Below are 52,058 nucleotides of genomic sequence, written 5' to 3'. Positions count from 1 at the left end.
GATTCCTGGGTAGGACACTGCCATTGTACCCTTGAGCAAGGTACTTACCCAGCATTACTTCAGTATATATCCGGATGTATAAATAGATGCAATGTAAATGCTATGCAAAAAAATTAAAGTTGTGTAAATCACTGTGGATTAGAGCATCTGTTACATGCCTGTAATGCATCAGCACAATACTGTATACAATGAACAAGTGGTCAGAGTAGGGATTACATTACATTTATTTAGCACTTTTATCCAAAGCACAAGTACAAAAGTGCATACCAAGGTCATTGGAACAACTACAAAACACAGGTTTGGTAAGGTACAATACTAATTTCGTACAGTTATTCATAGCCAAGAACACAATCCAGTTCATGCAGTGAACATAAATTCTGACCTAACCTATGCTAATTCAAACTAGGGGGGAAGTACAAACTACAACATTAGGACAATAATACAAATTACAATAAGTGCTGGAATGGAGGTACATGTAACATGAGCGGCATGAGAGAGGGATGGTAGGTACTGCCTACCTTATTTATGCACAGTGCCGGTGCATTTTGGTCATAAATATCAGTATTGTGCAGGGATATGTGAAGGCTTGGAAGACACTGTGGGCACATAGGACATTCTTTGCCACAGGATGATTTTCCACATGAACTCACAGTATAATTAATCTTATGCACTCTCTGTCACTCAACCTATACTCCACGAACCCCCCACCTTCACACACACACACACACACACACACACGCACGCACGCACACATGTACACATACACACACACACACACACACACACACACACAATATGCCACACGACTATTTCACAGATCAGTTTTTCATCATTTCCCTTGAACATTTTTACTCATGATAATCAGACAGAAACAAGATAGGCTGCATGCTTTAGAGATGTAGCACGAGGAATCTCAATTATACGTAGTCGGGTGAGCAGGAGGAATGAAAATGCAGCTCTCCTGGCAAACTGTCAGGTTTGATCTTCACCTGCGAAACTCCATGCAGGCAGGTGCACCTGGAGCACAAACACAAAAATATTCCCTCAGCAAATATACTAGGAACAGTGAGATAAGCAGTTGCCATAAAATGAATGAATGGATAAATAACAAATGGATCAGTGATATGCTTGACTGAAAGAGCCTTGTGGTTTTGTCATCCATAATTACAATCAAAGATGGATCCTCAGCTTTGCTTTTATCTTTGTTCTTGAAAAGTGTGCTTTTAAGGATATTTCATTGGAATTTATTTTATGTTTTGAATTGTGATTCCAATATTCGAACAATCTTGAAAATGAGTGATTAGCCAACTTGGGCCAACTAAGCAGTAGAAAACCAGAAAGCGAGTTAACTTGTTAGGGAGAACGTTAGAAAATAATCCAATTAAAACATTGTGTACAGTACAATATTTACAGGCAGTTCCCTCTAAAGAAGTAGCCCTTAAATCTGTGCCATACCTTCAATCAATCAATCAATCAATCAAACTTTATTTGTATAGCACATTTCATACAGTAAGTGCAACTCAATGCACTTCACAGAAAATAACAACAGCAATGCAGTATGGCTTTGTTCATCCCTCTTGAGGCAATATAATTTCATTTTGGATGGGTAGAGAGAGAAATATACATTTTAAAAATATACACACGTTTACATTTAACATGTATTATTCATATGTAGTTTATTTTGATCCAGAAATCTAATATTTAGAGCAGATGTTGCATTAATACATAGCTAATTGCCCACTTAAGACCCAACCACAATGTTCAGTGTGGTAAGGCCATTTTATTTATTTAAAATGTAAATAAATATTCTCTAACCAAAGATGCATGTGCAGGCACATAGCGTGTGAACTTCTTAAGTCCTTTTAGAACTTTGATCTCTAGAAGATTGCCATGTGATATCACTTTATGATTGGGGCTATGCAACTTTATATGCAGTAAGCATATCCATGCACATGCATATGCAACCTGCATGCACTAATGCTCTCCTACCGATCACCGAATCTTCACAAGACACTTATGCAGAATGTGTTTGCATGCATTTATATGCATTTACATGTTACATGAGATTCATATCCTGAACATTCCAATTAGCCTTTCATCATTGACCTCGTTTTTCTTGTTTAGCATGCCCTTGCTTCCAGATTCTCAGAATATGTGGTTATGCATATGGTAGAATACCAATTAGCACCGTTTATTTGATAATTACAGCCAATTAAAATTAACTTTATTCAAGGCTTTAAGCCATATGGTCATCAGTACTTACTGCATTTGGGATAACAAAGGTTAAGTATATCCTGGAGCTGACTATATTGAATATAGTTTCCTATAACTGTACCTTAAAATACCATAAGTCATATTTAATTTGAAAAACAACTGGAATGAACACATGAAATAGCAATGAAGTTAAAGGTAGTTTTCGATAGATAAATGGAATCTGTTGGACAAGGGAACAGCAGAAAATATAAGCATTCTGAAACCATTACAACGATTAAATCAACAATAATTTAATAGAAATTCATTCTTGCATTCATTTCCATTTAATTGCGACAGTATTTTACGATAGAATTTTGACTTATAGCCCATTTTAGATAAGAGTATCTCACATTACATTACATTTATTTAGCAGACGCTTTTATCCAAAGCGACGTACAAAAAGTGCAAATCATGGTCATTGGACAACTACAATACACAGGTTCAATAAGGTACAATACTAATTTTGTGCAGCTATTTATAGCCAAGGACACAGTTCAGTTCACGCAGTGAACAATATTCTGACCTAACTTATGCCAAGCCAAACTAGGGAGAAGAACAAGCTACAATATTAGGACAAATACAAATGACAAATGTTCTGGAATGGGGGTACATGTAACATGAGCGTCATGAAAGGGGGGGGGGGGGGTTTAAAGTGAAATGATGCACAGTGTGGTGGCAGTTAGTACAGGTATAGTCTGAAGAGATGCGTCTTCAGGCCACATCTTAATGGATACCATCACAGTATGGTTTTATCCTGTAAAGTAGTGCCATATTAGTGCCATGTCATGAATGCTAAGTGCTAATGTGCAATCCTTTGGATTGAAGAGGATGCTGTACTGACAATCTAGATGTTGGTTGCCAGTTCCATACTATCATAGTGTTACATCCCCAGGCACAGACTACATGCTCAACAAAACTGTGTTCAACAACAGAAGCAAGCAGCAGTCCAGGAAGAAGCCAACTGAAATGAAAGACTTCAATAGACACTTAACAATATTACCAGGCTAACTGATCATAATTTGTAATTGCAAAGAGCATTATCAGTTAAACTGTTACCAAGATTCACAGATCTAATAGGCATGATAAATATATGGGCTTTTATTTGTCTGTTTTGCTGCAGAATCCAAAGGACTCAAAGGTGGTGGCATACTGCCATTGAGCTTGAAAGAGAGTATGGTTGTAATTCTCTACTTGGACCACACTGCTTACATAACCAGGAAATCTACGTGGTATCGGAATTCATTTCCAAGCAAATGTCAAATGACTGTGGATATTGACTGAGTTTATTGGACTAGCCGCGTGCTAACCAAGAGCACTTCCTGCCTGCCATGGTCATAGTGAAATTTACTAAGCAAAGACAAAAGATCGATGCAGATTAGGGACACATGATTTCATAAAATGCATTTTCTTCAATACTTGCCCACTACTTTTCTTCACTGTTGTTAAAAAAAAAAAAAAAAAAAATCATATCGGCCCGCAGGATGGCTGTTTTTGTTCAAAAACATCACTGCTTAATTTATGCTATCTACTGAAGCCCCGCCATCTCAGCCTTCATCAAATGTTTCTGTTTCAGGGCTGCTGCTGACTGTCATGTGCCATGTACAAGGATGTACGGGTTGGGGAGCAGGATTTTCACAGATTATGAAACTCTGAAGAGAACCAGTTAGACGTGTTGAAATTGTACATTAAAATGTCTGCTGAATTATGTGTATAAGAGTATTTGTGTAAATATAATGCAGGAAGAAGTCCAATTAACATCAAAGTGCACTATTTTGTCAACACAAACACTCACAATGCATAGTCGCACCAGCGCATAGAGGTTATTGCAATTCTAAGTTGCAACTTTCCTGGCGGAGAAAGTACAGCACTATTACTAAAACACATGATTTAATAGATGGAGGGCACCGTGAAAAGCACCAATGCTTTCAAACATAAATGGGATCTGAACATTCATTGCGGAAAGTTATGATATGGTGAATGAGAGAGTGATTGTGTGCTGCTGATATACTGTGGCCTACTACATACATTTGTTGCAATACCTTACCTGAACACCAGCCAAATGAAGCCAATGTTTTCCTCCTCGGGAAACACTCAGGAAACACATTATATGAAGCAAACTGTCACAAGTGAACTTCCAGTCCAATATATAAAATGTTTGGAACGTGAAAGAACATTTTGCCAATTTTGTTTGAATAAGCCCTATATTACTTGTAGATGTTTTGGCGGCCAATCAGATAGGCCTATTTCCTTTCTCACCGTTCACTTAAAAAAATCCTGAATTGACCCCCGGTGAACTGCTTATTCAAACAGATTATAATAGTGCTTCTTCAAACCGAAACAAACAATCCGAGAGGGTCCAAATGAAGCATTTGACCAGCGAGCTTTGTGTGTGAACTTCCGTACTACGGATGTAGAATATCACAAAGCTTATAAAAAACAAAACATACTGAATAAAATATGTACTCTCCTAATTGGAACTCCATGTATGCCAGAGAGCATCTTGCAACTGATTTGTAAAATGTTCTGATGAAGTGCTGGATTCATGCTAAGGGGTTGTTTTGACAATGAATTGTCGTTTGGATTGGATGAAACTGCTTAATCTATCTCTAAGCCAGGTCATAAACACATCCATTTCAATACCTCCCCTCACATACCAACACAACGAATACGAATACACCTGAATATCAGTTGATTAGACTATTGTTAAGAATGCTCATTTCTCGTCATAATAGGGAGACATGTGAAACGTAAAGTTATGGAAAAGGATCGTTTTTATTAAATGAACCGTTCGACAAAAAAAATGCTCCGCAATAAGGTTAGTTAGTGGGCTATGTGCAATGTGCGTGTGGGCGTGAGGTAAGGAAGGTGTCCGTGGGTGTTTTAAATGCAAAAACGAAAAAATAGCTTCACGACATTCTGCTACATAGAGGAAGGAAGATAAAGAGGAGCTTAAGGGAAGGGTTTATAACCCCGAGCCGCCAGGTGTACTAATTAGGGTGATTACCTTCCTCTCCGCTACCCGCTGTTCACCTGCGACACAGACAGAGACAAACGGAAAAGACAGCAGAGAACGGAGAAGAGTGTAACACTGCACATACCGGAATAAATGCTCCACAGACTGTGTAGCATGCAGCACTAACCAAAGTGCAGTGAATCACATATTATAATAATTGTATCATGGGACAAGACTCTTTCCAGCAGGCAGATTCATTATCTTAACATCAAACCGACGATTTCACCAATTTACCATTTCCACACTCTGTTATACCCTTTCTAGTTTTGACTAGAATGCTATCGCTATGACTACACAAAACAAAAAAGGGAAATTATCTTAATTCGTAATTCGTAATTCGTACCTCGGCTCAGTAAAAGCGAACGCACAGACCTGTTGAATAGAATTCGGCCCTTAGTACTCAGTCATTTAATTAGACACACAGTGGTAATTCAAATGATATATACAATATAAAATATGCAAATGAATGATGCTATGGTCCTGGGAATACACATGGGTGCAGAGATAATGCTCTTTAAGATAAGCAATTACATAGGATTAATAGGATTACATACCAAGGGAAATTACCGTGGAGAGCTGGGGACGGGGAGAGGGTTTCATGGAAGTTAATGGAAATATAAGTCCCTTCCTGACAACTGCCCACTTCAGTTGTCAATAAAACAAGTGCATTGCCACTGTGGAAGCCCTGATTTTATACGAATGCTTTTATATGAGTGCCCCTTTTGATTTTTGCTCTACAATATGCTAATGCTAATCAGTGTTGGCTGATTCCAGAGCCTTAACTCTTGCATAAAGGAGACACCAGCTGCACTATACTGTTTTTTTCATTTCAAGTGTTGTACCGTAGGCATATCGCTGTGGAGACTGCAGGGACCTGATAAAGACTCTCACCTCTCTTCCTACCAGAAGCTTAGACAAAAAAAGAAGGAAAATGTGTTTTAATGGTGATTGCCCCATGTAACCGGACTATGCTGTTAATTTGATAAATACAATGGAACAGGGGAGTCTGTGTCCATATGCACAGTCTCTATCTCTATGTATGGGTGTCTTTTATGGAATTACATTCAGGGCAATTCATAATTCAGTGACTAGTGAAGTTTAAAGCACTGTGAATGAATTGCAATATTAATATTTTCTTTATATTTGACCCACTCAGGCTAAATGCACCCACCACAAAAACATCCCAGTTTTCCAAGTTTAAAAGTACACAGTACCTAGACAGTGACTTTCTTAAAACCCCTAGCTGAATTTATGAGTTTTTGACAAGACCGAATCACATTCTAAAGCTCTCTCGTCAGGTTGATTAATACTGCACATTGATACTCGTGTAAAATGTGAACTCCCCAGACAAAGAAAGGTTGATATGGTTCAGGCTGATTAAAGCTCATGGGTGAACCTCTCAAACACTTGGTGCATGTTTTGTGAACAGGCTTCTTTTGAACAAGGGCACAACAAAAGCTATTGTATCTAACTGGCCATGCTGCAGACCAAGGCCCGATAAGATAAACGTTTCTATTCAAATGGGACCTTTGATGCAAGGTTATTTCAGCAAAGAGGATGGTTGCGCAGGTACGTCGTATGCTCCAAAATAACAAAGGCCAAAGCTGACTGCCCTACAGAGCACAGAGACAGTGAAAATACCGTACACTTCTGCAAGGAATGATGTCTAAAAAATTACGGTTGCTCATTACAGCTCAGTGGATACTCGGGGTCACATTGTCACATCATAATTTAGACCGTTTTATAGAATAATTCAGTGGCCACGATGATATAGTATAGATATTTTTTCCAGTCAATCCTAGTTCATGGTAAAATATACTTCACTTTTATGAAACTCTCCGAACTGAATAAAGAGAAACAAAAATGGCCTTTTCTCCGTTTCAAGGTTAAAAAACATTCTCTGATATAGTCAGTTATATACTGACTCTCCTTGAGATAATCGTCTTTTTCATCACAAAATGTCTGAAAGATTACTCGATGCGTTCATAAAAAGGAAGGTCAAACAACTATTTTATCAAACCAGACAATAATGGACATCAGTAATCAGTGAATCTAATGTTATTTAGGTATATTAACTTGGCTTTTAATACAATTGCTTGGAGATTTTGCAGAGTTGGAGGAAGGAAGAGATAAGGCATCGCTAAGGGTATTGTGGGTACAGTTACAATATAGAGCCATTTTATCCTAATTTAGTGAATAAACTTAATTCTCTCCTGGCCCATGACATGATGCTATCTACAAATTGAAAATTCTAAGTAGCCATTTGTGGACTACCCAAGATTAAATATTTCAGTTTTAGTTATAGGGGGGTCTAGCTGCCCTGAGAGTTTTATGACATCAAATCTTAGAATGATCAAGTTGTATCATTATTTTGTAGTTAAATCTATGTACTATTTACCTATTTAATTTCAGGTAATGACTTGAGGGGTCAGCGTCTCCCTCTTACCTACCACATGCATCAAAGATAAAATGTAAATAAATGCAACTAGAACCTTTTTGTCAAAACTGTGGATGGAAAATTGGTATGAAGTGTTTGATCATTGCAATTCTCCATTCCTTAAGGTGAGGCAAATGTTGCTATTTTGATAGGATATTTCTTGATTTAAAAAATCAATATATTTAATGAATTTTATTTGTAAGTGAATGTTTTCTCCTTTTAATTATTCCTATCTTAACAATTTCCTGCACCACTGGCATACATTTGATGCATTGTTAGACCGTTAGGCAAGCTAGTTGCTCCAATTCTGACTGATAAAATTCACCATTCTGTCAAGTGTCAAGAGTGGATTATTCAAGATTTACTTCATATAATGAATAACAATTTTCTAACCAATAATGATAAGCCTCGTTTTGTTGTTTTAGATGTTTTCTTTAGTTGTGCCATATAATTGCACATGAAGACTCAGTAATTCTTATTAATCCACTGTATAATGTCACCCCTCACCTCTCTTGTCTTGTCTGTTGTCATCTGAGCAGTTTTTCTTTTAAATCTCTAATCCTCAAAGTATCAACCGTCTTTTTGAAAAAGAGCCTCTCAACAGATTATTGAGATTGTGAGCATGAACTTTAATTGCCCTTGGCATGTGACTTTCCGAGATGAGCAAGATAACCATATCTTTATTCCTCAAAACTTTACAAGCCTCTTGGTGACATGCATTAACAGATTCAAAACTTGTCAATGCAGCCTTTCACCTAGAATACATGTAGTTAAAAGTAAGGAATCTGTAATTTTTTTTTTCATTATTTTTGGATGTGCTACCTCACTCATGTTTATGAGTTGTTTGATCAGTTTATGTATATTTGGGCTTAGCACTCTTCATTTTGCTGGTTGATGCGCACTTTTTCCTATCTCCAACAGCTGTCCTCTAAGCACTTTCTACAGCTGGATATATACTGAAGCAATGCAGCTAAAAATACCTTGTTCAAGGGTACAAGGGCAGTGTTCTCTAAACCTGCAGCCTTTTGGTTACAAGGCCAGTTCCTTAACCATTATACTGCACTGCAAACATCTTAGTTATTAATGACTGTCAAGTATTATGGATAATTGTTGCAGAAATTTTTGTAACATTTTTGATAATTCCTTTTAGCCCACAAGCTTACTCCACCATGCAGGTGTCATTGTTCAGTATCTAGCTATGATTGGTCAAATACTCTCCCTGATTGTCAGGATCCTAAACAGCATTTGCACATGTGGAATCTTATGACAAAGTCTTATGGAAGAGATTTCACTTGAGGTCCCCAGCTGAAATTGTACAATTGTACCAATAAGCACAGTATTTAACATACTCTCAGTTTAATCCTTTTTCTACTGTTTTGTTTTTAAAAGTTTAAAGTTTAACTGTGAAAAAAGTAAAACAGAGGCACAAATGCAGAAAAAACTTGTACAAAACATACCAAGCCTGTAAGCTACAATACAGACTTTTGGTGAGGTAAGTCTAAAAACTTTTCTCTCCCTGGCTAGATTCTCATTGAAAACTATATTTGTCAAATGTAAATTTCACAAACTATAATATAAAATGTGCAGTCAACAAAAAGCATGACACGCCGGCACAGGAGCAAACACGAGGTGGCTTCCACTGACTGGAAAGCAGACCCGGGTACCCAACCTCTTTGAAGAGCGGTGTTGCCTGGAAAATCTAGCCCAGCTTCAGTCAATGCTTTTATTTCCTAATTTTTTCCCGGTGTTTTGAGGTTTCCTGCATGCGGTATTTACTTTCTCCTGAAATTAATTTTGCAAACACTGTCAGCGTGCCCCACAGTCTACGGTGTCCTCTGTATTTCTGAATATAATGTCATTACGTATGCACTGGTGTATTTTAAGCTCTTCACTCAACGCATCTCTTATTCGTGATTATGTATTCTGCAAGAAGCAGTTGTTCTCCTATAATGGCAGCTAAGTAATTCTGAATGCGGACTAAATGACATCTCTTGCACTGCCAGCAAGCTGATCAACATGCCACACACACATACAGTCATGGACATACATATATTCTATAAATATGACACTATTGCCTGTTTTTTTATGTATGCCACCATGGCTTGCATCAGAATAATTATATAGACTAATTTTCCCTCCATGAAGTGAAAATACCATTAAACAAACATTAATTATCAGTGAATTGTGTTTAAATAACCTCAGAAACCAAGGCAAACCAAAAATGGTTGATCCCCAGAGGCCATTCAAATAAAACGTCATGCTGAAGGATAACTAGGGTATGGTACAGTTCAGCTGGAAAGGCAGTTCGGTTGCACGTGGCTGAAACGGGGATGCTTAATTCCGCATACTCCTACTCTGCCTGATGTGTCTCTCCTTTTTGGCTTCCCTCTTCTCATACAGGAGACTGTTTGCGGTACACTGGATGAGCAGTTGAAAAGATGAACTGTAATATTTACTGGTATGAAGACAATGCTTCTCGTCCCCTTGTTCTGCTTCTCATCCCTTTGTTACGGGAGTGCCGCAGGGATCTGTACTGGGTCCTCTGCTGTTCTCCTTATACACCAAATCTCTTGGTTCAGTCATTAATTCACATGGCTTCTCCTATCATTGTTATGCAGATGACACTCTTCTTTTCTTCCCCCCCCCTCGGCCACACAGGTCGATGATAAGATATCTTCCTGCCTGGCTGACACCTCCACCTGGACGGCCAGCCACCATCTGAAGCTGAACCTCAACAAAACTGAGCTGCTCTTCTTCCCATGCAAGACCTCCTTACTACGTGAGCTCTCAATCACGGTTGATGGCACCACAGTGACTGGCTCTCACTCTGCCAAGAGATTGGGGGTGGTCTTGGATGACCAACTGGACCTCAAGGAGCACATCAAGGCAACACCACGGTCCTGCAGATTCCTTCTGTACAACATCAGAAGGATTCGACCATACCTGACGACACACTCCACCCAGCTGCTCGTCCAGGCTATGGTGACCTCTCGCCTTGATTACTGTAACTCACTCCTTGCAAGCCTGCCAGCTTGTGCCATACAGCCACTACAGATGATTCAGAATGCCGCTGCCCGACTCATCTACAACCTTCCCAAATTGTCCCACGTCACCCCTCTGCTGCGATCACTCCACTGGCTACCGCTTGCTGCCAGGATCCGGTTCAAAGCCCTGACCCTTGCCTACACTGCAGCCAACAGAACAGCCCCCATCTACTTGCAGGACATGATTCGATCCTATGTCCCTGCTCGACCACTCCGCTCTGCAGCAGCAGGGCGCCTTGTAACCCCTCCCACCCGACCAATGGGATCACAGAGCTTCTCCACCCTAGCTCCCCAGTGGTGGAACGAACTCCCCGTCCCTCTCCGAACCTCCCCCTCACTACCCATCTTCCGCCGTGGCCTGAAGACTCATCTCTTCAGACTATACCTAGACTAACCACTACCACGCTGTATATAAATCCCCCCCCCCTTTTTCATGACACTTGTTACATGTTGCCCCATCCCAGCACTTTTTGGTAATTTGTATTTGTCCTAATACTGTAGCTTATTCTTCTGCCTAGTTGGCTTTGCAGAGGTTAGGTCTGAATAGTGTTCACTGTGTGAACTAAACTGTGTTCTTGGTAAGAAATAGCTGTACAAAATAAGTATTGTATCTTACTGAACCTGTGTTTAGTAGTTGTCTATGACCATGAAATGCACTTTTTGTATGTCGCTTTGGATAAAAGCGTCTGCCAAATAAATGTAATGTAATGTAAAAATACCTCACTGGGAGAAAAATGCCTATGTTTTAATAGTTCTAATGTAAATGACTACTACAAAATCAAACGTGCATTACATTACCTACGATTGCCAAGGATCCAAGAATCAAAGGCCTTCATGCTGTGTTAACACACTGTAGTCCGTTTAAAAATCTATGCTATATCAAATAGAAGTTGATTGATTGCTTAATTAATTAGCAGATTAATTGTAACCCATGCCCCATTGACAGTTTTGAATAGATTTGCTTTATTAAGGCAAAACTCAAATGCTGTAACATTGCATCACTGGCGACATAGCCACAGTCAGAGAAAAAATGTTCTATTTGGGCAGGCAGAAGCCTGCCTCTTTCCTCAATAGCAACTTCTCTGGTTGAACTAGCCAGTGCGATGTGCCTCTGCCAACTGTACCAGTTACTGTGGAATGTAGAGTGAAACGCGACGGCTTCCGATCATGTATCATGGAGCACATGTGTGCGATTGTGTGTTCCTGAATCAAAGGAGGACATTACAGAAAATAACTTTAGTATGATTTTGTCTTTCCAAATAAGGGAAACGAAAATACTGAACGAAGGTTTGCAGTTTTAAGCCTTCTTCCATATAAACTGGAACATATTTTGCTGAAGTGCACTGTTAGGAAAACGTTGTTAAAATTATAGCAACTTACGAGCATTAGCCAACAAGTTGATGTAATTAATTGAACAGCAGAGTTACTGCAGTTTTAATTACAATATAATACCTGTATATTGTAACAGCAGGGATCTGGCTCAAACTCAGATATCCCGGGCGAGAGGCAGCTGCACTGGCCACTGCACTGAAGAAGAACTTACCGCTAGCAGCTCAGTTAGGCCGCCTCTGAAGTGTATCGGTACACTACTGCCCACCTTCCACAAAGCGTGCTTTCATACTCATATGCCAGTCACCGGCTGCCGCACCCGTGGGGCGCTGCCCTGTCCAGCGAGGCCACGCCTCCACTTCTGACACTAATGTGCCAGCGGGGTTCCTGCGAGCCTCCAACTCAGGTCTCCAGGGGGAGAGGCAGCTGCGCTTACCACTGCATGAAAGACAAATTCACTGTTAGTGGAGAACCGCACCCGCAATATTCTTTTCAAAAACTAAAACTACAACCCAATGAAGATTCATTTCACCTTCAACTGCCTGTGATCAGCAAAAAAAAGAAAACATCTAAATAAGTGTGAGCTGATTGGTTCATTTTCATGCTAAAGGAACATTACTGTATATTCGATTACACTAAAGGATAATTGCTGTAGTATTTAATCAGAATTTACACAAAACCTATTGTAAATCTATAGAAACATGCGGCATACAGCCCCCAACCACAAAGTACTGTTGATAATACAGTAATATTGCTGTTAAAATGAATCAAATTTGAAACAAATAAAATGGCACACAATGGGGCACACAGATTCTACAAGGGTTTGAGTGGGTGTACCTTAGCCAGTGCTTTTTGTTAGTTTTTTCCCTGCAGTACACCTGCCATTCACAGACCTTAGTCAAAGAGACTTCTCCTCATCACTAGTTCTCTTCTCTAGTACCGTGTTGTCTGTAGGAAGTAAAATAATCACTGACTGGCAGCCGAGTACATCGGAGCAGAACACGCCGTTGAGCTGCAGTGAATCACGCACATACGTGTGAGTGGTGCAGGGGTAACTCGAAAAGGCATAATTGTTAGTCACAAATTAGGGAGAGAAAGAAAAAAGGACTGAATGCAAGCCACGGATGACCTTTGAATTTACTGCTTGAGAAAATGGGAGACATTCTGTATTGACTTGCAGGAACAGATGGAGTGAAGAAAAAAACTGCTACTTTGAATTGATCATAAATTGCACAGGAAAAAAGAAAGCAGGTAATGACAGCGGAAGATGAAGGCTGAATACGCAAAACTACCATTGCCCTGCATTGAATGGGAAGTAAACATGCAGCCAGCATTCAACATGCATGCACGAGTAAATCCCAACCTCTCATATACGATTGAATAAATTACTCCTCATGTATCAAGACTACTCCCTCTGTGTATGACATCAATATTGCCCACCAGAGCCATTTCAGATGAATTTACAGTATAACTGAATTGGTGGCTCTCATGAACTCATACACTTGCTAACTGTTGATGTTGTTCCTACAAGGTTCCTACAGGAGGTTATGGGAACCGTCTGATCACATATTTTAACTGTTGTCAAAAGTTATCTAGCCTCAGGCAGACCCTTGCTTGAAATGGACTAAATACAGCCTCTGCTGAAGGAAACCCAATGTAAACACTCCAGTTTTAAATCATTCTAGAAGGATTTCCAAGTCACCATTTCTCTCAAAGATTTTAGGAAAGGTGGTCTCTAAGCAGTAATTAGCCTTTATGGAAAGAAACAACCTATTTCAAAAAATTCTAACCTAGCTTCCGCACTGTGTACAGCTCTGAAACTGCTTTGCTTAGTGTGATCAACAACCTTCTCAGGAATGCTGATGCTGGTAACCCCTCTCTTTTAGTATTATTAGACCTCAGTGCTGCCTTTGATACCGATGATCGTGCCATTCTTGCTGGACTGCTTCAGAAACTGGATTAGCATCACAGGCATAGACCTGGATTGGTTTTATCTTATCTCTCTGGCAGGCATTTTTGGTGAGCATACATAGTCATCAGTTTCAATTGCCTGTTGAGTGCTTTGAGGGCCAATCTATGACATACCATTTAACTTTTATGCTGATGATACCTAATTGTATCTGCCTACGAAACCTTGCAATTTAAAGAAGTTACAGGCTTTCCATGCTTGTCTGTTTGATTTTAATTGTTGGATGGCTCATACTTTCTTAAAGTTAAATAAGGACAAGACTGAAATTCTCATTTTAGATAGCCATGTAGAATCTGAATATTTTAATTTTAAGCTTGGTTATTTTTGAACAAAAAGGTTTGAGCTGCACATAAACAGATTAATACAATCTTGTTATTTCCAGCTTTCCATTTCTTTCAGGATCCTAATAAAGCAGATTGAAACACACAATAGTATATGTCTACCGCTTAATGAGATTCCACAAACAGGGGATTCCTTGTTCTAAGCAATTAAACTGAGCTGAGCTCTTCAGGTTCAATTAAGCCCCCTCAACACTAGATCTGTAATTGGGAAGAACACCGGATTTTACACCACTATATTTGGCCATTTGGTCACAAATGGACAATACTACAAATATTGGTCATATAAAATTTTCAGGGAATATCCTTTTTAATTGATTTCCCCTGTATTTGCTTTTTCTAAAGTCTATACATGTGTCACATCACCATTCATTAATCTATTATTTTTACAGGGGTACAGCTAATGGTTTTTGATGTATTGTTATTACTTGTAAATTTTGAACATGTTCATACTTCAGCATTATAATTGTCGTGGAAGAAGCTTCAATGGGAAGTTCTGGGAATTCTTTGTCTCCATGTCGGTCATTACTTTTTGATAGCAGAGCACCTCCTCATGTCCCTTACATATTAGACTGTAGAATGCCTGAAGTGGCCAATCAGAATCGAGAATGCTCTTGGACAGTACAAAATTCAAGACCGGTCACTGATTGACAGAAAGGGAGAGAGGGAGAAGAATGTCAGACAGGCAACAAGATGTCGATGAGGAACAGTCAGAAATTGTCAATCTGATGAACTTAATAACTATTGATAAGGAAATAAACTATACAATTACAAGTAAAATTATGCAATTCTGTGTTCAGAACAGAAAACAGGTGAATATGTTCCTATGACAATGCACCCTGAAAGTATTTGCATTTGTCTTTAGAAAAGGTGTAAGCCTACAGAAACCCAGAATTTTACTCTGTGAAATACATGGCCTTTCAGTACATGGCTTAATCTTACAGCAGCAGTATTTTCAAAATAACACATTTTGGAAAAATATTTCTGCTACAGTACATATCTAATGCGTTCTGTCGTGCATTTTAGACATGACTAAAATGACCATGGTCCTCAATTTCTAGTGACAGATATATATGCTCTCTGAAAACATTAATTATGAATACAGGTCTTTATAGGAGTGGAATCTACAAAAATGGTGTGGGATTTAGACATGGCGAAAGGGGTCAGGCTGGGGGCTGAGCCCGGAATGCTAGTGGTCCCATTGGTTTCTAAATATTTCTTAACACATCATTTTGTGCGCTTCAGTTTTAAAATAAGCATACTGATATCTTCAGTTCAATGTCTGATGTATTAAAATACATAAACTTCTACAGTTATTTCACCGGTTAAATGTGACACATAAACATATAGAGAATGCAGCGGAGACCCCCCGGTCTACAATTTCAGATCATTGGCTATATTATAGTATTTTGTAATAAGAGGTACAGAGAACTGAGAAAACACCAGGAAAAACGAACAAAGACTGTAAAAAAAAGGGAGCCCAAGTGCTTGATCAGTATGGAAATTAGCGGTTGCGCACGCGGAGAAATGAGTTCCTTTACGCGGGAGAGGAAGAAACGAGGCAAGCCTGAATGCCCCTGACGGGAACAAATTATTCAAGTGGGAGGAGGAATTACGTTCTTAGCATCTGTTTTATGGGCTATATATGTCCAGTACCATGAGCGCATCTCGCTCCACAGAATCATCAAAGCTTATCCTCCTGCGTAACAGGCCATCCAGGCAAGCGAGGGTGGATACCGTTTTAAAGTACTAGTCTACCCGCCGCTCTCTCACTGTAGGATTTCTTGAACACCCGTCCACAGAAAACCTCCACGACCCATAGGTAAGAGTTTTTCTTTATTCAAAACTTCAGGGTGAATTATATGCTGTGAACGAACATCGGTTTTTACACAGGCGTTTAAATAACGTAACGAACATGTCTCGTTTGTTTCCTTTTAACATTCTGTTCTATAAAATGTGCTGCGTGACTTTACTTGATCATGCTGCTTTTATTGTACAATGACATATTGGCCATTCGAAAGGGGAGACGTCGTAATTTTAAAATTGGTTGCATGAGTACAACCTGATGATCTAGAGAGATCAAACACCAGAAGGAAACACTCACGAAACCCTCAATTAAACATAGAAAATAACATTTTGAGCTGACAGAGTTAAATTATGCAGACGTGAGGGGTGGCTAACGCAGGTTGAGACTATTGTGAAACTGACTGCGCTCCTGTATGACCTCTTCATATGTTCATAGTTTGCACTGAGCCTTTTTTTCTGGTCTGGGCGATGTCCACTGAAAAGACAGATTGGGGGAGTTTGGAGGAGCTCAACCGCATCCTTCATCAGTTGTTAACGCGCGGTACCTGACAAATGAGTGGTAAACACATCGTTTCTAGTAAATGCAAACAGGTTCTTAATTGTCACTGTATGTTTCTCGCTTCATCAATATTAACATTATTTTCGCTAGCAAGAATAGCCGTACCGAAAAAATGTTAAATGTCTGTAAAATAGCGAAGGCACAACATTGTAAAAATCTGAAATCTAAATAATTTTATAAATTGCGGTGAAACACCGTAATACGTTTTACATGTGTTAGACATGCAGGCTGCAACAGTATGCTTAACAATCTTGTTTGCGTATACGGTAAAGTTCTGGCAACCCAGATGGCAATATTTTAATGTAAAAATTTCAATTTTTTTTTTACTGTGTGTTAATTGGATCAAATGAAAGGGAATTGGTATACCCACCGGAGGACAGGCTGCGGTTATAAGCGACAAAAGAGAAGAACGTACCTACTGATTTTCGTTAAACATCGTTTGCGCTGTTAAGCTTAACTCTTGAGTAAAAACCAGTTTAAATGACAGGTGATTCAACTGTTTTCTGGTCAGATCGTGGGTGGGGCACGTATGCAAGAAATTAGAATTTAATTGCTTAATCACTCAGGTGTAGGCTATAGCCTAAACAGAGCATGCGTACAACGTTGGATTTCAAAGTTGAGTGTCTGCCAAGCAGATAGATAATTTAATTAATGACGTAGAAATTCACCAAAACATAAATAAATAAATAAAATATTAATAACAAGTGCTGAGAAGTCAATGAGAAATACAACTTCGTTCAAACGGGTATATAGGCTATGAAACCTACATGTGCTGTAATAGATTTTTCATTCTTACTGTGTTCTATAATACGGGAAATTATTCTGCTTATATAATGGCCCTTTCAGTCATCTGGTTTGCGCATGCATGTGTGGCATGGGTGCATGTACATAAGCCTATTTTGTGGATGAATAACTGGCATGTGTTCAGGAAATAAGGATTGAATTTGCTCAGAACAGAAGGGGAGGTGTGCTTAGTGCTGGGAAGTCTCACAGCTCCTGGGCTGAATGATGAGCTCTAGACCAGAATCCAATGTTTTCTTTGAGGTGTAGATAGGGTCTTAAACATATCTGTTGAAGAAAACTATTCATTGCAGTTGAAAATCAGACGAATGTGCATCAATCAAAAATTGTTAGGGAGATGTGCTGAGCCTTAAAATGGGATGTTAAGCTTGCCCTATACCTACACAGTACCAAGAGTTTGCCACTTTTCAGGGATTCCTACTAACCACAGACTCTCAGCCCTACAACATTAACTTGCGTATCTTCTGACCTTGCGCGAACAGACAGAATTCACAATCAACTTTACACGTCCACACAATAAAGCCCTAAACTTGGGTGATTTTATTCTCTTTCTACTTTTTCCTTCCAATTACATATTCACAAATGCTCCAGTACCACAATTAATAATTCTCCTCATTGCACATGTAAGCTAATGACAACTTCGGATCTTGAAAGCAGCCAATTGCTTGCAAAATAATTGGATACGCATGTATACAGTAACCAAAAACATTTCCATTTAAAAATATTACAAACACTTTTATTTGTTTGTCATTCATGGTAAAGGAATTACTGAATCCATGCCTATGTATTTTTTGAGCTAGAATGTGTGAATGCATGTCTCTCTCATACATTTATATGCATTATTATTATCAGTTATTATGTATATGTTATATAAGCAACACAGAACAAAAAGGAATGATATCTGAACAAAAACACTTGCAAAATGAGGCCAATCCAGGGCTTTTTGTAAGAATTCCCCTGTCTTAAATAAACCGCATTATCTCCAAAATGATATACAGTAGACATGTTTCAAAGCTAGATATAAAGAGCACATTTGTACCAAAATGACCAAATCCCCTGATCCTATGGGAATCTCACTCTGCAAACATACAGGACATATTTTCTGAAAAAACAACAAAGAAAACCATTTTATTTATTCTGTAGTGATTATATTAAATGTACTTCTGATACTGGATGAAACCGCATTTCTTTTTCTAAACCTATCCCAGGATGTATACAACACCAGGATAAAAGTTTGGAGTGGATTGAACAAAGCAGTAACATTTCATATGCGTTTTCCCAAAGGTGGACCCAAGTGTCTCCTGGACCCAATCCTCTCCAAATGGCACCAAAATGGCACCTCTCCAAATGGGAATATTGTGTGTATCTTTTTTCCCAGCCATATTCCACTTCCAGATGCTAATTCCATTGACAGTAGTGCCACGTGGAACCCCACAAAACAAATAATCTTTATTTACCCATTCCCCTTTTTGATTAAGCCCTGTGTTTCAGTCAAATCTTGCCTTTTGGAGAGTTTCTATGTGCAGAATGTGTTCATAGTGGTTCCTTATCACAAAAACTAAATTCACTTATAAACTATCACTTGCTTTTACCTTGCTGTGTGCATCATTTACAAGAAAATTGTACCAATAAATTCATAGACCATTTATAATTATTTTACAGGTTTTTTTTTTTTTTTTGGCGCAATTTCTCCTATCGGCAGCTTGAAGAAAACATTTAGGCGGCCCACTTAAGGCATTTCAATGCATGAAAAATCCTGAAATGCATCACAAAGAAAATTGTTGTCAGGTCAAAGATATTATTAGGCCAAGTAAAAATGAATGAAAATGGATTTACACAAGAGAATAACTGAAGCTGGAAGTGATGCGTGACATCATCTACAGATGAACGTGACCTATGGTAGTCATTAGTACGGTTCAGCTCCTCTGTAAGGAATGACCTGCCATCGGTTGACTTACAGACGTAATGGCGAGATTGCCATTTTCTTCATTTCATGGAAGATTGTGACTTAGCACTGGTGCCTCGTAGTAAATTGGTTTTATGAAGTGTGTCAAGCTAATATGTGTTTTGTGTGAGTAAGGCATGGGAGTGCATCAGACAGTGCTAGAAACAGTGTATCGTATTCATGTGACCAAGGCAGGGCACGAGCACAAATCACAACAGGACACACTACCAGGGCCAAGGAGTTCCTTAGAGATCAATCATGAAAGCTAGGTCTAACAGGTCTAAAATGGGAAATTATCCAGTCAAAAAAAGGAATGCTGTGATAAGAAAGGAGAATTAAGTAGACTTGGTTAAGTCTGGTAGTCAGGTTAAGAGGTAAGGTGCTATTAGGATCATCTGGGAATAGCAGGTCCAGAATGATCTTATCATGCTGCTGTTGTTGTCAGAGTGGATGGCACGCGTGTCTGACAGAGTAGAGGTTAAATGAATGCATGAATAGTCTGATACAATATACACAACTATGTTCAACATGACTGCAATGACGTCTGTTCTCTGAATTCCAGACTAATGCAAGTTTTTGTTACACAACATAATGTTTGACATTGTTGAATTGAACAGTAATGTGTAAAAAAAAACTCACTTATCTAGGTCGGTTACACAAAGATATTAGAGTCTGTAGTTAAATAAATAGAGAAATATACTCAGTATAACTGCTTTGCTATTAATCTAGTTTAATATCTAAATCCCATATACTTGTCTGAACATCTTCATTTTTTACTAGTTTCCTTGGATTTATTCCTCGCATTTCTCGACATAGACTGTGTATTCCAGCAGTTCACCTGTAAGTCTATAATGGTAATCGAAAGGCTACAGAATGGCACTCAAAAATAATATGAGTTCAAATTTAATTCTCATATCAAATGAATGTACTTATTTATTTGACAATTTGAAAACAAGATTTCATAAGACTGCATAGCAGACAGCAATTCTTTAAAAACTATCAAGGATAGAAGCACAAGACTGCCAGCAGGCTTATTTCCATTGTGGTCCTCTAACATTCAAACATAGACATGACAAAGCAGCCATTACAATACAGTTAATGCAATGCAAACAGATATGATAGAACAATAGACTCATCACAAGACAGACAGCATACTGGCAGATTATATTATAAAAAACAATGCTTATTCAGAATTAAGCAAGGAACAGGCTACAGCAGAATGGTATATCACTTAGTCCTGGGAACACCTGTGCATGCTTGTTGTTGTTACGGCCAAACTGCTTCTCAGTCGTTGAACACATGTTTTTCAGTACTTTCATAATTTTTCCTTGAACTTATTAACACAATGCAAGTCTGGCTACTTATCATTACTTTGTGTCTGAATTCCTCATTATCTACCAAATGGTTAATTTTAACGGCCAGGTGTCCACACCTTCACCAATGATGAGCCTATTTATTCAGCTCAGTCTTTGATTAGTTAAGAAAGTTAACCTCTTTTTATGTAATCATTTGCTATGTAGCACAACAAGCACATTGTGAATATGGGACCTTTATTCTTCATGCCATTGATTGCTATTTCTGACATGTGGCTTAAGAGGATAATAATCCATCAGAACCTGAACAGCTTCTAATTAAGAATAATTAACAGCTTGTTAAAAATCTGGGATTGCAGCTGGGTTTGGAATGAAGCCAGCATACACAGGGGTCCCCCAGGACTGAGAATAAGGACCACTATTATAGTATATGGTATGGAATGGCATAGAATAGTATGTTCTAATTATTATATATATATTAATTATTTTCTGTTGGTCTGACCTGTTTACCATATTATTGCCCAGTTTTTCACACTGATTGAGAGTATTTGTGGTGGTGATGGACTCTGTGTGTTTGTGGGGGGTGGGCTGAGGGTGGGAAATATATAATAATAATAATAATAATAATATCCTTGCATTTATATAGCACCTTTCCGAATGCTCAAAGTGCTTTACAGTCAGGGGGAACTCACCTCGCCCACCACCAATGTGTAGCACCCACGTGGGTGATGCACGGCAGCCATTTTGCACCAGAAAGCTCACCACACCTTAGCGAAGGTGGAGAGGGAGAGAACATATTTTTAGCCAATTAAATCTGGGGATGATTTTGGTGGCAGTTTGCAAAAGCCAGATCTGGGATTTAGCCAGGACACCAGGGAACCCCCTACTCTTAGCAATAAGTGTCATTGGATCTTTAATGATCACAGTGAGTTAGGACCTCAGTTTAACGTCTCATCCGAAAGACGGCATCTCCTACAGCACAGTGTCCCCGTCACTGCACTGGGGCATTGGGGTTTATTTGACCAGAGGAAAGATTGCCCCCTGCAGGCCAAGCAACACCATTTCCAGCAGCAACTCAGTATTCCCTGGTGGTCTCCCATCCAAGTACTAACTAACCCCACACCTGCTTAGCTTCAGCCATTCGGCAGGAGCAGGAATTGGGAAATGGGAATTCTGGGAACACACTCCTCACGGCTCACGCTGTTTTTTCTTTCTCCTTCAATTCTTATTACGACTACATTATTTCTCATAGTAGGTTTATTTATTTTTGGCCTAATTTTCTTTATGCATCATCTGCAACTATACACAACCATCCAAGATGGCTGCAAGCAGAAAGGTGAGTTTAGATTGTCTTGCAGTCCTTTGTCCTCTAAATTGTCATTTGTAGCTCTAGGCCCTAATCTGACTAAACATTCATCTGACTTAATCATTTTACCCTATTTTGATTAATTGTATTATATTTTATTGTATTTTCTATTTATTTTATTTTACTTTTATTTAAATCCTAGTGCATGTATTTTAAATATACCAAATATTCTGAATAGTCAGATGGAAAAGGACTTTACTCAGAATGGATTACTCACTATGGTTGGGAAAGCCTAGGCACCAAACACAAGCAGTACACCTTTGGTTTGCCTCTGACTTGGATATGGGGCCGGGTTCTGGTCTGGTCTGGTCTGGAGCCGATGCCCGATGCCTGTCGCTGCCTACTGGGATTGGGGGTGCGTGCCCTGCGAGCGTTGCCTGGGCATTGTGATTCGAGAGAGCCGCAGTGAAGACCAGTTTGAAAGTGTGGACACAAGTGAGCAGGAGCGAATGAACAGTGGCCTGCCACTTGCTAGTGTGAACCTGCTGCTCTACGCCTGAAAATACTTTTTAAGTGCTGGAGTCCTGGAGGAGATTGAAAACAGTGCAACACTGTTCCGTTCAACAGCTACCAGTCTCCTGTGCCAGAAAACGCTCCTGGATTTGAACAAAGTGCTTCACAGCCAGCCTTCATCTATATAGCTCTTCCCAGCATCTCTTCATACGACATCAGTGTGATATTGCATGATGTACCTGCTTGGAATCTCACTCAATCTCCCTCCACACAGCGTGTTGACTGCCAAAAAGGTATTGTTTATACACAAAACTCAACATCAACTAACCTCTATGTAACATGGCTTTCCCAACAAAAGGATTACGGTCTAATGCTACGCTACTGTTTATGGTTTTAAACAATCCACCCATCAATTATACACTTCGCAATGGGCATTTTAAATAAAACAATTACCAGCACATGTCCTGTTCTATTTATCACTTTTTTTTGACAGGAGTACAAAATCTGGACATGTATTTGAACTTAAAGGGCAATTTACAAGTGTGCCCCTTATCAGACCCCTGAAGGGAAACAGACTGTTAACTGTGCTGACAGGAAGTCAGCAGGGTGTGATAAAGAAACAGTGCTCAGTTGCAAAACATCCTACTGGATCAGCATTATGTAAACCTCCAAAACATCATGTTTGGTTTTGTCGGAAAGCCGATGTCATGGCGAACAAGTTGATGTCACAGCTACAAAGGTTAACCTGTAGTGGTATGCTTGCAGAGATAGCCCAAGCAAGATCATTGATGTATTATTTTGGTAGGATTGTGTCTTTATTTGATGACTTGGGGTTTTTTATTTTTTATTTTTCAGTACATAAGGGGAAAGGTGCAATGGTTCAGGGAGACTCATCAATACGACCTTCTGTGTGCCATTCGTGTATAGCCATCTCACTCCACATACAATTTTTTCATCATTGGATATTGGCATTATTGAACACACTGTACAATAAATTGAATTCACTTTAACCAGCAGTTTCAGGGTCCTAATCTAAACATATAACTCAGGATATCTGCATCCCTTTGTCACTTGCCTATACACTAGTGCTGTACCAAGATACACAATTGTATCTGTGCAGGCTACACAAGCCAGAGGCATGTTCCCCCATCCAAGATAGATAGCGATCCGTGTACAGCCACACTACTGGCAGACGGGTGTAGCACAAAATTCTGGGCCCGTTACATAAGCAGTCTCTGTGGGCCCCCTTCCTCTCTTGATCCATGTCTCTCACGCATCATTCCAGGCTTTTCGAGGGCCCTCCCCCCATTCGGGCCCTGGGTAGTCAGTCCCACTTTCCCCCACCCTCTATGACGCCCCTGCAGGCAGATGAAATGGCAGGCCTGCCATCCCTAGTTTACCAGATGGCTTCATTTCGACACTTTTATTTACAAGGACACTATAGGGTAACTCCCTTATTATTTAACTTCTTATAACCTGTGTTATAAGAAGGTCTGCAATAACCAGCCCCAGACGGACATTAAACTGGACCACTTTATACCTCTGGATGATTTTACAAGGTTATTGCAGACCTTAAAAACTTGATGTTTGTAATAATTTTACTCGATTTGTATGATGTATAATTTGTGGTTTTATTGATGTTCCTTTGTGTATGATGTTCTATGTGTAAATCGGCTGCTTGTTGCTTCTCTTGGCCAGGGCTCCCTTGAAAAAGAGATGGAAATCTCAGCGGGACTCGCCTGGTAAAATAATGGAAAATATATAAATAATACAATGGTTAATTTCCTGTGGATTCTCTTTTGATTACAGATGGAACTTAATAATATGGCTGTTAAATAATTCCACAACTTCATACAGATAAATATACTGCGATTTAATTAAAATGCTATACGGCAATAAGCTATCAAACGAGGATTGTTGCTGCTCAGTGCAAAAACTTCAGTTGTTCAGCAGGTCACCCATCTCTTTCAGGATGAGACTGTGCGCACTGATTGATCGACTGATTCATTAATTTTCCGGAAATTCCTTCCGCTTCATACATTCGGCAGAAGAGAACACGACATATAAAAGCTCAATGCAGTGTATTCAGTCTGTTGAAGGCCCCGCACATCATTACAAGCAGTAATGCAATCAGACCATCGCAAGCTCACGCTGCCTGGGAGGAAGTCAAACTTGATTCATCAGTTCTATAATGTATCATAATGTGTTGGCTGACTAAAGATTGTAATTGGCCATTGGTGCTTTGTTTAGCCTTCCCACCCTGCTGTGTGGCAGAAAAGGCGTTACTTTTTTCTTTGCTTTGTCTCATCTTCACCCTGATGAGTCACTGACCTTCAGCCACCCATATTCCTCCTTTCTGTGACACATGGACACATCTCCATCACTGCAGGTTGGTTGACCCTGCGAACAGGAAAACCATTTGCTCCTCAAATGTAAATGTCAGTTTGCTTAGGAGAATGTGCCTGAGCTAGTATGTACATTGCTTTTCTTTTCATGAAGTTTCTTTTTTGCTTCTGTCACTTAGTGTATATGGCATGTTTTCTGTTATGTTCTTTCTTTGGCTTTGTGCTGTTGTGAAACATCCTATGCGACCAAAGTATATTGACAAATAAAATCCCTGGCCAGTTTACATGGTATGATCCTTCTGTTCAGCACCATTTTCTAACCTCTAACCACTAAGGCTGAAAGGAGAAGTATCCTCATCAAAACATGAAGGCCAAGAGCTAGAGAATATTTGTTGCTTATATGACGCATACAAAATGGAATCTTCACTTGAGTGCTTGAGTATTTTAAGTAGTAATGTTAAAACCATGGCTGCATCTGAACTGTCCTTGGTTGCATGTACTATTGTATGTACCTTAGTCTGACTCACAGGATATAGACTGGGTATAAGCCTGCCATTGGCCGACGCTACATGAAACAACAACAACTACCTCAGAGCTAGCAACCTACACGCAGAAAATGGCAAGTTTTGGATTTGGATCGTGCAATAAGGCAGGCCTGCTTGGTTCTTTCGGTGAATGGCTGTAAAGATATACAAAGCATATGTTTAGAACATTTGCTGTCTAACAGGGATGTTCTTGGATGTCTGCCCACCTGTTATGGAAAAAGTTTCATATACCAAGCATGGCCTATCGTCTGCAGTGAGCTAGCGAGGGTAAACACAGAGATATGGTGTGAAAATACATGGTTTTGGTAGTGTCCCCCGTGGTCGCGATAATGGAGGACCAGGTGAAAACCCTGCAGTCAAGGGCGGTAGCTGCAGCGTACGCTGGGCAAGATCCAGACACGGACGAGAAAATAGCTGCTCCCCGACACTATTTTGCAAGGGCTCCGCCGCTGCATCCTGGGCTTAGCGCCGCCCAAAACAATTGTGATTGGTTTAAAGAAATACAAACAAGCGTTTTTTTTCCCTATAGCGGAATGATAATGGGTTCAGCCAGACCTTTCTCCAGTGCTGGCACAGCACTGAAACAAAGTGTGGAGATAGATCTGGCAATGCAAGCTTATATGTACCTTAACTGGTGTTACCAAGCAAACTCAGGAGCATTTTATCTAACCGTTTCTTCTGTTTCTCCAACTGTTTCAGTGTCTTCACTTTATTAATTTTGTCTTGCAAACTGCATGAAAAGGGGCTGTAAAGCAAGAAGGTTTACAGTTATGTTTCTAGGTTGTTCGAAAGAATAATCCTCAGCTACCATCCTAGCTGAACTTTAAGTGGGAAACACTTTTTACTCTGAAATGAGCACACTTTTTTGTACCTGACTATTTTGAAAACTGTTGTGCTCGAAAGCATTCTCATGATATAGTTCAAGTGAGAGTACCATGGCCTTGAATTTCAGGGTCTCTCTGCTTTCTGTCATGCTCGGTTATAAATATAGTTTTTTTTTGTAAAAAAGAAAAAAAAAAGTGTAACAGGGCCCATTTCTCCACTTTACAAAATCAGGCACAGAATTAGGCCCATCTTCTATGTTTTTTGTGTGAATTGTTTGTGTGTTGATTGTATTTACTGCTGGCTGTGCAACAAATTGCCCCTCGGGGATAATAAAGATTACCTTACCTTACCTTACATTAAACAAGAGAAGCTATGAACAGAATCTGACAGAAACAGCGAAATTTACTGCAAAACAGAAAAGAAGGCAGTTTTGTGGATGTTCAGTTGAAGCCTGTTAAAAATGGTAAAACGTGTCATTCATGTCATTCCCTCTGTTCCAGAAATTGGCTTGCTAGACTGGTTGTGTTATCAGATGTAAAGTAGAAGGGAGACCTAGCCTTCACAGTAAATGTCAAGTGTTAAATCAACTTTATTTCACTCTGACAGAGTGCATGTGGTCCATAATTGATTCATATAAACACATTCAAATGGACCCTTTTCAAGCTCCACTCAAAGCCCATTAGTTACTGCTGCTGAGTCTGTCAAGCTTTTGTTTCTGAGAATAACTTTCCATAGGAAACCATTCAAAAAGAAAAGCACACACACACACACACAGTAAAATGTTCAGTATTAAATCAGCTCTTACAGAGTTTATAGTATATATGTCCACTATGGCATCTATCAATTTTGTATGAGTTCAATTAACATTTTACAGCGTACGGCTCATCACCATCTGTATTTGAATATATTCAATCACATTACACTCAAAAAAGGTATTGCCTCATTTACATGCCTTTGGGTGTCTTCCTGTGGTAGTTGAGATTAATTGAGTACAGATTAGAGTGTTTGAGTCTACTCTGAGGGTGTTATTGACTGGATGAACCTGATAGGATACCAAAGTTTAGTTATTGGGGACTTCTTCTGTTTGCAGCTTATGGCTGGTTTTTCTTAAGTGGGGGAAACTTCAACCCTGGAGATGCTATTTGTTCAGGGATAAATCGATATGCATGGTGCATATTCTAATAAATGTAAACTATTGCTTTTGTATTATGCTGCACCTGATATTTCCTGTAGAGTTTAATTCCAAGGAAAATCAATTCCACCTTGAGTTACAGGTGACAAGCTACCTTAAACCTGCCTTAACAATCTACCTCACTCTACTTACCTTCCATTTTGAGTCAGCTGTCATTCATCTTTTGTATATTAGAAAACGGAATGTGTTGTTGATAGCCAGCCTGCACTACAAATGAGGGTCCCTTTCAAACTTGATTAATAGCACTACGACAACACATGCAAATCTCTTGGACAGAAAAGCCATGGAAAAAAAAACATTGGTTTTGGACATTTGAAAGACGTGTGAAGACAAAAACAGTGATCACATCACAACAGATGCACTGTTTCAAGGTTATTCAATGGCCCAACATTATGCTCTACAAGTTATGACATTGGGTTGATAACTGGAAAATCAAGACTCAGATCTCGGGTGGGCCACCACAGCTGGTCCCTCAAATGACTAAACCCAGGTTGCTTCAATTGAATATCTTTTACTTTTGTAAGTAATTGATATCATTCTGGCTAAGTGGACTTGCGAATCACAGACTGTTTATTAACTGGAGTTTGCAAAACTAAAGATGAGTCAGATTGTCCAAAGTACACTATACGACCAAGAGTATCTGGATACCCCTTAGTCTAAATTTTTCATGGTTTGGGCTCAGCCCCTTAGTTCCAGTGAAGGCAAATCTTACTGCTACAGCATACAATCACATTCAAGACGATTATGTGCTTCCCCCTTAGTTTGGGGAAGGCCATTTCCTGTTTCAGCATGACAATGCCCCCTGGGCACACAGTGAGCTCCATATAGAAATGGTCTTGTTGAGAACGGTGTGGAAGAACCTGACTGGCCTGCACAGAGGCCTGACCTCAATGTCATCCAACACCTTTGGGACCAAATGGAATGCCAACTACGAAGCCTAACCGCCCAATCAGTGCCCAACCTCACTAATGTTCTTCTGGCTGAATGGAAGCAAATCCCTGCAGCAATGCTCCAGCATTTAGTATAAAGCCTTCCCAGAAAAGTGGAGGTTGTAATGGCTGCAAAGGGTGGACCAATTCCATATTAATGCCTATAATTTTGGCTGAGATGTTGGACATGAGATGTCCAAATACTTTTGGCCATGTGATGTATGTCTGACCAATTGAAGCACATCAGGCACATTGTATCATTCCCTGTCAACCTATTAGTACACATATTTTGCAAGCTGGTATAATTATACTGGACACAAGGGACTGAATATCTGAGAAAATTATTATTTGTGGTGTTGAACAGTGGAAATGCATCTTTACAGTGATGTCTAAAAATACTTACAATTACATAGTTATTTATTTATTTATTTATTTGTATTGCTTCAGCCTAATTATCCCCATTAAATAAAAATCCTGACTGGCTGGCATAACCATTTTGGACATGTTGTACCTGGTAGCCATCTGTGCTATCTTTATCAGTTCTAATTTAAGAAGTGTGCATATGTAGGAGCTGCAGAAGTAGAAGTAACACTATAAGGCAAGAGAGCTTGCTAAAATTAACAACAATCTGCTACATAAATTGTAGCAGATACACATATTCCTTCTCAACTGTCTACCATCTTGTTCAATGACAACATCAAACAGGGGACAAGCTTAGTTTTTTAAATCTACAAAACAAATATAGTAGGCTGTGTAGAACCTGTTATAGGCTGGAACTCAGTTGCTCATGTGTTTACGTCTGTTGGTCAGTTTAATTCAAATTATTTAAATGTGAAAAAGCATTATAAAATGAAAAATATTAAGCTTCTTTCTTTTGTTTAGTGGTGCACTGCCTCCTGAGATGATGACTCATCTAAGACTTCAGTTCACTGATGTCAGCGATGACTCACAGTCATATTGATTCAAGATTTCTTGATTGTACTGAACTGTAGGGGATGCACAGGGAGGCAGCGGGACAGAGAGGATGTTGAGGTTGAAAAACACCACTACTGCATCCTGACCAGAGGCTGGAAGAATGGTTTCCAAAGGAAATGAATGAAAACCAGATATTTTTTCACCAACATCGAGCATTGATGCTGTTGATAAATGTTGATTGAGCCATTTCTGTAGGAGAAAAGTGGAACTATAAATAATATTAATACTAATATGAATGCTGCTGTTACTACTACTACTACTACTGCTACTACTACTACTACTGCTACTACTACTACTAATAATAATAATAATAATTATTATTATTATTATTATTATTACCATTATACAAAAATTGTTGTGTATGTGTCACACACCATGAAACATCCCAGGGAGGGCCAGTATAGCTGGACACAGGGAGATGAATCCTGTGTTTTTAGTATTGCAGAGCGAGAGTACACTATTTAAAACATCAAACAAAAATGTCACCTCTCACCTTCATTAGACCCTGGTCAAAATAGTCTAAAACAATAAAGTAAGAAAACAACGATTTTCAGCTGGGTTTTATCCTCTTGCCCTCGTTCTCTCTCACCTACTGTGAAAGCAGCGCACTGTCAAACCCTTGAGCTGATTAGATAATTCAGCTCGGGTGTCCAGTAGACATGGGCCTAGATTGCCCTGATTGCAGCTGGTGGGATTAAACAATCATTTATCTACAAATATGTTGCTGGAAGCAGAAGTAAACTTCCATGTTTCCTTCTTTCATAAAATGAGCTGGATTACCTCCTAAAATATTCATGTTTGGTCTCTTTATAAAGATTGTAAGACAAAGAATCTTTTGATAATGTCATAGTGCTTAGCCCTGCAGCCAAAGCATAAGGCCACTTTAATACGTAAATTTGCTAGTTTTCAGATAAGACAGTCCCTGCTTCTTCAGGAGGGAGAAAGTAGCTCTTGGGTGCATAATATCAGCCAGTTGGACATTCTGGGTGTACTGTATATCCACAGTTGTCATCTGAAGAATCTGAACATTGCATCTGGGCCTGGTGTTGTGTGATGTTTGGTGTGTGCAGGATGTGACATTTTGTCTTACAGCTCACCTGGCATTTTTACATTTTCATCCCTGGCTTTTTGGAATATTCAGCTGTGTCTTGGTTTTTGGACTTTGATCTTGGCTTTCTGGGAAGAAACAAGCTGTAGTTTGGTATTGTCTTTCATTCATTTTTTTTGTGTCTGTGATTTTCCCATGTCTACGGCATTGTTTTTTTTAAGGTAGTTGAACCTCGTCTTTAGACTAAACGTGAATATTTGTTGCAATTTAATACATTTCTTAATTTTAATCTGGTTGTGAGTTGTACATTTGATAAATGTTGATCCAACAGATTCCTCTGCCTATCAAAGCATTCTGTGATTTAATTTAATTAAATAGACTACAATTATTTTTTGGTTTTAATTCTTTATGCACTTGTGTTCGGGATTCAAAGTTCTGGACATCAAACGAGGCCATTAGTGGGTTAAAACTGCTGGATTCAGAAAATATTTCACTAAATCCTCACTTTGCTGACACATGCAACAGTATGAATATTCAATAAAAAAAATGTCTGTCTTTGTGTGACATTTTTAAGCAGGATTGTGTCAGAACTAAGTGACACTTCATGAGTTTACCAGCTACTGAAACTGATGGAAAGTACACATTGCTTAAGACTTGCTTTAGGTTTGCTTTACATTCTTAATTAGAAGTTCAACTTAAAACACAGTGTGATTGGACTGAATTCAAACCTTAGTTTTTCAAAGAATCTGGCTGTTTTAACCGTCCCCTTCTCCTTTTTACTCACAGGAAACTGGACACCTTTGCAGGATGTGCAGTGTGACACATCACTGATCCCCTAAAGGCCATAGGTTAAATCCGCGGAGGTCCCGGACAAGATGAACGTGTCTGAGACCTCCCGAACACTGGAGCCTTTGTTCGGCAATGACAGCGTGGTGTCCTACAATGCCACCGTGATTCCGACCAAAACCAAGCCCACGGCCTGCGAGCAGCTCAACATTGCCCCCGAGGTCTTCCTCACCTTGGGCATCATCAGCCTCCTGGAGAACATCCTGGTCATCTGCGCCATCGTCAAGAACAAGAACCTGCACTCGCCCATGTACTTCTTTGTCTGCAGCCTGGCGGTGGCCGACATGCTGGTGAGCGTCTCCAACGCCTGGGAGACCATCGTCATCTACCTGCTCAACAACCGGCAGCTGGTGGTGGACGACCACTTCATCCGGCAGATGGACAACGTGGTGGACTCCATGATCTGCATCTCGGTGGTGGCCTCCATGTGCAGCCTGCTGGCCATCGCCGTGGACCGCTACGTCACCATCTTCTACGCCCTGCGCTACCACAACATCATGACGGTGCGGCGGGCGGCCCTGATCATCGGCGGCATCTGGACCTTCTGCACGGGCTGCGGCATCGTCTTCATCATCTACTCGGACACCACGCCGGTCATCATCTGCCTGGTGTCCATGTTCTTCGCCATGCTGGTGCTCATGGCCTCGCTCTACAGCCACATGTTCATGCTGGCGCGCTCCCACGTCAAGCGCATCGCCGCCCTGCCCGGCTACAACTCCATCCACCAGCGCACCAGCATGAAGGGCGCCATCACCCTCACCATCCTCCTGGGGATCTTCATCGTCTGCTGGGCGCCCTTCTTCCTCCACCTCATCCTCATGATCACCTGCCCGCGCAACCTCTACTGCGTCTGCTTCATGTCCCACTTCAACATGTACCTCATCCTCATCATGTGCAACTCAGTCATCGACCCGCTCATCTACGCCTTCCGAAGCCAGGAGATGAGGAAGACCTTCAAGGAGATCATCTGCTGCTACAACCTGCGTAACGCCTGCGGGCTGGCCAGGAAGTACTAGGATGACTGAAGGAGCCCAGAGAAATCAATTTGAATAGTTGGTGACACGTGCTTTAATGTTTAAACCATGAAATACATTTCCTGTGAATATGCACCAGCCAGTTGTTTTCGAGTGCTATTTTGAAGTGTATTGCTCAGTTTTGTTGGATATACTGTGATCCACTGTGCTCTTGTTTCCGCGTAAAGAAGAGGCTGCTGGGACTGCATTGTAGATGATTTTCAGTTCATTTCAGATTCACCATTTGCTGAGACTTTGTGTTGTGCTCTGGTACTATGAATAAAAACAAAGATCAGTTTTAGATAAATTTTTCCTCATTTTGTCTTATCTCTAATGTTTGTGGTTTGTTTTCCATCTCTGTCTCACTTTCCTTTCCCATCTTTGCTGTTTCACCTGCGTATTACTGTGTGCACCAAAAGTGTACAGTTGAGCAAAGATTGTATTTTATGAGTATATTTGTCAAAGGTGTAGAGAGATGTAAAAACATAATGTATCATAAAATTGACTTCAAAAATTGCAGGGTTCAGTCATGTCATGCAAGAGTGTCGTACAGATTTGACCAGGAAAAAAAGTTCAACTTTATTCATGATCATGTTATTTTGATTCATGCAGATATCTAAAAATAAACTGCCCCCAACACATTGATTTTATGGAAATAATTCTCAGCATTGCATATTGCAAGACTTATTATGCTTCCCAGGGTACCTACAGCTCTGTGCTGATTATTCTCTGTGATCCAATGCTTGGCCCAAGAGCGCCACTAGAGATATGTTATTAAAACCTAACCGTGAACCCCATGGAGCACAGACCATAACAGATGGCCAGGAAACCTTTATTCATTTTTTTTTCTTGCCTGATAATCAATGCGACAGTAAATAAATGTACTTTTCATGGGCAACGTAGCATTTGTACTGAAAAACATTAAAGAGAAGGATTTTCTGCAGGCAGTTGCCGTGGGGACTTTTCTTCAGAGATTTAGGCAGTCAACTAAACCACATCTGCTCAAAAACTTTCTATCTGCAACTCACAGCCTTTTAACCGAAAGCCAGATTAGGTCACGAAAATAAACAGGTATTAGGAATACGAACCAAAATAGGTTACAAGGCTTGAACTTTTGCCTGCAATAAATGGTGAGGGATTTCCCAATCAATTTATGCCACATATATCTTCTGATTTTCATACAATCTGGGAAATCCCAGGGGTGCCTCTTGCCTTATGACTCATGAAAAGCCACAGTGGTGCAATTTTCATGCCCTCAAATGTGTTAATGTAATTTGCATTCAAGCATTCCAATGGGATGATGTTACAGCTTAATGCTTTGCAAATTGTCAGCATGTTCATGAGTCTGTGTTCGGCGTAGTGCTCAGTAAGGCCTTTATATTTTGCTGTTATGCATGCTTGTAAAGCGAGTTGTGAATGTATCAAGAAAATAATTTAAATAAAATACCTCATGAAAAGCCTTGCTTTTGTACAGCTTACATTATATACATGCCTGTATTTCCATATGTACTGAAGTCTACTGCTCTCTCAACGGTGGTCTCTTAATTGTCGGGGTTGTGCCATGCAGAAGCAATGCCACAACCATGGTTGGACACACATGGGTTGACACATGTTGACACATTTTTTCAGTGTACTCGAATGATCATACAATTAGTTATTCCTTATATTAATGTGTCTGATTGAATAAATACAGCATATGTGCTTCCTTAAGATCTGTTCTAAGAACAGTTTGAAAATAGCCATTGAAATAGCCTGCTCTTCTAAAATGGGGTATCTATGTACATAATTCTTAGACAGATCACCCTATGTGGACGTAAATACCTGAAAGTTGACAATCTGTACTTTAATCTCATATTAATTGTTTCATTTCAAATACAATGTTCTGGAGCACAAAGCCAAAACAACAAATTAGTTATTGTCCAAATACCTATGCACTGCATTGTGTATGCGTATGTATGAGGTTATAGGGGAACTTGTTAATATAAAATGGCATTTCATGAAATCTTATTACCTATACAATCAGGGTTTGCCTCCCCTATCACCATCAAATTGTTTTGAATAAAGAATATCAAGTATTTATGATGGTCTAGATTATGTGATGATAATGATGGTAATGATTGTAATAGTTATGTTGCACACATAGTCCTCCTACACATATTGCCTGAATAATTATAAAAGAATGAAACAAATGTACCTATTGTCATCTATACATATCCAAAATTGTACCACAGTCAGAGATTAGACATTCAGCACATGTTAAAACAGAGATTTTCCACTGAGAGTTGTAAAGTTGAAATTTGTAATATATATATATATATATATATATATATGTGTGTGTGTGTGTGTGTGTGTGTGTGTGTGTGTAGCCCGCTAACATGTTGTCCTGCTCATGTAGGCGAGAAAGGTTTTAACCAGTCAGGAAACTTTAGTTGTTCAGCATTACTATGTCCTCACTAAGGATTATATTTACACATGCAGCTACACCATTGATACCTTTTCTGATCAAGTGCAAGTAGCTGAATGATGATTCCAAAGGTGTCCCAAATCTAATGGATTTGGCACACCCTTGCTATTAGTTATTATCAGCCATTTGCAATTGCTTATGTGAGTCCTAATGACTTATCTGTGATGCAGGCCTAGGATAATAATATTCATCACTCACACTCTGAATATTCACTCTCGGATGCTCATTAAATTCTTCAATTAAGATGGAACAAAAGCCTGAAACAAAGCCAAGAATATCTGAAACTCACATACAAGGGTACAGTCCCTGTGGTGGCGCTACGGTCCCTTCATACAAAAGCGATTTCCATTGTTCCAAGCCAATGCAATGAGCTTCATTTAGAAACTCTATAGTTCCAAATGGGGATAAAACATCCGAGGGGAACCCCTTGATTCGCATGGGCGTCAGTATGTAAGATATCCCTACCCTCATCATTCAACAGCAACACCTCTACTTGACTGGGTGCCTGTAATCTGTAATCTAATCCACTGACTCTGCTGTAGGTTTCTAGAGTGAAAAATAAATGACTGCCTGATTTCACTTTTTGGAGAGCCGAAGTATTACCGTAGTTCTTACACTCTCAAATATACAGTAATGGGATCATTCAGGCTAACATTTTAGAAAAAACGCAAAATCAGAAATAATATGCTGTGTTTACCTTTGTTTTTATTTCATTTATGTTAAATAAACTCTGCTAGCCATGTTCAATCATCTGAACAGCAATTCTAAAGCAGGAAATCACACCGGTTTACACACTGGTGAAATCAGCATCAGCGCAACTATAGTCTGGGTATAGACCGCAGAACAGTGGACATTACTGGAGGCCTCAGTGAATGGCAGCACCTCTATGACTGAAGCTGCCTTATTATGCTACATGCAACAGTGTGGGAGTGCAAAGCCATCAATGCCTCAAAGCGTGAATTAGAGAAATCTGCAGAGTGGCGTCACTAATGTCTGAAGCAGGAACTCGCCTTGGTTGCCCATGGTGACACTTCTCTCCACTTATACGGAACAGCTAAGTATTTTCAATCACAATGGAGCACCAACATTTTTTTCCCTCCTACAACAGGTTTTAAGAAAGGATGTTAATATTTGAATAGCACCTCATAGCAGAGTAAACACTTGTTATATACGAGAAGTGCACTCTCATAGCCCATTAAAGTTCTAGCACATTCCCTTCTGTTCTAATGTATAACCTTGTTCTGAGGGTGTGAGAAATTTATTGGGATTCACACATGTTAAATTCTGTCAACTTGTTGCCATTAAGATCTGATGTAGTTTCTGTATTGACTATTACTAATATGCAAATTCACTCCTCAGGATCGGGTCTTTTCTGTCAGCTCAAGGGTTTCTCTAATGCCTGTAGAATAATTCCAATTAGCTCCTACGTAGATATTTCTTGACCAAAACCTTTATACATCAAACTATGTGGTAAAACAGCATCCAATAGAAATTATTGACAGCATAATGATGTAATAACAGCTTTTTGAATGATCAATTTTCTATGATTTTATAATATCTTAAATGCCGCCAAGACTTTTTGAAATCTTTAATAATTTAACTTGATCTTGTCAGAGGATTCATTTAATCTTTGTAGTCAGTGAAAAGAGATTTTCTAAAACATGAGGGGAGAAAAGCCCTACACATTTTCAAAAGATGTAATGTAAGCTATTCATATTTTGACATCAGAAATGTGAACTCATCAAACCATAAAAGCTGAGCAATGCATGTTGTTTCTCATGTGTGCGGGCCAGCGCAGTGCTGCCGGCTTCCGTGACAACCTCTTGCAGTCAATGCTGAATGTCAAGGACTGCATCAAGTTCATTAGCATGCAATTAAATGGCCATGTGTCATTCTTATTGATCCTTTAATAGCACACAAAAATTCACAGTCTACTTACAAGTTTTCACAATTACCTATGGTTTCTAACCAGGAATTATTGCACTTTTTCCTCTGCACCTACAGTTATGTCTCTCAGGTCACCGCTGAACTGCTCCCACCCACTCATGAAATGCTGCAGTGACTTTTTAGCTAGAAGCCTCCTGCTGTTGTAGATTCATGGTAGACTAATGACTTGGTCCATATTCACTTCAGAAACACTAGAGCTACAAATACATTTGTGTGCAGCACATTATTTCAACTGTACCACATAGGATTTTCTAAAAAAAATGTCATTTTACCTGTAATATGTTGGATTTGGTCAAAGAGGTACAGCGGGAGTTTGATTGCAATATGAAAATATTGCTGAATGATGAATGTACCAAGCTGGGTGCCAACTCTTGCAATCATTTTTCATTAAAGAAGGCATTTTTGATTGAATCCATGTCTTAGTTATTCACATAAAAATAGTAAAAAATTGATCAGGCAAAATATCTCTGCATTCGATATGCAGATGATACTATGATAATTATGTATGGCCATGATATAAATCAAGAAAAACATTAAGTTGATCTCAGATTTCACTTTTTCTCATGGTTCATTTAAATCACGTATCTTTTAAATGCAAATAATAATAATAATAATAATAATAATAATGTAAAACAGAATGTTTGCTTTTCAGAACCACCCATGAAAAGTACGACTCAGCTGTTCCCATCTCAATTGCAAATGAAGATTTGAATATAACTAGACATACAAGTATTTAGGTATAGTATTTGATTCACACCTTACATATAGACTACACATTAATAAACTAAAAAAAACAAGTACATGAGTCATTATGTTTTCACAAAAATATGCCCATACCTGATATTACCTGCCTCCACTACTTTTCTTCGTACTATAGTTCTATCTAATGAAAAACAGATTTTTTATGTACAAAAATGCCAAGTTACTTATATAGCCTACAAAGCACTGTCTATAAATCATTCATTCTAATCTAGGCCTGCCATTAAAGGTATCAAAATTGCGCCAAGTTACATGAAACAATATTGGCTATCTTAGCTCACACAAATTAAACAAGCTCTGTTAAAAAGCAATGCTACCCAATGTTTCCTAAATTGTTTTAAGTAACTTGGAGGTTTGCTTGAGTCTGAGGGAGATTTGAACCCGGGTCTGTCACTCAAGTTGACGTGAGGGCAGCAAAGTTTTGTTCTTTTAAATGCGCACACTTGTATAGATACATGTGTACATTTTGTGTGTGTATTTGGAGTATTTATAGGCTGATGTGCCAAAATGTCCAATGGGGAGAGGCAGGCTTGGGCGAGAGGCAGGTTTACACCCTGGACAGGCTGCCAATCTATCACAGGGCACACACACCATTCACTCACACATTCATATCAATGGGCTATTTAGAGCCACCAATTAGCCTACCTGCATATCTTTGGACTGTGGGATTGGAAACCAGAGTACTCGGGGTACCACGCAGACACGAGGAGAACATGCAATCTCCACACAGAGAGTGGAGTTACCCCCTTCCCCCTTTTTTTTACAACTATACAAAAATATGGAACACCATTACTTCACCCATCCGAACAACCACCACTCTTATATCCTTCAAAAACAACTACAGCCAGACTGTTTTATCCAACCAAATATGTGACCACTACAACAGTACATAACAGTGCATACAACAAAACATTCTTTCTTTTAGTCTTTATGCATTCTAATTTTTCATACTTCCAAACAATACTTCCTTCTATTTTCCACCTAAATGCTTCATAAGCACGTTTTACCCTTTTCACTATATTCTGCTTTTTTCCCCCAACCTTTACTATTCCATTACTGCATGACAGGAAACCCACTGTGTATTGCACTTTGTGTTTTTAAATTTGAATGATTTCCTGGCGAAATAAATAAATGAAATGAATACTAATAATATTTTCCCCATAGTTCTACAGCCCCTGTTCTCTAATAATTCACTGTTTCAAACCACATCTCCCACGTTTTCACAATTTCAACAGTAGACATTGGAACAGAAAGTAAGCCGAAATAAGGCCAGGATCCTGATCAATGTTTGTACTTTGTGCCAAGCTATTATCTCCCCGGGCGATGTGCTCATTATGCAAATGTCTTTTCCTGCGTAAAGGAGTCATGGTGTTTCTTTGGCTGTACAAAGCATCTGTCCCACAGGTCTTCCACTTTAAAACAATCCAAACTAAATAAATGAGTCAGCTGGTTGTAGAAATTAGACGTGTGAAATGTGTTCGTGGACAATGAGAGCAGGTAAGGCAATGACATTTTGCTTGCTGTTTTTCTAAGCCTTTTCCCAACAATATTTCAAAGCACATACGTATGTGGTGTACAAAATGTGTCAGTGCCACAATAGGTGGCAATAAAATGAAACGGTTGCATGTTTATAGTGCTATCAATGCATTTGGTGATCATATACAATTTTACTGAGGCTTTGTGAGAATGCAAGTCTACTGATGTCACGGTCAGCTGACACAATGAGATGAGGCTGTGTCGTCTGTGAGGCAGAATCAGGAGCATAGTAGCTCAACATTCCAGCAATGTTCCATCATATGGTGCAGTCATTGCTAAAGCTGCTGAAGGAACACTGAGACTATGCAGAAGTGTTATATGAAAGGCATATTTCCACCCTGCAACCACCCTGCTTTCATACACAAAAGGGAAACTGTGGAACTATAATACCTCCTGTCAAAGGATTGTGTCTCCAGCGCAGTCATTGAAATATGAAGTATGAATTTAATTGAAGTATCATTCATTTGAAAATTATTCCATAAAACAGATATGAACTTGACTGGGGTTTTAATGAGACATGCAGTAAAATCCATTAGAAGATTATCTTGGGTTTGGAGTCTGGGGATCATATCGACTTCGGTCTTTACGCAAATCTATTGGCTATGCCACAGAATAAAATGTGGAATGCTGGTGGAGTTTTGGTGGAAGGGGGAGGGGTGCCAGGAACAAGGCAGAGAGCATGGCAACAGGAAATGAGATGTGTTTAAGCAAGCAAATATAAGTTAGCCTGTTTCTTGTATTTTGATGGAACTGAAGAGTACTTTCTGCACATGTCTATATTGGAATTCTAAGAATTTTTTAAGTGTTAGTCACAGTTCTTTTTCTCAGCATTACTTGCTATGTTCAGTGACCAGTGCACCATTGACATTCATATCACCAAATCAGAGCTCTCAAGAATATTTTCTGAACAATGAATGTCTAAACATTTAGAAACCCAGTGACCTTCAGTGTTTTAGCCCAATTGAGAAACCCAACTGACACTTGATTTGCCATTTTGGTTGGGACAAACAACTAAATGGAAGGAAGCTGGGAATTAATTTGTCCATGAGATAACATTGACATTTAGACTTAATTACCTTATTTTTCATTGAATTTAGCCATGAACAATGACTTTATATAGAAACAATTACTTTATAATTATTGTATAAAATATAGACTTTTTAAACAATCTATTATGTTGTCAATAATTCATATTTGGACTACCACTAATCTTGAATGAAAGGAATGTATGTGGTTGTCAGTAGACCAAGGTTTGAAAAAGGCTTTCTACAAGCATAGGTTTGAGGTAAAACTGCATGTCCACATCGTATCCATAAGGAGCTAGTTGGTTTGTACACAGTAAATTTAAAGTAGCAAAGGAAATGGAAATCAGCACAATGACAGCTTTTCACTGCCAACTGGGCCCTCCAATGTATTGAACATTTTCAGTAAGGGGGAAAATGTAGCACTTCTTCTATGGTTTTGGGGCACTGGGTTAAATCATGATGCAATGAATTCAACATGGAAAAAAGCAAATGATATTATTTATTGCATCTATTTAGTTGCTCTTTTTACTTGGACTTAGGTAACATTTTTCATTCACAGATATTGCAACATAGTGAATTTGGAAAATAAAAAGATTGACATTTTTTTTTGCCGGAAGTCATCCAATTGTTGGCTACATTGAGTATATCTCAGATATTTAAATTCATAACACTACCGCAAAATGTAATGTAACGGTGGAAAAGAAAATGTTTCTGAATACTTAATTGAAAGTGTTAAAGTAGTGTCCATCATACCCTGATAAGTTATTCATAGGCTAGGCAGCATGTTTCAAAGATGGAATGTATTTGAATAATCAAAGAAGTAGCTTCATTAAAGCTTGGTTATGCAAGAAGATGCAGAATTGGACAACCAGAGATCACGATCACAAATGGCAAAAATGTATTTAAATATATGTCTATATATTTGAATGGAATGCCATTTATTACTATAGATCCTACAACAGGATTAGGCATAATATGGTTGGGCCAAAGCAGGTCCTGCAGAGAAGTCTGGAAATTTCAAATTAAGGGGTACATAACAAGCCCTTTCCTGCTGGACAGGCCCCAGCCATAAAATCAAAGCAGTCTCACCCCATGGGATTAAGCCTCCAAGTGTAACTTTGATATTTCTGGTGGGGTTTGCCATCAGCCTCTTCATATTTTACCAGATATCATCGCATCACATTTTCTACCTTAAGTAATATGTACATTAGGCCTACTGCATATCTAACTGAATTTCCCTTGGGATTAATAAAGTATCCACCCATCCATCCATCTAACTACTGCTGGAAATCTCCAATACAAAGTTACCATGCTGTTCTTTGACATTATTGAATAGTTTCTAAATTAAATACTGATTGCATATACAACTTCACTTGTTAGTTGACAATATACACAAATACATAAATATACGCTAATAATAGCGCAACAGATGATGTGGTATTACCATGAATTACACTTTACATTTAGATCTGACGTATTCTAGAGTGGGGAAGTTTATTTATTTCTCAGTTCTACCCCCACAGTCGTACCTTTTATAGACAGGGGAGTTGAGTTGCCCCTTGCCGCACCTGCTGCAGTCCATTTATACTTGAGATCGTTGTCTTGCTGAAAGATCCATTTTGAGGCCAAGTTTACGCTTCCTGGTGAGGGGAGACCGTGTTTTTAATATTATAGTTTAAAAAATATATTACAGTTAGTGAAATTATTTTTAATTGTTTGGGTGATTCTGTTCGTTATTACAAATTAGCCTATATTCTATATTATTATTATATTCTAAATCACAGTTAAAGTAGTCCTAGGTTGGTGAAGGAACTTGAAAGTCTCCCATGAGAGTCCCATGATGTTTCGTATTAGAGAAGAAGCTATTTATGAAAAAGTATGGGAGTGTGGAAGAGTAGAGAAATCTGTAAAACAATACAGAAGCAAAGATTATAAATAAAGTAATAAATTACACATGTATAAAAATGTTGGAGCAATAAACACAATGTAAGGCTGTGTTATATAAAGCTATATAAGTGCATTTCATTATTACCTTCCACCCTTCTGTTCCCCACACATGCCTTGGCTGCAATGACAGCTTCAAAGAGCTACTGTGTCTTTGATCAGTTTTAGCAGGTAACACAGGCTGCCATGGAATTCACCCTCTCTCCTTCATAAATCTAGCTGCTCACGACACTTCAAAAGATGGTGCTGTTAGTTCATCTTATATGCTGTTACCTTCGCTATTGCCCTCAAAATCCTACCCTCAATAAATGTCAGTACCTGTACCAGCACCTGTCACAATGTTCACCTGTGTATTCGGTTTGAGTACTTTGAATAGCCAGTGAGAATTGAGATAACAAAGGATAAAATGTTCAGCTGTTCAGTTTTCAGGCACAAGTAATTCTCAGCAGAGCTATGAGAAGCCCGTCTTCATCTACAACACTGACAGCACTGATAAACCGCTATGTAAATAAAACATTTTCTGAGCTATTCAGCTATTAGTTTATTTTAGCTGTCCTCCACAAATGTTTCCATTGCAGTTCAATATTCATACTTAGGAGACTACTTTGCCAAGATCACATTTGACACATTAAATAATAATGTGCCCTCTCTCTTGTCTACAAACAGCTTGAATACCATGAAACACCTGTTCCAAATTGAGCACAATGTACCATCATAGTCAGGGGGCTCTAAAATTCATTGGCAGGGTGAGCATTTTGAAATATCAGTGGGGCTTCCTATTCATTACATTACATTACATTACATTACAGCCATTTGGCAGACGCACTTATCCAGAGCGACGTATTCAAATCTGATCTAATGGAATCTGTTATTGGCATTTGTCAACATGAGGACCAAAGTTGTGCCAATGAATTTGGAGCTAGAGAAAAAAAAGTGTGCATCAACCAGCAAAATGAAGAGGAGTGCTGAGCCCAAATATACATAAACTGATCAAACAATTCATAAACATGAGTGAGATAGCACATCCAAAAATAATAAAAAATACAGATTCTTTACTTTTTACTATTTATTCTTAGGCACACATTAAAATAATGCTGACGCGTTTCAGCATTACTGCCTTTACCAGAGCATCTCAATGAATGTCAAGGAAGCCAAGAAGCCCCCCCCCCCCCCGCCAACAGCGGTGTCATTAGGGTTGGTGACACCCGGTGCAGTCGATCGTTGGTGTCACCCGATGTTGTCGACTGGGGGGTGGGGTGGGGTTGGGGGGGTGCTGTTGAATGTTGTTGACCGGGGGGGGGGCGTGTGCTGGCGGGTGTGGGCGCAAGGAATTGCGTGTTATGCATTCAAACAACAAAGCGCTTCTCGTCACATAAATACCGGTAATTAAATCAACCGGCATTAAACTGCAACGGAGGAACTAGCTGTTTCAACTTGTCGCTACACAAAAAACTGCACAAACAATTTATTGCCAGTCATTTCGGTGTCACCCCCCTCTGATGGTGTCACCCGGTGCAGTCCGCACCCCCCACACCCCCCTAGTGACGCCTCTGCCCCCCCCAATATTACAAAACAGGCCAAATAACCCACCGATGACGCGATTTGGTGGTGCCACAGATTCTGTGACTTTCCACATTTTTTGCCATTTCCGCAATTTCATCCATTTTTAGTGCTTTCCCTGATTTTTCGGCTTTGGATGGTAACTGTCAACCTTAATGTAGCCTTCAGTGTTATTTGTGTAGGCCTACAGTATGCATTGTATCAATAGCCTATTGCCAAAGGCTGAGTGAAACAAACCGTGACAATGTACTCTATACAGATTCTGGAATGCACTGGGATCAGGATTCTCGTCCTTGCCAGTGTTTGCAATGTTTGATGGCCCCTGTCAACAGTACTGATGCCCAGAGCTCCTTCCCTCATTATGGTAACATCTGTGACAGCAGGTGCTCATCAAATACTCAAACCTCGCAATGTACAACGTGTTGTACCAAAACAAACTTTAAATAAATAAAAACTCATGGTAACCATGTTTTATTCTAATAATGCAGTTTGAGCATGCTCTTTCTTTCCACGATGGACCGAATTAAGCGATTAAATAGACCAGTCCATCAATGTATTTCACTTGCAGGCTGTTCTTAGTAGCCAGAAAATGCCAGTTGATTTTTTTTAAACTTCAAGCACTTGCTCCTCTTGCTATGGATGCAGTGTTCCGTGACTTCGAATAATATTCGGCCAACACCCAGCCTCATTAATAATCTGAAGCATTTTCCCCTTAGAATTCACCAGGAATGGTAATTACAAAGCTGTTCTTTTAAGAAATTTCTATAAGTTGCAGTTGTTGGGGTCTATGTATTTCAACTGCCCCCCACCCCCCCCCCCCCCACCCCTCCCCCTACCCCAAAATCCTAATATTTAAACTAAAGTTATACCCTTGGGTAGCAGTCCGAAATACATAATGTGATTACACACAATATTTCTTCAAGGAATTTACTCACCATGCACCTTTGTCAAATTTATGAGATCAGTGTGATTCATTTAATTGTGATGATTTTTTTCTTGTGCACTTCCTCCTCTTGTTAGGCCTATTTTATATGTATATGTCATATGCACATGTATATGTAGACAGGATGCCTCTTTACAGTAAAGTTTCCCTCTGTGGTGTTCCTTGGTGTAATTGTTCTCTTATAAATCTGACCCCTGGGAAATCAGAAGGATTTATTCTCCCTCTTGGTGTTGTGCACTTTGCATATTGGCTTGTGCCTTCTTAAAGGTATTTCTGTTGTTGAGCTGCCGCACCTGTACGATATGAAAATATCACAAAATTAGTACACAAATGTACTAATTGGAATAAAAAGAATATTATTGTCTGTGAACCACATAGGCTCTAACAGAGCAGACGATGACATATCGGTGCTGGGAAAAGCAAACAGCTCACCAATCCAACACAGTACAGCAAGGTACCATTCACACACACTTCCACAGCAAGGTACCATTCACACACACTTCCAGAGCAAGGCAACATTCACACACACTTCCACAGCAAGGTACCATTCACACACACTTCCAGAGCAAGGCAACATTCACACACACTTCCACAGCAAGGTACCATTCACACACACTTCCATAGCAAGGTACCATTCACACACACACTTCCATAGCAAGGTACCATTCACACACACTTCCACAGCAAGGTACCATTCACACACACTTCCACAGCAAGGTACCATTCACACACACTTCCATAGCAAGGTACCATTCACACACACTTCCACAGCAAGGTACCATTCACACACACTTCCATAGCAAGGTACCATTCACACACACTTCCACAGCAAGGTACCATTCACACACACTTCCACAGCAAGGTACCATTCACACACACTTCCACAGCAAGGTAACATTCACACACACTTCCATAGCAAGGCAACATTCACACACACTTCCACAGCAAGGTAACATTCACACACACTTCCATAGCAAGGCAACATTCACACACACTTCCACAGCAAGGTAACATTCACACACACTTCCACAGTCAAGGTACATTCAACATTCCATAGCAGGACCATCACACACACTTCCATCAAGGCACATTCACAACTTCCCAGCAAGGAATCACACAACTCATGCAGCTACTCATTCACACACTTCCACAGAAGGTAAATTCACACACTTCCATAAATAACATTCACACATTCTGAAGGCATTATTCCATCACTTCACAGCAAGGCATTTCACACCTATTGCCAGTGTTATTAACCAATGAACTGATTAATATGAGCTTATCCAAGTGCAAGCACAGGCATCTGTGACCTGATGCCAGTTTAACATACTGCATATGGCTCCAAATCAAGTGATCATCAGACTGGCACTGTGGCTCAGATATTAGAGAGAGAGAGAGAGAGATCGAGGATTACAATAAATTTTTCTAATCAAAAAGGAGAAAGACACGCTTCACTAGATGTTTTAAATGGCCAACAGGCTTTGTTTTAGGTGACCCAGTCCAGTGTGCATCAGTAAAGGCGTGGGTAAGCAGCAGCAGTATTCGGCATAGGAAAATGCCCTCTTTTCATTTTCCCCTAAAATAACCATTTCAGTAACCAATATCTGAGCAATTCCTTAAAAATGCCTATTTCACCCATACCGTATATCAGTGGGTCCCACCTGGAGATCTACCATCCTGCAGGTTTTCATTTCAACCCTAATTTGGCAGGCCTGATTCTACTTAGCAGCTCAGTGAGATGTCTAGCAGTAGAATGAGGTGTGCTCTGTTAGGGTTGGAGTGAAAACCTACAGGACGGTGGATCTCCAGGCACAGGTTTGGGAACCACTGATGCATATCATTCATATTTCAAATGATAAATTATAAAAAGATTACCCACTCAGAGTTTCTGTGTCAGCTATGTGAATTTCTGTCATTTTTAAAATCAAACATGTTAACTCCTTTGTGATTAAATGAATTATCTGTACAGTATATAATGTGACATTATTGCATATACAGTTAAGAATATGACACCTGGGAAAAATCTACCATATGAGATTATATTTGGAACACTACGATTAAAAATCCTACAATTCAGTGGTCTTCAACTCCGGTCCTGGAGAGCTACAGGGTCTGCTGGTTTTTGTTTTCACCTTAAAATCAGCACCAAATTGAGATCAAAGACGCCAGGTGAGTTGAGTTAACTGTGTAATCAACTGATCTAATTGATTCATGAAGTGCAGAGTCACTATGAAAACCAGCAGACCCTGTAGCTCTCCAGGACCAGGGTTGGATGCCACTGCTATAATTACTCCATAACAAATAATTCAGGAGACTGTGAAACTTATATGAAATATATGTACTAAGCACATGAATAATAATACATTATGAGATTCACGTATACGTACTGTATTTGCATACCCACTTATGGTAATATCTATTCATTTTTTATTTATTCACTTGAATTTTATGCTGCATAGATCAAAGCAAGCTATATGATAACATCAAAAACAGTATATTAATGCATAGTGAAAATTAAACCATTATGTATACAGTACATTGGAATATTTTATTATAGTTATATAGGCTTTATTGTGAATATTTGTAACTTTAATACTGTGTATTTCTTTAAGTATTTCCCTCCACATTAATGAACGCAACTTTGAGGTTTGTATCCAATTATTAAATCAAGACTCTATTTTACTGTGTTTTTCCAATTAATATTTGCCCTCTGATCCTGCAAAATAAAAGTGTCATATTTGCATGGAATGTATAAGTTACAGACTTTATATGCAAACATGGATAAAAAGTATTCAGAGAATACCAATGAATTATAGGGGAAACTTAGTATTAGCTATACAGTTGCATGGTGGGTGATATGCTCATTTAAGTTATTTTGAATAAAAACAAATGATGGGTATTATCGCTTGATATAACTATAGAGTTCTGAAACCAAAATTCAAATGAATATGCAACAAAAAATCTAAATGTAAGCCCAAATAAAATTAATTCAAATTTATAATTAATTAATATCTACTCATAATTATTTCTTCTATAAAGAAAATTTTCATATATATTTTTTGCACAAAATATATTTCTTATTCTTACTTGTTTAGTCTTTAATCTGAACAGTAATACAACTCCAATTAAGGAACATATTACATATAACTATGCCATTATTTTTAGTAAGCGTGCACCATCTGCTGGAACAATCAAGAATTTTAATTTCAGAAATATTAAGGTTAATTATTGTTAGTGCTACTTAAGGCACAATTCAGTGTAGAATTAGTCAAGAAGGCAATAAAAATCAGGTAATTCAGTTGGACTCAGTTACCACTATGGAACAGTGACAATTATAGATATTTAACAAGACAACAGTGTGGGTAAGAAACATAATGGGTCTTTCTTTATTTTACCAGGTGGCAGGACAATACAGTTACTACTCTTAATCATTTACACATCACGGGAGGTTGTAAAGAGGGTTATCTCATCACCAGTGGCCTGGTAGAGGCCACCTGAAATCCCATTATGTTTCCCACACACACTGTTGTGTTGTTAAACCTCTATAACTGTGCTATTCAATAGTGTTAACATTTTTAAATATTTAATAGTCATTGATTTATTTCAAATTAAATGTGCTGGAGTACAGAGTCAAAACAAAAAACACTTGTGTCACTGTGCCAATATCCATTTTTGAGACCAGATGCAACTCCTCTCGAAGATGTAAACAACTGTAGTCCACCAGCTGAACAGCCACTGAGCTGGAGAACTACAGCACTGTGCAGGTGCTCTAGTTCGCAGGTGCCTGATTGGCCAAAGGAAACGCTATTATGATTAGGCTAAATTTAGACCATGGGGTGTATCACTGTACCAACAGCTGGCATTTTAGCCAGCCACACCACTCAACAGCACTGTTAATGCATATTTGATTTAGAATAAAGTAGCAACAAAGGAAATATTAGCAAAACTTCCCACTTGTGAGAAAAGTTTTTCAGCTTTATGTATTTGGAAATTGCCTGAATCTTTGCCTAATTTGTTTGCCAATGGATATACACAGAGTTCAGGAACATGTGGTCTGCATTTTATGTGTGAATGGTTCTATTTTAAAGAAACTGACACCCAGAGCAACCTTGGAAAAGAAAAGATCATAAAAAATGTGTTGAGCCTAATGTGTGGTAGGTCCTAGGAAAACTATAAATAAGAATCGCTATAAATAATTAGTTTTGTGTTCAAAAGGCAAACACTGGCGAACAGGATTAAGTCATCACGACCAAGTTGGTTTGAGCTTAATCCTCTCTTCTCCCAAGGGAGAGAGGCACAGAACCTCGCTGCCGTTCCTCATCTTATTATGAGTCCAGTATGTTATTCTTTCCTGGCATTTTATCACCAGAGAAGCACACCTACATGCCGAGGTCGAAATTGATTTTCTACAGTAATACGAAATGTCACCGGTGCGCTAAATTAAACATCTCTTCTGTCACAAAAGAGAGAGCACTTTTATCAGATAATTATCCTGCTGTGTTACGCAACTATGAGGTTTACAAAGTTCATAAGATATTTTCCAGTGTTTCCAAAGCACTAGAAAATTTCTTTTAGAATTTTTTTATTTTGCTCTCTCGTTGTTTTGACCGAAAATGCTGAATATTGAAATGTCCCTCTATCCATACATGCATGATAGAAAGACACACACAAAGCTTGACGTATAAACAGAGCATAAGCGCTACACCGCATCATTAATCACGTTACACGGCCAAGTCTGTGTGGTTGAATATAAAATCAAAAGAAATCAGCAAATAAATGCATTAAAATAACCTTGCAATCAAAAAGTGTTCAAAGAAGGGGCTCTCTCAGCTTCAGTCAGCTTCACTCATAGTCCAGTCATCAGGGAAAGAAGATTTAATGCCTTTCACCTTTTCTGCGGGTAAGTGCACAACACGATGTCTTCCCGTCCTTCCTTTCAGGCTCATGTACAATTTACACACTGTCCATATAAATTATAAAATTAAAATTAATCAAGATTAAGGGTGCTTCCTTTTATGCTATCACAATCCACTATGTGTACGCCTCACATGTTTCGCAATGCGCAATTACATCAAGGATACCACAGGGACTTGAAGCAGAGCCCTGTTAACTGATTTAATTGCATAGCAATAGAGGCTAATTTCCAAGTTGTCTTACACATTTGACATCTTTCACATTACCCAGTTATACAGCTGAGGCTTCTGGGTACAGAGCAAGACTCCAGAATGCTCTTCAATGCACAATTGTTTGGCTCTGGTCCCTTTATTCCCATGCAGAAAGGCTGAAGAGTGAGATCATCTGGAGACAAGGATGCAGAGAGAAGCTTAAAGAACAGACTGTGCTCGGTGTAGCTGTACACCGCATACTGTCAGTGGGGTGTTTCCTCTGCTTGACCAGGTCTCCCTCCGCTTCCCCTGAAATAGCCCCTGTCCTCACACCGACAACCCAACGATAAGGGACGCCCACGCAGTGGTGGGCGCGACCGTTCATGCCACAAACCCCGGGCACAAGCACATGACCCACGGGTTTATCTGCGCTTTTCTAATGAATACACCCACGGTGTTAGGCGGATTACTCAGAGCGAGTGAACCGGTAAACTGATTAATTACATGGCTAAAAATGTCATTAGCAACACGATCAATTGGATTACACAAAAGGTGAAATCTAATCTGATTGCTTTTGGATTGCATTCAGTTCCATTTAGCCAAGTATAGTCTAGAATAAATATGCTATGAAAACACATTAGTTTGTATCTTTCTGACAAGGCTGTTTGTGTGACTGTGTTTTCCACTCACTTCCTGCTCATATTCCTGTGTATGTGTACCTGTTATGTGGGTGTGTGTGGCATTAAGAGTGTGTTTTCATGTGGTGTGTGTGTGCGTGTACATTGTACTTTGAAGTAATCGAAAATGTAATCACTAACTCAAAAAGTTAATGTAATTGGTTGATTAGTGACTTGCGACCTGTTACTTCCCAACACTGCACACTTGAAATATATTTTCTCACGACTGACAATCAATATCAGGAACACATTAGAGGGCAGGAAGTCAAGTAATAGCTAGACACCCTACCAATGAGAACACTCTTCAGCCAACTGCGGATGTATGTATGGTAGTGCACCGGCTGTGAGCCACTATAATGCACTCCTGTAGGGTCACATAATGCATGAACACTTTCTAACTGTGGATCTGTGTTGTACCCATTGGAATAGTTAAAGAGTGTTAACCTGATTGATATTTGGGCTTTAGCATTGCTTTCACAGTTTACAGATGTGAATCACACTGACAAAATAATGGGAGACGTCATAAAAAATCCAAATGCACTTAATCTAAGGCAGAGGTCCAGAAATAAATTTAGCTCACAAAAGTAACACCAAAACAATGCTATTTCGGAGCCACTCACTTAAAAATGTTCAATTTTTAAGAAGATTTTAGAAATGTGCTTTAATAAGTACTCAAACATTTTTCAGTGAAAACAGTACAGGTAGTTAGCAATGGCACTACAGGGATCTCAATTATGTCATACCACAAGGCTATGCTGTACGAATTAGAAGTGAGTTTTAGTTCAAAGGTAAACAAAATAGCATTTGGAAGAGAGTGAATTTAGAAAATACATACATAAATTGCCTATTCGGCAGTCCTTTCAGAGCTTTTCTTCAAAAACAAAAATAAATTGCACAGATGAATCATCCTGAGCACTGGGGGGTGGAGCCAAAAGGAAAATTGAACAGAGGTGCCCTCTGGTTTCGAGAGATAATTATCAGCACTACAAAAAAGCATTTCTTGTGACCACTGGGTTCTCTGTGCCTGCTCTCTGAGGCATTCAATAATGGTTTGGCTTTCCAACAGATTTGGAACTTCAGTTACAAACCCATGGCAATATCAACTGGCTATTTTTTTTATGTGAGCATTAATCCAGAACACAATATATGACATTTTGCTAGTGACATACCAGTGTATGAACTGCAGCTAGTTTCATTACCTGGCGTCTTCTCACGTGTCCTCTGTGTGTGTGCAGCACGACAGTCGCCACTTCATGTCTTTTCTCGCTCGGTGCTCTGAATATTGCCACTAATTCCACACCGGATAGCCCTGCAATTGGTTCATTTACTGACACCTGTTCTGTCGTGCCAATTTTAAACAACACACCTTTTGTTTTGGAGCACTTTGGGGTTTCTCCCTTGCTTCTGCAAAAAAGGAAAGACAAGATGTAGTAGTTTGAGTAGGCCATCTTAACTGCTCATATCAGTGGCAATTGGTCAAATACTTGACAAGCAATCCCTATAAAATGTCACTAATCACAACTGATTACCATCTGATTACAAAGCAACTCAAATTTACAAGACTAAACAAATGAAACCAGATGGCATCTGATACTACAAAAGGAGAGGGCACTCTTTACAGTAAGCGAAATGGATACTGAAATGAATTGCCAAATATACAGCAAAAACTATACCTTTTCTAGTTTTTAATGATGAGTAGTGACTGATGACAGCTATAGAGACACCTCTCTCTGTCCTTTCACCAAAGCCAAAGA

At 39.2% G+C, this 52,058-nt stretch overlaps 1 protein-coding gene and 1 long non-coding RNA gene across 3 annotated transcripts; one reads left to right on the top strand and one right to left on the bottom strand.

Moving 5' to 3' along the window:
• Nucleotides 1–254: 254 nt before the first annotated feature.
• Nucleotides 255–17,230, bottom strand: LOC135261521 (uncharacterized). 2 transcript variants are annotated; one of them, XR_010331975.1, is made up of 3 exons: nucleotides 17,164–17,230; nucleotides 12,291–12,514; nucleotides 255–1,017 (listed from the first exon to the last, which is right to left on the bottom strand). It is a non-coding gene; the product is annotated as an uncharacterized LOC135261521 (long non-coding RNA). The 2 variants fall into 2 exon arrangements; XR_010331974.1 differs by lacking the exon at nucleotides 255–1,017 and adding an exon at nucleotides 11,687–11,950.
• Nucleotides 15,912–32,817, top strand: LOC135261520 (melanocortin receptor 5-like). Its single transcript, XM_064347884.1, has 2 exons — nucleotides 15,912–16,205; nucleotides 31,272–32,817. Exon 2 carries the CDS (start codon nucleotides 31,361–31,363, stop codon nucleotides 32,345–32,347), a length of 987 nt encoding a protein of 328 aa, XP_064203954.1. The 5' UTR covers nucleotides 15,912–16,205; nucleotides 31,272–31,360; the 3' UTR covers nucleotides 32,348–32,817.
• Nucleotides 32,818–52,058: the final 19,241 nt, after the last annotated feature.

This window comes from Anguilla rostrata, chromosome 8 (genome assembly GCF_018555375.3).
Source record: "Anguilla rostrata isolate EN2019 chromosome 8, ASM1855537v3, whole genome shotgun sequence".
Taxonomy (NCBI): domain Eukaryota; kingdom Metazoa; phylum Chordata; class Actinopteri; order Anguilliformes; family Anguillidae; genus Anguilla; species Anguilla rostrata.
This window is presented reverse-complemented; position numbering and strand designations above follow the sequence as displayed.

Coding starts and splice junctions, on each gene's coding strand:
- LOC135261520 (XM_064347884.1), top strand. CDS start 31,361: ATGAACGTGTCTGAGACCTCCCGAACACTGGAGCCTTTGTTCGGCAAT.